This window comes from Salvelinus alpinus, chromosome 9, assembly GCF_045679555.1.
Source record: "Salvelinus alpinus chromosome 9, SLU_Salpinus.1, whole genome shotgun sequence".
In the NCBI taxonomy this organism is placed as follows: Eukaryota; Metazoa; Chordata; class Actinopteri; order Salmoniformes; family Salmonidae; genus Salvelinus; species Salvelinus alpinus.
The window spans coordinates 80,050,036-80,121,217 of NC_092094.1; the positions used below are offsets into that span (position 1 = coordinate 80,050,036).

General features: G+C 42.8%; 5 protein-coding genes across 7 annotated transcripts; 1 reads left to right on the forward strand and 4 right to left on the reverse strand.

The window, feature by feature from the left end:
* The first annotated feature begins 8,349 nt into the window (after positions 1-8,349).
* On the forward strand, positions 8,350-19,987 carry LOC139530714 (hydroxymethylglutaryl-CoA lyase, mitochondrial-like). 2 transcript variants are annotated; one of them, XM_071327352.1, is made up of 9 exons: positions 8,350-8,506; positions 8,865-8,954; positions 9,182-9,289; positions 15,097-15,192; positions 15,390-15,538; positions 15,724-15,787; positions 15,952-16,140; positions 18,648-18,773; positions 19,032-19,987. In XM_071327352.1, the coding sequence occupies exons 1-9, from the start codon at positions 8,408-8,410 to the stop codon at positions 19,131-19,133; spliced, it is 1,023 nt and encodes a 340-aa protein (XP_071183453.1). In that variant the 5' UTR covers positions 8,350-8,407; the 3' UTR covers positions 19,134-19,987. The 2 variants fall into 2 exon arrangements, with proteins under 2 accessions (XP_071183453.1, XP_071183454.1); XM_071327353.1 differs by lacking the exon at positions 9,182-9,289.
* A 3,427-nt stretch (positions 19,988-23,414) lies between these two features.
* Positions 23,415-27,020, reverse strand: LOC139530703 (gap junction beta-3 protein-like). Its single transcript, XM_071327337.1, has 2 exons — positions 26,880-27,020; positions 23,415-25,665 (listed from the first exon to the last, which is right to left on the reverse strand). Exon 2 carries the CDS (start codon positions 25,585-25,587, stop codon positions 24,748-24,750), a length of 840 nt encoding a protein of 279 aa, XP_071183438.1. The 5' UTR covers positions 25,588-25,665; positions 26,880-27,020; the 3' UTR covers positions 23,415-24,747.
* Positions 27,021-41,273: 14,253 nt separating this feature from the next.
* LOC139530706 (gap junction beta-4 protein-like) lies at positions 41,274-46,461 on the reverse strand. The gene is made up of 2 exons (XM_071327339.1): positions 46,297-46,461; positions 41,274-44,210 (listed from the first exon to the last, which is right to left on the reverse strand). Exon 2 carries the CDS (start codon positions 44,076-44,078, stop codon positions 43,254-43,256), a length of 825 nt encoding a protein of 274 aa, XP_071183440.1. The 5' UTR covers positions 44,079-44,210; positions 46,297-46,461; the 3' UTR covers positions 41,274-43,253.
* A 2,407-nt stretch (positions 46,462-48,868) lies between these two features.
* Positions 48,869-53,529, reverse strand: LOC139530705 (peptidyl-prolyl cis-trans isomerase E). Its single transcript, XM_071327338.1, has 10 exons — positions 53,411-53,529; positions 52,976-53,074; positions 52,757-52,800; positions 52,304-52,330; positions 52,069-52,150; positions 51,871-51,974; positions 51,638-51,761; positions 49,839-50,024; positions 49,554-49,696; positions 48,869-49,434 (listed from the first exon to the last, which is right to left on the reverse strand). The coding sequence occupies exons 1-10, from the start codon at positions 53,439-53,441 to the stop codon at positions 49,366-49,368; spliced, it is 909 nt and encodes a 302-aa protein (XP_071183439.1). The 5' UTR covers positions 53,442-53,529; the 3' UTR covers positions 48,869-49,365.
* Positions 53,530-54,058: 529 nt separating this feature from the next.
* LOC139530707 (polyadenylate-binding protein 4-like) lies at positions 54,059-62,846 on the reverse strand. Of its 2 annotated transcripts, none has more exons than XM_071327341.1 (15): positions 62,789-62,846; positions 58,938-59,131; positions 58,730-58,845; positions 57,545-57,684; positions 57,287-57,381; positions 56,986-57,123; positions 56,720-56,815; positions 56,346-56,615; positions 56,008-56,098; positions 55,708-55,833; positions 55,449-55,582; positions 55,201-55,291; positions 54,884-55,014; positions 54,670-54,774; positions 54,059-54,460 (listed from the first exon to the last, which is right to left on the reverse strand). In XM_071327341.1, the coding sequence occupies exons 1-14, from the start codon at positions 62,829-62,831 to the stop codon at positions 54,673-54,675; spliced, it is 1,767 nt and encodes a 588-aa protein (XP_071183442.1). In that variant the 5' UTR covers positions 62,832-62,846; the 3' UTR covers positions 54,059-54,460; positions 54,670-54,672. The 2 variants fall into 2 exon arrangements, with proteins under 2 accessions (XP_071183442.1, XP_071183441.1); XM_071327340.1 differs by having other exon boundaries at positions 62,217-62,814.
* Positions 62,847-71,182: the final 8,336 nt, after the last annotated feature.

Genomic DNA, 71,182 nt, shown 5'->3' on the forward strand with positions numbered 1-71,182 from the left:
GATAGAGGCTTTTCCCGATGACACAAAATATATAAAACTAAAATGTGAGGAAGACCTGGGAGACACTATTGATGATGAAGAATGGATACGGATGTGTTTGAATGCCCAGTCATATTCATATCATCTCAGACATACATTACTGCAGTTTAAGACCATCCATAGAACTTGCTATATGCCAGTGAAACTGAATATCAAGCACTCAGAAATGCAATTCCTCTGCTGGAGATGTAAAACACAAAAGGGGACATATTTGCATATGTTATGGTCTTGTCAAGGCTGGCTGAATTCTGGCAAAGAGTATGTTGTTTTATCTCAGCATGTCTACAGACTCTCCCTTCTCCCTGTTTTTGTTTGCTTGGAAATGTTGATACTGGAGACTGTTATCAGAAGAAACTGTGTAACCCAGCATTTATAGCAGCTAAGAAATGCATTGCCATTAATTGGAAGGTTGGTTATCCTCCCACAATGTCACAATGGATGGCAGAAATGTCAAGTTATGTATCACTAGATTTGAGTTATTACAAATTGTAGAGTATACTGTGCAACTTTCATAAGTTCTGGATGCTTTATGTGGAATACTGTACGACAAAAGGAGTCTGTATTGAAAACATGCCCAAATCAGGGGATATACAATATATATATATATATACAGTACAAACGTATGTAGAAACCTCTTCAAAATAGGGGATTTGGCTATTTCATCCACACCCATTGCTGACAGGTGTATAAAATTGAGCACACAGCCATGCAATCTCCAATTTAGATTTTGTAGAAATGCAGGAAATTAGCTTTAGATGCCCAGACCCCCGCAAGATTATCCCTCCCCCCCCCCCCCCCCCACACTTCTAAAACCAAAAACGGACACGGTATTTGAGAGCTCGCTAGCAACACAGACATTAAAAAACTATGGCAAAGAAATGGTACGCCATAGAACAAGAGAAAGGCGCGATTTTCAAGTCTGCTCCAGATAGACGATTAAAAATCATTCACAAGATGTCCTTGATCCTATTGAGGAGTGAGTATATTTAAGTTCTGATATTGTTATTAAATATTTAGGCATACTGTGTTGGTAAGGCAAATATGGTTTATTTGAAAATAAGTACTTTTTGCTGAGTTGACAACGTATAGTCGAAGGCACGTAGGCAATATTATTTATTGTGTCGATAGGGGAGTAGGCTAGTATACAATAATAACGTAATTTGATGTATGGTATTATTTATTTAATGGATTCATTCAAATGTAAATTAAAATATACAAACGGGGTGCTATAGGACATGTACACATTTTACATTGTAATACACTACCCCTACATGCCATTGTGTGCTGGAGCTATGGGACACATTCCGGACTTAATTGAATGGGGGATGCATAACTACTTTTCCATGAAGGACGGAAATGAGATACAACATACAACTTCAATTGAAGACCTAAGATCACGCCAGTATCATAACGGTATCCTATTATAGTGTGGATACAGGAGTAGCCTATTCTACAATAATGTAACTGTATGTGCTTGTATTATTTTTCTAATTGATCAATTAAATTGTAAATGTGGATGGATACGCTACTTCATTCAATGATTACAGCATTGTCCAAGGTAGATACAGGAGTAGCCTATAGTCTACATAATAAAGTCATTGAACGTACTATAGTATAATTTATTTATTTGAAGAATGAAATTGTATATGCGGGATGGGTAGGGTAGCTACTTCATTCAGTGAAAACGGAATATCTTGCTATCTCTGGGACCATGTTAATGAAGTCTATTCAGCTGTTGAACTATGACAATGTCGAACTAATTTCTAAATCAGTCTTTCTTTTATTCAAGATGATGTCATGAGCCAGATCAACCAATCAGCTTCACTGAAACTGTTCAACCCACTACCCCCACCACTCTCCCTCTACAAGCAACCACCTCTTCTTCTCCTGTTCAACTCATTTGCAGCCACACAGAAAAGGGCTGTACATACCTCTGTGCCTATCTCAGTGCAACACGATTCAACCAAGGCCTCAGTTGGACGCCTAAAATGTGAGAAATGTAAACAAGATGCTACAGAAGTGTGTGTTTGTGTGCGTGTGTGTGTGTGTGTGTGTGTGTGTGTGTGTGTGTGTGTGTGTGTGTGTGTGTGTGTGTGTGTGTGTGTGTGTGTGTGTGTGTGTGTGTGTGTGTGTGTGTGTGTGTGTGTGTGTGTGTGTGTGTGTGTGTGTGTGTGTGGTTATGGATGGAGTTCCAAGAAAATACATGAGTGTGATGTGCCCCTCTGTGTCAATGTTGAAATGCCATACATGGAAGATGGCAAAGTGATGTGAGTGAGAGCATATGGAAATAAAGACGCCTCGGGATCTAAAATGAATGTGGGGTGCCCTCTTGTGTCTCCTTTTTGTCCATTTGAGGATGCTACAGTCAACCCTGGTGGAAGTTCTTGGAACTGCTATTTAAGTCTGAGCAGAGGTTGACGTGCTATGTTGCGTGTTATCTGGAATACCAGGCAGATGTTTGTTGAGTACAGGTGGAACTTGTTGTGTACACTCTTGAAAAAGAGGTTCCAACAGGGTTCTTTGGCTCTCATCAAAGGAGAACCCTTTTTGGTTCCAGGTAGAAGTATTTTTGGTTCCAGTAAGAACCCTTTTGGGTTCCATGTAGAACCCTCTGTGGAATGGAACCCAGAAGGATTCTACCTGGAACCAAAAAGGGTTCTTCAAAGGGTTTTCCTATAGGGACAGTGGAAGAATCCTTTTAGGTTCTAGATAGCACCTTTTTTTCCTAAGAGTGTAGGCCTATATTGTATTGGTGGTTCCATGGTTTCCTGGTGGTGAGTTAAGATAATCAGAAATATGAGGAAACATCCCCACTTTTAGCACACATTTGCGAGCAGGCAAAGTAGCTTACTTCTACAAAAAAGACAAGCTCAAACGCAAACAAAAGACCATGAAGAAACTGACAAAACAATGAATAAATTGACAGAATTCGTCAATGTTATGTAATAAAACAAAACTTGTTGTTTTGTGTAGCATTTCGAATTGCATGAACAGAAATTGCCGTAAATCAACATTGAAGATTATAAAATATGGGAATTAACAGTGAACATTTACTGGTGTTGAATTCTAAATAAACCATGGTCGAATTTCTGCAAACACGCTACTACTAAAGGACACCAATAAGAAGAAGATACTTTATTGGGCCAAGAAACAACAAGCAATGGACATTAGACCGGTGGAAATCTGTCCTTTGGTCTGATGAGTCAAAATGTGAGATTTTTGGTTCCAACCGCCATGTCTTTGTGAGATGCAAAGTAGGTGAACGGATTATCTCTGCATGTGTGGTTCCCACCGTGAAGCATGGAGGAGGAGGTGTAATGGTGTGGGGGTGCTTTGTTGGTGACACTGTCAGTGATTTATTTAGAATTCAAGGCACAATTAATCAGCATGGCTACCACCTCCAGGCTGTGTAAGGGCTATTTGACCAAGAAGGAGAGTGATGGAGTGCTGCATCAGATGCCCTGGCCTCCACAATCACCTGACCTCAAACCAATTGAGATGGTTTGGGATGAGTTGGACCGCAGAGTGAAGGAAAAGCAGCCAACAAGTGCTCAGCATACAGTATGTGGGAACTCCTTCAAGACTGTTGGAAAAGCATTCCAGGTGAAGTTGGTTGAGAGAATGTCAAGAGTGTGCAAAGCTGTCATGAAGGCAACATGTCGTTACCTTGAAGAATCTAAAATCTAAAATATATTTTGATTTGTTAAACACTTTTTGGGTTACTACATGATTCCATATGTGTTATTTCATCGTTTTATGTCTTCACTATTATTCTACAATGTAGAAAATAGTACAAATAAAGAAAAACCCTTGAATGAGTAGGTGTGTCCAAACGTTTGACTGGTACTGTATATAACAGGGAATTGAACAAACAAAGGGTATCCTAAACAATTCACACAATGACACAATTAATACGCACGATTTGTCGGGAGACAGAAACATGCCTTTGGTGCTCTTCACCACACAACCATTCCCACCTTCTTGTCTAGACATTGTTTTTTATTCCACTCAATACAATCTTTACAAGGAACAGGCCTAGGCGTAACCTTAACAATGTGGTCAGGTATAAAGCAGTAGTCATTTATGGAAAACAAATGAAAAATCAAAGTCCATGCAGAGCATTGAAAACAATTATTCTTAATGGGGCCTGTTTAATAATAAAAAGCAGAAGATAGTAAATATCATTAATCACAAATGTTAACCTATGCAAATTAATCTGAAAACATTCCAGCCTTATTAATAGGACTACATTTAGCCTAATTGGAACACATATGGCAAGAAGTCAAAGGCTATTGTTTGTCCGGATTAAATATAGGCCTTCGTGTGTATCCAATCTGTAGGAGATAGTGGGCTAAATCAATAGGCTGGGGTGTTTTCGGTTCAGTTTAAGCTAAGGTAATGCGTAAAAACGCAACTGCACTGAAATGTATAGCCTGATTCAATGTGATTCTCCTGAGAGATAAAAATGTTATCTGTTAAGCTCTTTGCTCTATGAATAGACCAATACTGCTTCTATACTGCTTCTATCTTTTTGGTCTTTTGTTATAGGCATAGCCTACCACTAATATTCTAAATTGCTGAGCATTTAAAATGACAATATTTATCTTGGGATAATGACACTTGCATTACATTTCAAAGTAAATGTTTTCATAAGCCCATAGGCCTACCAAGAACCCTTGTTGAGGCTGGGCAAGACCTTCAATAGGCTAGTAGACTTTGCAGAAATAATCATGGAGTTAATCATTGTTATAGCCTAGATCGCTTTATATAATCTGGACTGTTGTTTTTTCTAAGGCTAAGCTAACAAGGGGTAGCCTATGCTTTTTTCCCTGCCCTGCTTTTAACCATAATTACTAGCCTAAGGACTGCATGGTGACAATGATTGTGTCTATTAAACAGGTAAACTTGTGGTAAACTGGGAACTCTGGGGGGGAAACAAAGTCAGAAAGATGCCCGAGTTTGGATGATTTATTTTTAGTTCCCAGTTGTCTTGAACGCACTGAAGTCTGAATTCAGAGATTGCAGAGTTCCGAGTTCCCAGTTGTCTTGAATGCACTGAAGTCTAAATTCAGAGATTGCCGAGTTCCCAGTTGTTTGAACTCTGTGCTGGAGACATAGGCTACATCTTCTTTCTGAATAGGGCTCCCTCCAACAAAGAAGCCCTCTTGTCCATATTGATTTGAGAAATAGGCATACCTACACAGTAATCAAATCAAATGAAATTGTATTGGTCACATGGTTAGCAGATGTTATTCCGACAGTGCAGCAAAATCAACAATTAATCTAACAATTCCACAACAACTACCTAATACACACAAATCTGAAGGGATGGAATAAGAATATATACATATAGATATATGGATGAGCGATGACCGAGCTGGATAGGCAAGATGCAATAGATGGTATAAAATACAGTATACATATGGGATGAGTAATGCAAGATATGTAAACATTATTATTAAAGTGTCAATAATAAAGTGACTAGTGATCCATTTGTTAGAGTGGCCAATAATTAAAAGTCTGTATGTAGGCAGCAGCCTCTCTTTGTTAGTGATGGATGTTTAGCAGTCTGATGGCCTTGAGATAGAAACTATTTTTCAGTCTCTCGGTCCCAATTTTGATGTACCTGTACTGACCTCGCCTTCTGGATGGTAACGGGGTGAACAGGCAGTGGCTCGGGTGGTTGTTGTCCTTGATGATCTTTTTGACCTTCCTGTGACATCGGGTGCTGTAGGTGTCCTGGAGGGCAGGTAGTCTGCCCCCAGTGATGCGTTGTGTGTAACGGATGTGAAATGGCTATCTAGTTAATAGCCTTTCAATCGGTGCTAATAGCCTTTCAATCGGTGATGTCACTTGCTCTGAGACCTTGAAGTAGTGGTTCCCCTTTGCAAGGGCCGCGGCCTTTGTGGAGCGATGGGTAACGACGCTTCGTGGGTGACTGTTGTTGATGTGTGCAGAGGGTCCCGGGTCGGGGCGAGAGGACGCCATAAAGTTAAACTGTTACATGTGCAGAATGCACCACCCTCTGGAGAGCCCTGCGGTTGTGGGTGGTGCAGTTGTCGTACCAGGCGATGACACAGCCTGACAAGATGCTCTCGATTGTGCATCTGTAAAAGTTTGTGAGGGTTTTAGGTGACAAGCCAAATTTCTTCAGCCTCCTGAGGTTGAAGAGGCGCTGTTGCGCCTTCATCACCACGCTGTCTGTGTGGGTGGACCATTTCAGTTTTTCCGTGCCGTGTATGCCGAGGAACTTAAAACTTTCCACCTTCTCCACTGCTGTCCCGTCGATGTGGATAGGGGGGTGCTCCCTCTGCTGTTTCCTGAAGTCCACGATCATCTCCTTAGTTTTGTTGACGTCGAGTGAGAGGTTGTTTTCCTGACACCACATTCCGAGTGCCCTCACCTCCTCCCTATAGGCTGTCTCGATGTTGGTGGTGATCAAGCCTACTACTGTTGTGTCGTTTGCAAACTTGATGATCGAGTTGGAGGCGTACATGGCCACGCAGTCATGGGTGAACAGGGAGTACAGGAGGGGGCTGAGCATGCACCGTTGTGGGGCCCCAGTGTTGAGGATCAGTGAAGTGGAGATGCTGTTTCCTACCTTCACCAGCTGGGGGCGGCCCGTCAGGAAGTCCAGGACCCAAACGCACAGGGTGGTGTTGAGACCCAGGCTCTCCAGCTTAATGATGAGCTTGGAGGGTACTATGGTGTCGAATGCTCAGCTGTAATCAAAGAACAGTATTCTTACATAGGTATTCCTCTTGTCCAGATGGAATAAAGCAGTGTGCAGTGTGATGGCGATTGCATCATCTGTGGACCTATTGGGGCGGTACGCAAATTGCAGTGGGTCTAGGGTGGCAGGTGGAGGTGGAGGTGATATGAGGTGATATGATCCTTGGCTAGTCTCTCAAAGCACTTCATGATGACAGAAGTGAGTGCTACAGGGCGATAGTCATTCAGTTCAGTTACCTATGCCTTCTTGGGTACAGGAACATTGGTGGCGATCTTGAAGCATGTGGGGACAGCAGACTGGGATAGGGAGAGATTGAATATGTCAGTAAACACACCAGCCAGCTGGTCGGCGCATGCTCTGAGTACACGGCTAGGGATGCTGTCTGGGCCGGCAGCCTTGCTAGGGTTAGCGCGTTTAAATGTCTTACTCACGTCAGCCACGGAGAAGGAGAGCTGGCTGCAAATCAACTAGCCATATACATATTTTTTATATAGAGGTGAAATGCATATTTGGTGAGATCTTTAATAAAAACAAAACTTACACATAAACTAATATGTGACACATAAGTATCGCGTGTACACAACGTGAAAGCATGATGTTATGTAGATGTTTTAAGGCGTTCAAGGTGAGATCTTTCATAAGAAATGTCTATATGATGTGTCACGTGACATGAACATGACATGAATGTGTCGGCGGTTTGACACCATAGAAAAAAAACTTGTCTCCATTGACAATCCATGTTAATTGATGGCAGTATCTTATTGCGCTAGGAAGATGTTAGGGGACTTGGTGAGAGGTATCAGTAGCTTCACTAGGCTGAATTCTGTCCTGAATCACTCCCCATAGGCATGGGACAGATGATTGTGTAGTTTCAGTGGATAAAGTTGTGTGCGTCAACTGTAGGGGTGCCCATGTTGTTGGGGATTGGAAGTGTCCGGTGCGAGAGAGGCAGATTGAAGTGCCCAGAGTCAGAGTAGTGCAGAAGGTGTCATATGATGAGGCAGTGAAGAAAGTAGAGGAGGATGGGGTCAAGGGTGAGGGATCGTGAGAGTAGATTGGTGCCAGCACAGAGGGATAAGCCAACGAGTGATATATGCTTCAGTAAGGTTGGCTTCTTAGCGTTCATAGCAATGGTTATCTTCTGTGCTGCAGAAATGGAACGCACTGTAAATCACAGAAAATAGATGTGGTGGCAGCTGCAGAGAAGTATTTGGGTTTACGAGATTTGACTTCAGAAGAGTTACAGGGTGTGTTGAGTGGTGGTGTCCCATCCTCCCAGGCCGTTGGCATGGTTCAGGAGAAGATAGGGCCAAAGTAGTGGAATGGGGCAGTGGGTCTTTAATGAGTGTAGGTGGCAGCTGCAGAGAAGTACCTGGGTATACGAGATTTGACTGCAGAAGAGTTCTAAGATATTTCGAGACTTTGATTTTTATTATATTGTGGTATATAGGTGTAGGGTTGGTTGGTGGTGCAATTTTGTATTTTCTCTCGCTTCCTTTTTATTTTTGTATCACAAATGTAACGTGATTGAACACATGCTACCACACAGTAGGTGGCAGCATGCACAAACAAAATGTGCGAACGCCATGATACCAAAGAAGAAGAAATTGACGTTAACGCTAATGTTGGACTAAAATGGCGGCAGTCATGAGATTTGTCAACAGAAGCTGTTTTGGTTCTAGAATGGGTCATCAATGTTTATCCTTGAGTCGTCCAGCAGCAGTGGCAAAATTAGTAAGTCCATATGTTTTTCTTTTTCAATGTCTCCTCAATGCAGTGGCTTGCTTTTTTGACTAGCTACATTTGATTACAAATGAGTGCCCTTTAAACACAAGCGCCCGTTGTTAGCCTACGTTTGCTAGCTAGCGACTACAGTACCAGTATCATTGATACTAGGTTAGCTAGCTGTTTTTGTTAGAATTGATGATAAAGGCCGCTTATAAAATGTGTGTGTGATACTATATTTTGGTATAACCGTCAATGTCATAGACATAATGCGATATGGTTTGCCTTAATCTGAGCGTGTGTGGTTCTTGTGTGCGTTGCTTTTAACTAACGTTACGTGCACTGTCTAACAACGCTCTGTTGACAGGTTCAGGATGGCGCGTCTACAGGGAAAACTCTCCCAGAGAGGGTAAAGATAGTGGAGGTGGGACCCAGGGATGGCCTGCAAAATGAGAAGGTAATATTTCACTTTATTAAGATTTTATACTTTTAATCAGTCCACCAGTGAATTACATATTTTTGGCGGTCCATTGCATTGGCTTGAGTGGGTGGGCGTGTCACTCAAACTCATGAGGAAAAAGTTAGTCATTCCAGTTATGGGGAACTGGGTCAAAAGCCACCGGTTGCAGTCTGTTGCAGATGTTATTGTCATAACTCCTGTCTCTCTCCTGTTGGCCCTGTCAGACTGTCGTTCCTTCTGAAGTTAAGATTCACCTGATTGACATGCTCTCAGAGGCAGGTCTTTCTGTCATCGAAGCCACGAGCTTTGTCTCCCCGAAATGGGTTCCACAGGTGAGCTTACTAGAGTGATTTGGGGAATTTTAACTAAATTGAATGCCATAGAAGGGTCCTTTGGAAGGATTGTTGACATATACACTGCTCAAAAAAATAAAGGGAACACTAAAATAACACATCCTAGATCTGAATGAATGAAATATTCTTATTTTTTCTTTACATAGTTGAATGTGCTGACAACAAAATCACACAAAAATTATCAATGGAAATCAAATTTATCAACCCATGGAGGTCTGGATTTGGAGTCACACTCAAAATTAAAGTGGAAAACCACACTACAGGCTGATCCAACTTTGATGTAATCAATCAATCAATCAATCAATTTTATTTTATATAGCCCTTCGTACATCAGCTAATATCTCGAAGTGCTGTACAGACACCCAGCCTAAAACCCCAAACAGCTAGTAATGCAGGTGTAGAAGCACGGTGGCTAGGAAAAACTCCCTAGAAAGGCCAAAACCTAGGAAGAAACCTAGAGAGGAACCAGGCTATGAGGGGTGGCCAGTCCTCTTCTGGCTGTGCCGGGTGGAGATTATAACAGAACTATGCCAAGATGTTCAAAAATGTTCATAAGTGACAAGCATGGTCAAATAATAATCATGAATAATTTTCAGTTGGCTTTTCATAGCCGATCATTAAGAGTTGAAAACAGCAGGTCTGGGACAGGTAGGGGTTCCATGACCGCAGGCAGAACAGTTGAAACTGGAATAGCAGCAAGGCCAGGCGGACTGGGGACAGCAAGGAGTCACCACGGCCGGTAGTCCCGACGTATGGTCCTAGGGCTCAGGTCCTCCGAGAGAAAGAAAGAGAGAAGGAGAAAATTAGAGAGAGCCAAGATTTTCAAAATGTTCATAAATGACAAGCATGGTCAAATAATAATCAGGAATAAATCTCAGTTGGCTTTTCATAGCCGATCATTAAGAGTTGAAAACAGCAGGTCTGGGACAGGTAGGGGTTCCGTAACCACAGGCAGAACAGTTGAAACTGGAATAGCAGCAAGGCCAGGCGGACTGGGGACAGCAAGGTGTCATCATGCCCGGTAGTCCTGACGTATGGTCCTAGGGCTCAGGTTCTCAGAGAGAAAGAGAGAACGAGAGAATTAGAGAGAGCATACTTAAATTCACACAGGACACTGGATAAGACAGGAGAAGTACTCCAGGTAACCAACTGACCCTAGCCCCCCGACACAAACTACTGCAGCATAAATACTGGAGGCTGAGACAGGAGCGGTCAGGAGACACTGTGGCCCCATCCGAAGAAACCCCCGGACAGGGCCAAATAGGAAGGATATAACCCCACCCACTTTGCCAAAGCACAGCCCCCGCACCACTAGAGGGAAATCCTCAACCACCAACTGTAATGTAATGTCCTTAAAACAAGTCAAAATGAGGCTCAGTAGTGTGTGTGGCCTCCACGTGCCTGTATGACCTCCCTACAACGCCTGGGCATGCTCCTGATGAGGTGGCGGATGGTCTCCTGAGGGATCTCCTCCCAGACCTGGACTAAAGCATCCGCCAACTCCTGGACAGTCTGTGGTGCAACGTGGCGTTGGTGGATGGAGCGAGACATGTTGTCCCAGATGTGCTCAATTGGATTCAGGTCTGGGGAACGGGCGGGCCAGTCCATAGCATCAATGCCTTCCTCTTGCAGGAACTGCTGACACACTCCAGCTACATGAGGTCTAGCATTGTCTTGCATTAAGAGGAACCCAGGGCCAACCGCACCAGCATATGGTCTCACAAGGGGTCTGAGGATCTCATCTCGGTACCTAATGGCAGTCAGGCTACCTCTGGCGAGCACATGGAGGGCTGTGCGGCCCCCCAAAGAAATGCCACCCCACACCATGACTGACCCACCGCCAAACCGGTCATGCTGGAGGATGTTGCAGGCAGCAGAACGTTCTCCACGGCGTCTCCAGACTCTGTCACGTCTGTCACATGTGCTCAGTGTGAACCTGCTTTCATCTGTGAAGAGCACAGTGGCGAATTTGCCAATCTTGGTGTTCTCTGGCAAATGCCAAACGTCCTGCACGGTGTTGGGCTGTAAGCACAACCCCCACCTGTGGACGTCGGGCCCTCATACCACCCTCATGGAGTCTGTTTCTGACCGTTTGAGCAGACACATGCACATTTGTGGCCTGCTGGAGGTCATTTTGCAGGGCTCTGGCAGTGCCTCACCTGCTCCTCCTTGCACAAAGGCGGAGGTAGCGGTCATGCTGCTGGGTTGTTGCCCTCCTACGGCCTCCTCCACGTCTCCTGATGTACTGGCCTGTCTTCTGGTAGCGCCTCCATGCTCTGGACACTACGCTGACAGACACAGCAAACCTTCTTGCCACAGCTCGCATTGATGTGCCATCCTGGATGAGCTGCACTACCTGAGCCACTTGTGTGGGTTGTAGACTCCGTCTCATGCTACCACTAGAGTGAAAGCACCGCCAACATTCAAAAGTGACCAAAACATCAGCCAGGAAGCATAGGAACTGAGAAGTGGTCTGTGGTCACCACCTGCAGAACCACTCCTTTATTGGGGGTGTCTTGCTAATTGCCTATAATTTCCACCTTTTGTCTATTCCATTTGCACAACAGCATGTGAAATTTATTGTCAATCAGTGTTGCTTCCTAAGTGGACAGTTTGATTTCACAGAAGTGTGATTGACTTGGAGTTACATTGTGTTGTTTAAGTGTTCCCTTTATTTTTTTGAGCAGTGTATTTGACATTCGTATCTTAATAGAGAAATACTTAAAGTTAGAACATTTTACATTTTGGCCTTACCCAGGCCTCCTTTAAGACTCCATAATGTTTCATTTGTATGTGCTACAGAGGAAAAATGTGTTTCATATGAAGCTTTACTACTTGCTCTGTAATATGGGTAGTATTTTGATTTCAATAACAATTTTATTACATTCATATATGAATATTGAAAAATATTAACATAATTATAGAAAATATAAAACATGTCTATTGTTATATATCGATATATTGTTGAACATAATATACTCTACGGGCATATCAAAGTTCCAGAGTGGAATCTCGGGTAGTTTTAGAGTTATTGCCCATTTTTCTACAGAGAAATTGGCATAGTTGGCAATCACAGCCTCTCTTTTACTTGTATTTAAAAAAAAAAAAATGAAAATATAACTTATTTTACCAGGTAAGTTGACTGAGAACTCATGCTCATTTACAGCAATGACCTGGGGAATAGTTACAGGGGAGAGGAGGGTGATGTATGAGCCAATTGTAAGCTGGGGATGATTAGGTGACCATGACGGTATGAGGGCCAGATTGGAAATTTAGCCAGGACACCAAGGTTAACACCCCTGCTCTTACGTGCCATGGGATCTTTCGTGAGCACAGAGAGTCAGGACACCAGTTTAATGTCCCATCTGAAAGACGGCACCCTACAAAAGGCAATGTCCCCAATCACTGCCCTGGGGCATTGGGATATTTTTTTTAGACCAGAGGAAAGAGTGCCTCCTACTGGCCCTCCAACACTACTTCCAGGAGCATCTGGTCTAAGCAGGACCAACCCTACTTAGCTTCAGAGACAAGCCAGCAGTGGGATGCAGGGTGGTATGCTGTTGGATTGTATCATTGCACATCCTGCAAATAACCAGCAGAGGGTGACCAATTTTAATCCATTTTCACATTCACTCTGTTGGAAATGCTTTACAAATTGGAACATAACTCAAACTAGCAGAGATCCCACTCTAGAACTTTGATATGCCTGTACAGTAAATTATGTTCAATATATTGAGAAATTAGACAAATCAAATGTTTTATATTTTCAATATTCATGTTTATATTTTTCAATATTGTTTATTTGTGAGAAAATTATTGAAATCAAAATACTGCTAATATTACAGAGCAAACTGTAAAGCTTAATTTGACACCCATTTTTCCTTTATAGAATATACAGATGAAACATTATTAAACTCTTGCTGTTCAGGAGACTCTTACGTGTGTTGTGGTAGACTGTCGTTACAATTGCTTCACAGGAACCTGGTAAAATGAAGTTTGAAGTGTGCCTAACCACTGGATGGGTCTAAATGCACTGCCAGCACGCAGTCAAAGCTACTAACCACTTTTCGAGCTACAGTGCCTTCAGAAAGTATTCATACCCCTTGACTTATTCCACATGTTGTTATAGACTGAATTTTAAAAAATTTAAATATTTTTTCTCTCACCCATAATGACAGTGAAAACATATTTTCAAATTTATTGAAAATTAAATACAGAAATATCTCATTTACGTTGTGAAGGAAAATGTTATGTTTGTGCTTTTCTAATAACGAATTCGACTGGAATGGCTTCAGAACAACAATGTGAAAGTCCTTGAGTGGCCCAGCTAAAACCCAGACTTTAATCCCATGGAAAGACTTGAATGTTATTGTTCACTTAACAGAGCTTGAAAAAAGCTGCAAGGAAGAATGGGAGAAAATACCTAAATCCAGATGTGCAAAGGTGATACAGACATAACCAAAACGACTCAAAGCTGTAATCGCTGCCAAAGGTGCTTCTACAATGTATTGACTCGGGTGTGAATACTTATGTAAATTATATATTTCTGTATTTTATTTTCAGTACATTTGCAAACATTTTGAAAAACATGTTTTTACTTTGTCATTATGGAGTGTTGTGTGTAGAAAACTATTTTATACATTTTGAATTTAGGCTATAACACAACATTGTGGAATAGGTCAAGGGGTATGAAGACATTCTGAAGGCACTGTAACTAGTGCACTCAGATCATATCCTGATGTCGATAGCAGATGAGTTATTATGAATATAACTTAGCTAGCTAACCTGAGCCAAGCTCACGTTTAAATTAAATGAAAACGGAGATTTTTCTTTTAAATTAATATGTAAATGGTTAAGTAATTGAGCAGTGCACCAGGAGTACTTGCTAATTTGATTCCTGAAATGCACAGCCTGTTAATGGAGTATTTTTCTAATCCTAAATTATACTTTTATTACATTCTTTCCTAGCTCAGCTGGTTAGCTAGCTCTCAGTCTCATTGACCACCAAATGTTGCTAACACTAGCTAGCCACTTAATATAACTTGTTTTCTCAAAATGTATGTTTAGCCAAGTTGTTATGAATACAACTCCCATCTGCTGTTAGTTCCAAAAGTGGTTGTAGCTTTGACTGCATGCTGACAGTGAATTCAGAGCCATTCAGTGGTTTTCTACACTACAAACATCATTTAACCAGGTTCCCGTGAAGCAATTGTAATGACAGTTCTCCACAACATACCCTAAGAGTTTCCTGATTAGCAAGTGGCCTGAGGGAACACACTAAATGTATTGGGTAAAGTGTTATGAAATGTAATGTCATGTAATATTTCAAATTGTAAATAACCGCCTTAATGTTGCTGGACCCCACGGAGAGTGGGGATCCTTAATAAATACCAAATAGTGTGTTTAATTGCGTATTAGAAACACAGTTAAAGATCATTGTGAGGGTATTTTGCCAGTGGATGTATTAGACTTCCCGGAAAAATGTTGTCCAAGGTTGTAACAATAAGCAAGGGTGACGGGGCTTAGCAAAGACTCCATTGCATAGTTTGTGAAATGTCCTCAGAGACGGAAGAGGAAGCGAGACATCACACTCCTTCATTTCTTCGAGTTCATATACAGTCAATGAACTAAGCAGACCAGACCCATCTGCTAATGCATTGGTGTCTATGGGAGAGCTACCCCGTTAAGCAGACAGAACTTACAATTTGTTTTAAATGGTAAATGGCCTGAGTGGGACATCTTAATTTATCCATCATCTTTGGTGTCTTTTCTTCCCTGATTGGCAGATGGCAGACCAGGTGGAGGTGATGATGGGGATCCACAGAAGGCCAGGTGTGTCCTACCCCGTTCTGACCCCCAACCTCAAGGGCTTCCTGGCAGCTGTAAGTTCCTACCTGGGCTCCATGCCACTGCTTATGTCACCTCAATATCATATCTACCGTATACACAAATTATTTAAAAAACGAGAAGTTAGAATAACTTATGAATTCCATTAAGTGTCATCATACACTGTTGTAAAATCAGTGTTCTATTTTATACTGTAGGTATCGAGCAAGTATGTTGCGGTTTGTTTTCCCAGGTGAAGGCAGGAGCAGCAGAGGTGGCCATATTTGGTGCAGCCTCGGAGCTGTTCAGTAAGAAGAACATAAACTGCTCTGTGGATGAGAGCCTGCAGCGCTTTGAGGAGGTCACCAAAGCAGCCAAAGAGGCCGGCGTGCCAGTCAGAGGGTAAGACGGACTGACAGACGGACAAAGAAGCTGAGGTAGAAAATGAGGAGCAATGATTGTCAATGGAGAAAATCTGTAGGGTTGGTCATATTCTGTAGTTCTGTAGGGTTGGTCACATTCGTCTTAAGACGTCAGGTTGTTTGACTCCAGGGTATCAGTCTCATGTCCTTGCTCTGTTCCCTCAGGTATGTGTCATGTGTGCTGGGATGCCCATATGAGGGCAAGGTGTCACCAGACAAAGTGGCTCAGGTGAGTTCCTCTGACTCAGAACAAGCCCAGCATTCTTTCCCTTTTCACGGAGAAATATCTCATCTTCCCTTGTAAATGTTATTATGCTCCAAATAGATTTAATTGAACATTGTTATAGAGCTTTAAACCTGTTTGAGGATTTCACTTGTAACTCTTTAATGCAGGTAGCCAAGCGTCTGTACTCCATGGGTTGCTATGAGATATCTCTGGGTGACACCATAGGCGTGGGCACACCAGGTGGCATGACTGAGATGCTGCAGGCGGTGAGCAGGGAGGTGCCCGTCAACGCTCTGGCAGTCCACTGCCACGACACCTACGGTCAGGCCCTGGCCAACATTCTCATTGCCCTACAGGTACTGTATAGTCCCAGTTGGCATTAGATAGAACATCGCGGCCCCGCTCGCCTTGGGGGATACCAACCCGTGTTTACCCCATTGGCTCACAGCAAAAACAACGTGACTTTTTTAAAATGTAATTTTCGTCAATTTCAAAACTACATTTAAGAAAGGTACAACATGTCTAAAGATGACTTTTCAACATTGCCTGCTCTAGAGCGTTCTCACGTCTTAGAAAAACGTAATGTTGTAGGGCTTCTTATTGCCCCTTTTAATGATGGCGCTAGCTTGCTACCAACAAGAACATTAAGCTAGCCAAGACCAACAACACAAACAAATAGACGATACAGCTACAAGAGTAAGTAGAGTTACAGACTATACAAGTTAAATGTCTTACCTGTGATTAAATGTTTTCCACACACATAGCTACACTACCGGTCAAAAGTTTTAGAACACCTACTCATTCAAGGGTTTTTATTTATTTTTGCTAATTTCTACAATGTAGAATAATAGTGAAGACATCAAACTATGAAATAACACATATGGAATAATGTAGTAACCAAAAAAGTGTTAAAGAAATCAAAATATATTTTATATTTGAGATTCTTCAAATAGCCACCATTTGCCTTGATTACAGCTTTGCACACTCTTGGCATTCTCTCAACCAGCTTCATGAGGTAGTCACCTGGAATGCATTTCAATTAACAGGTGTGCCTTAAGTTAATTTGTGGAATTTCTTTCGTTCTTAATGCGTACTCACCCTTTGCCCCGATGAGAGCTTTGCACACTCTTGGCCTTCTCTCAACCAGCTTCACCTGGAATGCTTTTCCAACCGTCTTGAAGGAGTTCCCACAAATGCTGAGCACTTTTTGGCTGCTTTTCCTTCACTCTGCGGTCAGACTCATCCCAAACCATCACAATTTGGTTGAGGTCGGGGGGATTGTGGAGGCTAGGTCATCTGATGCAGCACTCTATCACACTCCTTGGTAAAATAGCCCTTATACAGCCTGGAGGTGTGTTGGGTTATTGTCATATTGAAAAATAAATTAAACTAAGCCCAAACCAGATGGGATGGCGTATCGCTGTAGAATGCTGTGGTAGCCATGCTTGTTAAGTGTGCTTTGAATACTAAATCAATCACAGACAGTGTCACCAGTAAAGCACCCCCACACCATAACACATCCTCCGTGCTTTACGGTGGGAAATACACATGCGGAGATCATCCGCTCACCCACACCACGTCTCACAAAGACACAGAGGTCTCAAAAATCTCCAATTTGGACTCCAGACCAAAGGACAGATTTCCACCAGTCTAATGTCCATTGCTCATGTTTCTTGGCCCAAGCAAGTCTCTTCTTATTAGTGTCCTTTTGTAGTCGTTTCTTTGCAGCAATTTGACCATGAAGGCCTGATTCACACAGTCTCCTCTGAACAGTTGATGTTGATGTGTCTGTTACTTTAACTCTGTGAAGCATTTATTTGGGCTGAAATTTCTGAGACTGGTAACTCTAATGAACTTATCCTCTGCAGCAGAGGTAACTCTGGGACTGCCATTCCCGTGGCGGTCCTCATGAGAGCCAGTTTCATCAGAGCGCTTGATGGTTTTTACAACAGCACTTCTTCTATACGGAACGTTCTTCAAATGTTCCGTATAGACTGACCTTCATGTCTTAATATAATGATGGACTGTCGTTTCTCTTTGCTTATTTGACTTGTCCTTGCCAAAATATGGACTTGGTCTTTTACTAAATAGGGCTATCTTCTGTATACAACCCCTACCTTGTCACAACACAACTGATTGGCTCAAACGCATTAAGAAGGAAAGAAAGTCCACAAATTAAGAAGGCACACCTGTTAATTGAAATGCATTCCAGGTGACTACCTCATGAAGCTGGTTGAGAGAATGCCAAGAGTGTGCAAAGCTGTCATCAAGGCAAAGGGTGGCTACTTTGAAGAATCTCAAATATAAAATATATTTTGATTTGTTCAACAATATTTTGGTTACTTCATTATTCCATATGTGTTATTTCATAGTTTTGATGTCTTCACTATTATTCTACAATGTAGAAAATAGTAAAAATAAATAAAAACCCTTGAATGAGTAGGTGTTTTAAAACTTTTGACCGGTAGTGTACGTGTAGCCTACTTGGACACCGGGTCCCCACATTTCCTACTCTCCCAACCCGAATAGCCTGAAGCCACAGGGCTCTTCTCGCAGGCTCTATTTCCCTACGTGGGAGCATTGCAAACCGTAGGTCGGGATTTTTTTACCTGGTTACATGTACTGTACATTGAACAACATAAAACAAAAAAATCTATGACGAAGTTGGCTCTTTTACAATGGGGGTATGTTTTCCCCAATTTGTGGGCGTGGTCGAGGGGAATTCCTTGTTATGACGTGAATATCGACTCTGACCATAGACCTGAAGCTGAGTGCAATATAGAGGACTCCTCTGATTGCTGTATGAATGGTACTGGAATTCTACTGGCATGCATTTGATGAAGATGCTGTTTGCTTTTTGCAGATGGGCATCAGTGTTGTGGACTCGTCAGTGGCTGGCCTTGGCGGGTGTCCATATGCACAAGGGGCTTCTGGGAATGTGGCCACAGAAGATGTGGTGTATATGCTGCACGGACTTGGCATACAGACGGTGAGAATTCACCCTTTCCCTCTCTTTTTACCGGTCTCCCACTTTCACTTCCTCCCTCAGTTCAATGGAATCTGGCAAACTGTTACGAGATAGTGTTCTACTTCCTCTGTATTGAAAGCATCATTGTCATCAGTGTTTACTTCGACACAAAGGGTTTTGATCTGTAGGAGAACCAGTTATCTTTTTTTAAGCTGGTCAGTGCACACAATGAGTTCCCTGTTTGTGTGTGACTCTGTCCTTCCTCTCCCTCTGTCTCAGGGAGTGGACCTGCCAAAGCTGATGGATGCTGGAGCTTTTATCTGTCGTTCCCTGAACAAAAAGACCAGCTCGAAAGTGGCCCAGGCCACCTGCAAACTCTGAACCTGGCTCCACAAAGGCCTAGAAGAGGGATGTCACGAGTGATGCCTACAGACAAGGCTAAAAGGCATTACTAAGGCAACACACACTTGTGCCACCGAGGTGTAATATACTTTGATTAGCTGTAGATAAAAATGGTTGTAAGAACTGTGTGTGCTCCATTATTTGATATAAGTCAAGTACCTCGCTTATAAATGAAGAAATCAAAATAGTTGGAAAGCCTTGCTCAAGTGGTGCCTTATCATTCTCATCATGTCCTACATCAACCTGGTGCCTTGCCCTCTACCGTTGTGTGTTACATGATTATTGCAAATACACTAGGACACTAGTCATATTCAGAATAAAGTATGCTGTTTTAATATAATTTAAAGTTAAATGAAGGGATTGCCTGACTTGTACTTCAATTGCTTGGTGTACAAACAGCCTTGTCCTTATTTGTCAATCCTTATGTTTAGCCAGTTGTCGTAACAGTGGCAAAGGGATGGGTCCTGCCAGTGTATTGCAGTAGGTATCCTAAAAAGATCTTGATGTTTGCAGAGTGGAATAGAAAACATGTATTGATTTGAATCAACAAATGGACTATCTTGTTTTCTATTATGGGACAGGAAGTCACAGGATTTAGTCATTCTGTTATGTTTATTTCCATTTAACCAAACTTCCAACTATCCTTACTTGAAAACCACGTAGGATTTGCAAACCTACCATATTAGGACAATTAAAGTCTGCCATTCCTGCAGTTTGAGTGGAATTTTTCTGTTTTTCTTTTTCTGTTTAATTCTTGGTTTTGGTGTGTCTCATTGAATGTAAATATTTATTGTAAAAGGTTACACTTCTGAATTAAAGCCATTCGAAAAGTTTGTCTCAAATCTATGGAAGCACATTTTTTTGCTGTATTTTCAAAAAATAAATACTAACATTTTTAATGAATGTGTTATGCATATTTAATAAAACAGGTTATATAACCTAGTGCATCTACACAGCCAGTGTCTGTGACACATCTACAGTATAGCCAAAATGTCTACCAGCACAACACTCCCCATCCCACTAGGACGAAGAAATGACTCACCTAGGGATCTGGTGATTATATAACTGGATTAGTTGAGGATTTGACATTCATTCATAGGCACTACAAAACCAATCAATGGTGGTACCATTGAGATATTTGTAAACCATTGGATTTGTGTATGTCCCTAATGGTTGAGTGATATAGTCTGAGAGGTTGTGATTTTGCCATTCTACTGGAAAGCAAGTGATGCAAATAAAATCAAAGTTTATTTGTCACGTGCGCCGAATACAACAGGTGTAGACCTTACAGTGAAATGCTTACTTACAGGCTCTAACCAATAGTGCAAAAAAAGGTGAACAATAGGTAAGTAAAGAAATAAAACAACAGTAAAAAGACAGGCTACATACAGTAGCGAGGCTACATACAGACACCGGTTAGTCAGGCTGATTGAGGTAGTATGTACATGTAGATATGGTTAAAGTGACTATGCATATATGATGAACAGAGAGTAGCAGTAGCGTAAAAGAGGGGTTGGCGGGTGGTGGGTGGCGGGACACAATGCAGATAGCCCGGTTAGCCAATGTGCGGGAGCACTGGTTGGTCGGCCGGCCCAATTGAGGTAGTATGTACATGAATGTATAGTTAAAGTGACTATGCATATATGATAAACAGAGAGTAGCAGCAGCATAAAAGAGGGGTTGGGGGGGGGGGGGGGGCACACAATGCAAATAGTCCGGGTAGCCATTTGATTACCTCTTCAGGAGTCTTATGGCTTGGGAGTAAAAACTGTTGAGAAGCCTTTTTGTCCTAGACTTGGCACTCCGGTACCGCTTGCCATGCGGTAGTAGAGAGAGCAGTCTATGACTGGGGTGGCTGGGGTCTTTGACAATTTTTAGGGCCTTCCTCTGAGACCGCCTGGTGTAGAGGTCCTGGATGGCAGGCAGCTTAGCCCCAGTGATGTACTGGGCCGTACGCACTACCCTCTGTAGTGCCTTGTGGTCAGAGGCCGAGCAATTGCCATACCAGGCAGTGATGCAACCAGTCAGGATGCTCTCAATGTTGCAGCTGTAGAACCTTTTGAGGATCTCAGGACCCATGCCAAATCTTTTTAGATTCCTGAGGGGGAATAGGCTTTGTTGTGCCCTCTTCATGACTGTCTTGGTGTGTTTGGACCATTCTAGTTTGTTGTTGATGTGGACACCGAGGAACTTGAAGCTCTCAACCTGCTCCACTACAGCCCCGTCGATGAGAATGGAGGCGTGCTCGGTCCTCCTTTTCCTGTAGTCCACAATCATCTCCTTAGTCTTGGCTACATTGAGGGATAGGTTGTTATTCTGGCACCACACGGCCAGGTCACTGACCTCCTCCCTATAGGCTGTCTCGTCATTGTCTGTGATCAGGCCTACCACTGTTGTGTCGTCTGCAAACTTAATGATGGTGTTGGAGTCGTGCCTGGCCATGCAGTCGTGGGTGAACAGGGAGTACAGGAGGGGACTGAGCACGCACCCCTGTGGAGCTCCAGTGTTGAGGATCAGCGTGGCAGATGTGTTGCTACCTACCCACACCACCTGGGGGCGGCCCGTCAGGAAGTCCAGGATCCAGTTGCAGAGGGAGGTGTTTAGTCCCAGGATCCTTAGCTTAGTGATGAGCTTTGAGGGTACTATGGTGTTGAACGCTGAGCTGTAGTCAATGAATAGCATTCTCACATAAGTGTTCCTTTTGTCCAGGTGGGAAAGGGCAGTGTGGAGTGCAATAGAGATTGTATCAGCTGTGGATCTGTTTGGGCGGTATGCAAATTGGAGTGGGTCTAGGGTTTCTGGGATAATGGTGTTGATGTGAGCCATTACCAACCTTTCAAAGCACTTCATGGCTACGGACGTGAGTGCTACGGGTCTGTAGTCATTTAGGCAGGTTGCCTTTGTGTTCTTGGGCACAGGGACTATGGTGGTCTGCTTGAAACATGTTGGTATTACAGACTCAATCAGGGACATGTTGAAAATGTCAGTGAAGACACCTGCTAGTTGGTCAGCACATGCCCGGAGCACACGTCCTGGTAATCCGTCTGGCCCCACAGCCTTGTGTATGTTGACCTGTTTAAAGGTCTTACTCACGTCGGCTACGGAGAGCGTGATCACACAGTCATCCGGAACAGCTGATGCTCTCATGCATGCCTCAGTGTTGCTTGCCTCGAAGCGAGCATAGAAGTGATTTAGCTCGTCTGGTAGGCTCGTGTCACTGGGCAGCTCGCAGCTGTGCTTCCCTTTGTAGTCTGTAATAGTTTGCAAGCCCTGCCACATAAGACGAGCGTTGGAGCCGGTGTAGTATGATTCAATCTTAGCCCTGTATTGACGCTTTGCCTGTTTGATGGTTCGTTGCAGGGCATAGCAGGATTTCTTGTAAGCTTCCGGGTTAGAGTCCCGCACCTTGAAAGCAGCAGCTCTACACTTTAGCTCAGTGCGAATGTTGCCTGTAATCCATGGCTTCTGGTTGGGGTATGTACGTACACTCACTGTGGGGACAACGTCCTCGATGCACTTATTGATAAAGCCAGTGATTGATGTGGTGTACTCCTCAATGCCATTGGAAGAATCCCGGAACATGTTCCAGTGAAATGACTGAGTTAGATCTAAATGATTATTGTTTTACCATCTGCCTATTTCCTCATTGTGGCGCATAAACATTTGTTGAGATTCTCTGGGAATCTGTGTTAGCAAGCTAAAGGAATCTGCATAGCAGGTCCAGCTTGTCATTCAGGTTTCTCTTTGCATTAGGACAAGGAGTGTTTGTCTTCCACTCCTTGTCCTAATGCAAAGAGAAACCTGAATGACAAGCTGGACCTGCTATGTCCTTTGTCATCATTGATTGGGAGAATGCAGAACAGGAAACGGTCAAGTAGATGTTGTCCTTAGCTGGTAGATATGGGCCAATGAGTTGATGACTTGAACATAAACATCAGAGAAATTCCAACATCTAATTGAAAATGAACACTAAAGCAATATTTAGTGTTAGAAATATCCTTTCACTGACTGTACGTGTGTAGGCCTACATCAATATGACATACTGTATTACATGGTTATAACAGAATGTCTTTGCGCTGGACTGCTGTCTGTGGTCCTGTATGTCACATGGGTCTGTTTTAATGTCCTGACTAGAGATGTTCTTATCTAGTCAGTCAGGGTCACCTGAATGGAGCCAAAAGTCAAGTACTTTTCTAGAATCCAGAAAAAATAGGTCAACAGGAATGCCAAATAACTACTGTAACATGAATGAGACTGAAGTAAATTAAATGTAAACATTTTATTTATCAAAATAATAATGTACAAAATGGAAGTTTGAAGCTGATTGTGAGGGTTCTGCTCCTGACAATGTGAGGCTATCAGGTATCCACACCAATGTTCCATGAGGAACACTGTAAGGCTGAGATTTTATCCACTTTATTGTCAACCCTGTTCTTCTTTGCTTTCATGTGCTCCAGCTTTCCAAGATGCCACGGTTCACTTGCATAAGTGGACTTGATCAATTAAATAGCAGCGTTCCTTGTCCCTCATTTGAATCAACATAAACCTTGGATGAGGAAGGTTGGTTTACAAGCATGTAAAAACACAGGCAATCTGTTGTAGCTTTGCAACATAAATCTGAGTGGAACCATGCTAATGTAGTCTTGCAATAGAGTAAGTAAAAAATAAAAAATATCCGTAATAATGATAGAGGAGCTTCTATTAGAATGAATGCTGTAAATAAAACAAAATAAATTATTAGAGCGTAGTAGTGGGAAGTAGTGGGAAGGCACTGTCCATTTTAGACTAATCTTGCAGTAACACTATAAAGTCCAAAGCAAAGAGATTTGTTATCATTCTGTTGTCCTCATATTGAGATCATAAAACAAGGTAAAAAAAATATATATTTGAGGGTAATACACTACTAGTTTTCATGCAAATTCTTTTCACTTTTCCACTTGCACCAAACATCTTAGCTAGATATAAAATTGCGCGACAGACATCCTCGGTAGAAAATGTATTACAGATTTCTTGATTTATCTTAGATTAATTCTGACTATTTTGAGGATGTGTTACTGGCTATGATGTTGCTACGGTGGCTCACGAGGGACAAACAACAGTAATATTGCTGCTTTTTTCTTGTTTTTCAAGCGAAGGTCTTTAGGGAGTATGCGAACACAGACGTTTGCTTCGCCTAGCCGAGTTCTGCTATGAACAAACCAAATCTAGTATGCGGGCACTTTTACCCCTGGCAAGAAACTTTAAAGTAATGTGAAAACAAAGTGAGACTAACTGGAAAAGCTTTGTAAGATGTAACAGTAGACAATAATAGATTTTTTTTTTGTTATATTGTCTGGCAGTGGGAGTTGAGTTGTATAAAATGGGGTGTGGCTGAAGATCAGGGTTGTCTAGCCCCAGGGTCATGGAACATCAGTACAAAGCCTTGCACCATGGTAGTATAGGGCAGTAATAGGACAGTAGAGTCTTAGAGAAAAACCTGTCTCTCATACAGAGTCTTAAAGGAGAACAAGCATGAGCAGGCTTGATCAATAAGGTGAGACCTGGCTCCATAGGCATACATGTTGTGGTTGAATCTTGGGATAGTTCAGGCATCCTATACTGCGGAGGACAGGTTAGGGGCAGACGCACGCATGTGAGCCGGTAAAGGGGCTTGAAGGTGGCCTGGGGACTGGGACCTTAAGGGTTGTTTCTCCAGCTGAGACATGGGCAGAGTGCAGTCGCTGCAGAAATTCTCCTTGCTGTACCGTTCATTCAGGGCCATGGTGCTCTGTTTTCTCCTCGTATTTTGTGCTATGTGAGCGATCCGCTTGGAGACAAGGTATATGATCTCACAGACGTTGAGCACAATGCAGAGGGCCGAGGCGCCCACCATGAAGTAGGTGAAAACTTTCTTCTCTGTGGGGTGGCCGATGTAGCAGTCCACCTGATTGGGGCAGGGGCTGACCTCACACTTGACCAGCCGGGGCAGGTAGAAGCTGTCGTAGATTTTGTGGAGGATGTAGAGGAAGGAGATCTCGATGCCCGACTTGACGAAGAGACTAAGCAGGTAGGTCCACCAGAGGCCACCGTGCCTCTTCCCTGTGTTCTCGTACAACTTGTCCTTGTTGCCGTGCTTGGCATTCTTCCGTTCGCGTTCATCGCGATACGCCACATGCATCATCACCATGAAGGAAGGGCAAGTGACGAAGATGAGCTGCAGGGCCCACAGGCGAATGTGGGAGATGGGGAAGTAGTGGTCGTAGCAGACGTTGGCACAGCCGGGTTGCTTGGTGTTGCAGTCAAAGTCCTTCTGATCATCGCTCCACACACGCTCCGCCGCAACCACGTACACCATCACCCTGAACACAAACACCACAGAGAGCCAGATGCGACCAAATGCCGTGGAGTACTTATTCACCCCACTCAGCAGGGCTTGGAAGGTCTTCCAATCCATGGTTGAGGCTGGATGTTGACAGTCTCTTTTTCAGAACTTGCCTCCTTTTGTTCGATAACTATGGAACACTGGAGCAACCTGAGCAGATAAAAGAGAAGATGGTTGAGGGAAGGCATCAATGTAACCTGGATCCTGGTATGAATTAATTACACAATGCCCTTCCTTGGAAGTGTTCAAAATGGTATGATTACAATCCACACAAACAAGAGGAGCTTTTCAGCTTTTTGGGTGTAGGCCTATGTTTATGTGTAGACCTCAATCTACACCATTTTATAGCAACCAGAAGTACATTTTTTCTTATTTGAGAACTTAGGTGTTCTACATTGACTGAGATTTTGTTTCCCTTTTTCAAGCGATTTTTTCATCAGTTTACTTCCACTTATCCCACATATTCATATTCATATAGTCCACTTTGTCAACAAAGATCGCTTTAGAACAGTTTATTTCTCCTTGTAATATTTAACTCTTAATATATAAGGTTTACACAACCTTCATATAAAGTAAATGTGGCAATTAATACATTTTAAAAACTGATGACAGTAGATGAGAATTGGGGAAAGGGAGATACCTAGTCAGCTGTACAACTGAATGCCTTCAACTTAAATGTGTCTTCCGCATTTAACCCAACCCCTCTGAATCAGAGAGGTGCGGGGGGCTGCCATAATCTACATCCACTTCTTCGGTGCCCGGGGGACAGTGGGTTAGGGCCAGGTGGGCATACAAATTAAGGCATATGCTACTATAGTAGGCCTTAAAATGACTCACTTTACCACACACTGACTAGGCTATAACAGTTGGGTTGTCTGTGATATATTGGATAAGCATAATTTTCCAATTAAATCAGAGTTTTACCGTGTGGCTGTACAGGGAAGGAAATCAATGCCCATCATGTTAATTTGTTCTTTGTTCCCTCATTGTTTATGTCTGCTTATACATTTTACATTTTGGTATAAAGCCAATGTGAACTGTTCAAAAAGTATCCCTAAGAAAGGAATGGATACAGTTGAAAGTAGAATACTTTTTACGCATAGGCTTACCTGCTCTTCTTATTGCACATATTCAGGTGGCTGAGTAACCTATAAACTTTATGTCGGAACAGAGTCAATCTCAGACTTTTGTCGTAAAATAGTAAATTAAATGGGCTATCTGGTTACGCCAAAACTTTAGGCTACAATTCAACATCAGCAGAGTAAGACAATCAAAATGCCTTTTTATACCATGCTCACTTCAGCTCATCCACAAAGTAAGGAACAGATACATTCATAAAAATAGATAGCCTACTTTTCACTTACTTAACAAATGTCAATCCATTGTTTGTGCTTCAGTTCATAATCAGTTTTCTTCTGTTTTCTGTAGTTAATTCGTTTTACGCATAGATTAGCCCCGCTCAACAGATAAAATGCTGTTGTCATGTGTCTTTGGCGTTTGTCTGTGGGTGGGGTTTAAAAAATAAACTTGTAGTCTACCAATTGAAGCCCATCTGTTTTTTTCCTGGAATGGGCCTACACCACACTGTAAAACATTTCCTGTAAAATGTACAGTAATTTACTGGCACGCAATTGGCCAGTAAGTTACTGTAATTGATTTTACAGTACAGCTACTGTAATACATTTTATGGTACCAAAAATGTTAATGTAATCTAATTTACAGTACCACGTCAGCTACTGTAATCTAATTTACACATGAATTACAATTACAGCATATTACTGAAATTACCCAGTAATTTGTGTTTTATATCACTTGCACTTCTAGAGGCCTAAACAAAGGCTTCCAAACTGGCTGTAATTGCAGGGCATAACAGATTTGGTTAAATAGTCAACTATTAAAGGTTTAACACCAGCTATCACTCTGATCTGTCCCTTATATACATCTATTTGGTAGGGGAAGTAGTACCACATAACTTAAATCAGTACAGGACGCCTCACTAACGGGTGCAACAACTATAGCCTCTTAGAAGACACACCTCAAAATATGTTAATGAGCCAGCGATTATTTTCAATCCCAGAATATTTTTCCACGATGCACCATAATTTACAGTATTCTGCATTAAATATACAGCAACAAATATTCAGCAATTGCTGATAGTGAATACTAAACAAAAATATAAACGCAACATGTAGTGTTGGTCCCATGTTTCATGAGCTGAAATAAAATATCCTATACATTTTCCATACGCACAAAAAGGTGATTTCTCTCCAATTTTGTGCACAGATTTGTTTACATCTATGTTAGTGAGCATTTCTACTTTGCTAACATAATCCATTCACCTGACAGGTGTGGAATATCAAGAAGCTGATTAAGCAGCATGATCCTTACACAGATGCACCTTGTGCTGGGGACAATAAAAGGCCACTCTAAAATGTGCAGTTGTGTCACACAACACAATGCCACAGATGTCTCAAGTTTTGAGGGAGCATGCAATTGGCATGCTGACTACAGGAATGTCCACCAGAATAGTTACCAGATAATTGAATGTTAATGTGTTAATTTCTCTATCATAAGCCGCCTTCAACAACGTTTTAGAGAATTTGGCAGTACTTCCAACCGGCCTCACATACCACATGTAACCACGCCAACACAGGACCTCGACATCCAGCTTCTTCATCTGCTGGATCATCTTATACCAGCCACCCGGACAGCTCATGACACTATGGCTTTGCACAACCGAAGAATTTCTGCACAAACTGTCAGAAACCATCTCAGGGAAGCTCATCTGCGTGCTTGTCATCCTCACCAGTGTCTTGACCTGACTGCAGATCGACATTGTATCCGACTTCAGTGGGAAAATGCTCACCTTCGATGGTCACTGGCACGCTGGAGAAGTGTACTCTTCACGGATGAATCCTGGTTTCATCTATACTGTGCAGATGGCAGACAGCGTGTATGGCGTTGTGTGTGCGAGCGGTTTGCTGACGTCAATGTTGCAAAGAGTGCCCCATGGTGGCAGTGGGGTTATGGTATGGGCAGGCATAAGCTACGGACAACAAACACAATTGCATTTTATCTATGGCAATTTGAATGCACAGAGATACCGTGATGAGATCCTGAGGCCCATTGTCTTGCCATTCATGCGCCACCTTCACCTCATGTTTCAGCATGATAATGCACGGCACCATGTCGCAAGGATCTGTACACAATTCCTGTAATCTGAAAATGTCCCAGTTCTTCCATGGCCTGCATACTCACCAGACATCACCCACTGAACATATTTGGGATGGATCGACATGTACGACAGCGTGTTCCAACTCCTACCAATATCCAGCAACTTCGCACAGCCATTGAAGAGGAGTTGGACAACATTCCACAATCAACAGCCTGATCTACTCTATGCGAAGGAGATGTGTCGCGCTGCATGAGGCAAATGAGTCACAAATGAGTCATGAGTCACACCAGATACGGACTGTTTTTCCTGATCTAAGGCGCACCTTTTTTTTTAGGTATCTGTGACCAACAGATGTATATCCGTATTCCCAGTCATGTGAAATCCATAGATGGGGGCCTAATGCATTAATTTCAATTGACTGATTTCCTTATATGAACTGTAACTCAGTAAATTCTTTGAAATTGTTGCATGTTGCATGTTTTTGTTAAGTGTAATTATATATATATATTACAGCATAACAAAGGATTTTTGGTGTTTTATATCACTTGCACTTTAGCCTTAACAAAGGCTTCTAGACTCACAGTGACTAAACAGATCAAAAGCACATGGCTAGCCACTCAACCATTAAAGGTAATTTTATTAGGTTGTACATACTGTAACTCAATATAAACTAAAATATAAATATAAATATATATATATATAATAAACAATTAAATCAATAAGTCAATAAATCAAATCAAAAAGGCAAATCAAATGTCATCAAGATCAACATAAAAAATAAAAAAAATGAAGGGGGTCTGCGGTTGATCATTTCATTGTAGATGTGCATGAGGGTCTCTAGCGGGTCATTGGTGTTGTTGGGTGGTTCTTGGCTGTCAATGGGTCTTGACCTGACTCCCCACTGACTGCCTGGTGGCCCCCTGTACTGACTGGATGATGGGATAAAGGGTGATAGAAGGGCTGAAGGTGGTTGGGAGGGTCATGGTGGTCTGGACTGAGGCTGGCCGGTTGGCTGTGTGGGATCAGGGTTGGTAAAGAGTGGAGGGTAGGTAGGGAGTAGTATGGGGAAAGGTTTTGGAGGGGGAGACGTTCCTTTGAGGGGGTGGGGGCTTTTGAGTGGCCTGCATGCTGGCTTTGGGGTTAGGGTTTTGATTCTGGAATTGTTTTGTTATCTGGTCTCTTGTTGGTGTGTTGTTTAGTCTTCCTTTTCCATTTGTATTTTGTGTGTTCTGGCCATTGTGTTTCGTCTTCTTGACTGTCAGAGGAGTACAGGAATTGTGTGGGGGGGGGGGGGGGGGGGTATTTTGGCGGGTGGGCCTGGAAACCGGCTCCCCTCTAGCCCGGGTTTTAAGGGGGGGTAGAGGTGGCCAGGAAGGGGGAGCTGTTGGAGGACCCGGCAAGGGTGGGGTTTGTTTCTGGGGCATCTTGGGTGGTGGTGGGGGACGTTTCTGCAGCGTCTTGGATGGGGGCAGGGGAGGGGGTCGTTCCTGAGACATCTTGGGTGAGGACAGGGGTGGGGTCCGTTTCTGGGGCATCTTGGGTGGTGGTGGGGGACGTTTCTGCAGCGTCTTGGATGGGGGCAGGGGTGGGGTCCGTTTCTGGGACATCTTGGGTGGTAGGTTGGACGGTGCCTGTTGAATGGTCTGGGTCTGGTTGTGGTCTGGGTCTTTGTTGTTGTCTGGGGGTGGGGAGTTGGTGGGATTGGTAGGGGGTTGGTGGGGTCGGTGTTGTTGGTGTTGGCACTTGCCCTGCCGGTGTAGGAATTGGGGAATGTTTTCAAAGAAGTGGCCCCCTTTCCTGCACAGGTTGCAGGGTCGTGTGGAAGTACAGTCCGAGGTGGGATGGTCCCCTTTACAGATTATGCAGAAGATGGCTGTGCAGTCTGCAGCCAGATGACATTGGCCACACTTCCTGCACAGTTTAGGCATGCCGTAGTAGTGGGACTGTCTAGTACTGGGACTGACGTGGTTTGGTAACTTTGGTTCAACTTGGACTAACCCACAGTGACACGATGAAATGTGATTTTCTCCTTCATATACTCATACTGTATATGTAAAACAACAAATTAGCCAATTAATTAATTCATTATCAACACTATCACGCTTTTAATTCAAATGTAAAACACAAATAAATACACCTACTGTATATATATATAAACTCAGCAAAAAAAGAAACGTCCTCTCACTGTCAACTGCATTTATTTTCAGCAAACTTAACATGTGTAAATATTTGTATGAACATAACAACATTCAACAACAGACATAAACTGAACAAGTTCCACAGACATGTGACTAACAGAAATGGAATAATGTGTCCCTGAACAAAGGAGTAAAAAGTAACAGTCAGTATCTGGCAGAGGTGGGACCAAGTCATTGTTTTACAAGTCACAAGTAAGTCTCAAGTCTTAGCACTCAAGTCCCAAGTCAAGTCCCAAGTCAAGACAGGCAAGTCCAAGTCAAGTCCCAAGTCAAGACAGGCAAGTCCAAGTCAAGTCTCAAGTCCTAAACTTTGTGTTTCGAGTCCTAAACAAGTCACAATGTGCTCTTCACCAAATGTAATACCATTTCATATTATTAACAAGAGTAAGTATATTACATTTACGCAAATCATGAATGCTTTTAAAAAGATCTATATATTTATTACTTTCCAAATAAACATTATATTTCCATGGAAATACATGGGTAGCCATGAGAAAGACACACCCCCCCCAATAGTGATCGACTATCGAGGATCGCTATGGGGCGCAATCGGGCGATGTAGGCTTGTACACAATCGCCCAACCTTAACACACACACACACACTCTCTCTGTGTGGTTCAGTAGGCTAACGTATGTCAATGGTTTTAGGAACAGCAGTAACATCAGGCAGGATTTAGGCTACCAACTGCCTAGCCAGTTGTAGCTCAATCTTGGGTGCAATGATCACGTTCCTGCACTGACTGACTGTGTGGCGGCTCATTGATTTAACGTTATGTTAGCCTACATGATATACCAGTAAAGTAATAAAATATATAGCTGTCGGCTATATTAGCCACGACTTACCGTTCTTTGTGCAGCTTCAAATGTCGAACAAAGTTGGAAATTGTTGCGCCTCCGTCTGTAATTTTCATCCCGCATGTTTTGCAAGTTGCAATCCGTTTTTTGTTGATACAGCGTTGTCTTTATATCCGAAAATAATAATTTTGGATATCATCTTTCCAAGGGCTCCATCTGAATTCACCCGCCGAAGTTCCTCTGCACTGCCACGCACAACTTTTTCTCAGCTGTCACAATTTGATTGGCTGCTGTTCGATTCAAATTGTAACCCGTTAAATGAAGAGTTGATGCGCTGCACACTTTTTTTAATAGCATAATTTTTTATATTTGGGCTTGGGGAGGGTATCAAGTCAGGTCGAGTCATAAGGCTCAAGTCCAAGTCAAGTCACGAGTCATTGGTGTTAAAGTCAAAGTCGAGTTGCAAGTCATCATATTTGTGACTTGAGTCTGACTCGAGTCCGAGTCATGTGACTCGAGGCCACACATCTGGTATCTGGTGTGGCCACCAGCTGCCTTAAGTACTGCAATGCATCTTCTCCACATGGACTGCACCATATTTGCTAGTTCTTGCTGTGAGATGTTACCCCACTCTTCCACCAAGGCACCTGCAAGTTCCCGGACATTTCTGGGGGATATGGCCCTAGCCCTCACCCTCCGATCCAACAGGTCCCAGACGTGCTCAATGGGATTGAGATCCGGACTCTTCGCTGGCCATGGCAGACCACTGACATTCCTGTCTTGCAGGAAATCACACACAGAACAAGCAGTATGGCTGGTGGCATTGTCATGCTGGAGGGTCATGTCAGGATGAGCCTGCAGGAAGGGTACCACATGAGGGAGGAGGATGTCTTCCCTGTAACGCACAGCGTTGAGATTGCCTGCAATGGGCCTCCCGGGTGGCGCAGTGGTCTAGAGCACTGCATCGCAGTGATATGCTGCGCCACCAGAGTCTGGGTTCGCGCCCAGGCTCTGTCGCAGCCGGCCGCGACCGGGAGGTCCGTGGGGCGACGCACAATTGGCTTAGCGTCGTCCGGGTTAGGGAGGGTTTGGCCGGTAGGGATATCCTTGTCTCATCGCGCTCCAGCGACTCCTGTGGCGGGCCGGGCGCAGTGCGCGCTAACTGAGGGGGGCGGGTGCACGGTGTTTCCTCCGACACATTGGTGCGGCTGGCTTCCGGGTTGGAGGCGCGCTGTGTTAAGAAGCAGTGCGGCTTGGTTGGGTTGTGCTTCGGAGGACGCATGACTTTCGACCTTCGTCTCTCCCGAGCCCGTACGGGAGTTGTAGCGATGAGACAAGATAGTAATTACTAGCGATTGGATACCACGAAAATTGGGGAGAAAAGGGGATAAAATTTAAAAAATAAATAAATAAATAAAAAAAAGAGATTGCCTGCAATGACAACAAGCTCAGTCCAATGATGCTGTGACACACCGCCCCAGACCATGACGGACCCTCCACCTCCAAATCAATCGCCGCTCCAGAGTACAGGCCTCGGTGTAACGCTCATTCCTTCAACGATAAACGAGAATCCGACCATCACCCCTGGTGAGACAAAACCGCGACTCGTCAGTGAAGAGCACTTTTTGTTCATCCTGTCTGGTCCAGCGACAGTGGGTTTGTGCCCATAGGCGTCGTTGTTGCCGGTGATGTCTGGTGAGGACCTGCCTTACAACAGGTCTACAAGTCCTCAGTCCAGCCTCTCTCAGCCTATTGCGAACAGTCTGAGCACTGATGGAGGGATTGTGCATTCTTGGTGTAACTCGGGCAGGTGTTGTTGCCACCTGTTCCGCAGGTGTGACGTTCGGATGTACCAATCCTGTGCGATAGTCATAGACAAACATTGGCAATAGAATGGCCTTCCTGAAGAGCTTTTATGATGGCGAAGGGGATGGCTGCCGTTTTACGGGCTCCTATTGTGTGTGTTTTTTCACGTTATTTGTAACTTATTTTGTACAAAATGACCGAAAAGAGCTTCTTGATATCAGGACAGCAATTACTCACCTCGTACTGGACGAAGATTTTTTCTTGAACGAGTCGGACGCAAATGATTTACTTCACACACCCGACAAGGCCCAAATCCTCATAATTCGCATGAAGAAGAGACGGGATATCGGGGACGTAGGTCAGGGTGCCTTGTAATGATCCGACTGCGAGTGAGTAATTCCCCTCTACCTTCAGTCCTATTAGCCAACGTGCAATCATTGGGTAACAAAATGGATGAGCTCCGATCAAGACTATCCTAACAACAGGACATTAAAAACTGTATTATCTTATGTTTTACCGAGTCGTGGCTGAACGACGACATGGACAACAAACAGCTGGCTGGGATTTACGTGTATCAGTAAGATAGAACAGCTGCCTCCGGTAAGAAAAGGGGTGGAGGTCTGTGTCTACTTGTCAATGACAGCTGGTGCACAAAATCAAATATTAAGGTTTTGCTCGCCTGAGGTAGTGTATCTCATGGTAAGCTGTAGACCACACTATTTACCAAGAGAGTTTATCTATATTTTTCATAGATATTAGAATTTTTTTATTAAATGAAATTACATTTAATTGTTTACAAATACAATAATTCACTATGGTAATTAAATTATAATTCTTCTTCTGGTGTTCTCTGCATTGCGCATCGCATTAAGAGTAAAAAAAAAAAGTAAGGTAAAAATCAATACATAATAGTAAATAAGGTTATCCAAACAATAATCACATCCCTAGAGCAGTAAAATAATATGCACACACACACACACACACACACACACACACACACACACACACACACACACACACACACACACACACACACCATTTACCACATATAAGCTAAATATTTTTACAATTTAATTATAGGTCGCCCTTTTTCTTTTATCCCAGGCTTTATCTAAATATTCCGCAAACGGAAATACACAAAAAACACATTTCAATTTCTCCTCATCGCTCAGCCACATAATGCCAGGGTATATCTGGTGTGCTTTCTACAATAAGAGCAAGCGCATTTCGTGGTAGAAAAGGCAATAGAGGATAAAATTAGTTTCATTCTCTATTTCTTCGAGGTCACAATAGTTATATAGTCTTTCCTCTTCCATGTCACCACAATACTGACCTGTTTAAATACGCAGAGACAATATCCCTGATCTGACCTGTTTCAATACGCAGAGGCGATATCCCTGATCTGACCTGTTTCAATACGCAGAGGCGATATCCCTGATCTGACCTGTTTCAATACGCAGAGGCAATATCCCTGATCTGACCTGTTTCAATACGCAGAGGCAATATCCCTGATCTGACCTGTTTCAATACGCAGAGGCAACATCCCTGATCTGACCTGTTTCAATACGCAGAGGCAATATCCCTGATCTTACCTGTGTACATAGCGATCTCTTGCTTTTAGGTAGGTTATACATAATATATCTCTCACACACAAATTCACCCTTAGTCTATTTATCACCACAACCCGATGCTGGCACTAAGACTGCACTCAACGAGCTGTATAAGGCCATAAGCAAACAAGAAAATGCTCATCCAGAGGTGGCGCTCCTGGTGGTTGGGGACTTTAATGTAGGAAAACTTAAATCCATTTTACCTCATTTCTACCAGCATATTAAATGTGCAACCAGAGGGAGAAAAAAAAACTCTAGACCACCTTGACACCACACATAGAGATGCGTACAAAGCTCTCCCTCGCCCTCCATTTGGCAAATCTGACCATAATTATATCCTCCTGTTTCCTGCTTACAAGCAAAAACTAAAGCAGGAAGTACCAATGACTATCTCAATAAGGAAGTGGTCAGATGAAGCAGATGCTAAGCTACAGGACTGTTTTGCACGCACAGACTGGAATATGTTCCGGGATTCTTCCGATGGCATTGAGGAGTTTACCACATCAGTCACTGGTTTAATCAATAAGTGCATCGATGACGTCGCCCCCATAGTGACCGTACATACATATCCCAACCAGAAGCCTTGGATTACAGGCAACATCCGCACTGAGCTAAATGGTAGAGCTGCCGCTTATAAGAAATCCCGCTACGGTCGCCGACGAAACATCAAACAGGAAAAGCGTCAATACAGGACTGAGATCGAAGCGTTCTACACCGGCTTCAATGCTCGGATGTGACAGGGCTTGCAAACTATTACGGACTACAAATGCAAGCATAGCCGCGAGCTGCCCAGTGAAATGAGCCTTCCAGGTGAGCTAAATAACTTTATGTTCGCGTCGAGGCAAGCAACACTGAAGCATGCATGAGAGCATCAACTGTTCCGGACGACTGTGTGATCAGGCTCTCCATAGCCGATGTGAGTAAGACCTTTAAATAGGTCAACATTCAAGGGTAAGGGTAGATAACAACACATCTGCCACGCTCATCCTCAACACGGGGGCCCCTCAGGGGTGCGTGCTCAGTCCTCTCTTGTACTCCCTGTTCACCCATGACTGCATGGCCAAGCACGACTCCAACGCCATCATTAAGTTTGCTGACGACACAACAGTGGTCACCCTGATCACCGACAAAGGTGAGACAGCCTATAGGGAGTCGTGAAGAGGGCACAACAATGCCTATTCCCCCTCAGGAGACTGAAAATATTTGACATGGGTTCCCAGATCCTCAAAACGTTCCTCTGCTGCACCATCGAGAGCATCCTGACTGGGAGTCGGGAAGCAAGTTCAGGGAGTGAATCATTTAATAAATAAATGAAAACATAATACAAAACAAGAAACACGAACAACGTACAGACATGAAACTGAAACAGAAAAAATTACGCCTGGGGAAGGAACCAAAGTGGGTGACATATATAGGGAAGGTAATCAGGGAAGTGATGGAGTCTAGTGACGCGCAGGTGCGTGTAACGATGGTGATAGGTGTGCGCCATAACGAGCAGCCTAGTGACCTAGAGGCCGGAGAGGGAGCACACGTGACACATAGCCTGTTCTCTCTGCTACCGCATGGAAAACAGTACCGGAGAGCCAAGTCTAGGTCCAAAAGGCTTCTTAACAGCTTCTACCCCCAAGCCATGAGAGTCCTGAACAGCTAATCAAATGGCTACCCGGACTATTTGCATTGTCCCTCCGGAGCGCTAAGAGGCTGGATGAGCTTAAGCGCCAACACCAGCGATAGGCCAGTAAGTCTAAAACCACACTGGACCTCTACTCTAACAGGCTTGCTCTGAAGCAGGAACTAACAACTGTTAGAGTATATAGGGGGGGGTTTTGGGGTGTTGCCCAGTTCCTTTGTCTTGTCCTGCGTGACGATGCATTGAACCCGTATATACGAAAATTGCATTTGCCATTTATTGCTTAGTTAATAAAAACTATATAGTATACAATCGGTGACTCATCGTCATAATTGTCCTTAAACCAGATTGAATTCACTCAACCCTAACACTTTATCTCTACCTATGTGTACATTTACCTCAATTACCTCTACTAACCGGTACCCCCGCACATTGACTCTGTATTGGTACCCGCTGCATATAGCCTCGCTACTGTTATTCTATTGTTGCTCCTTAATAATGTGTTACTTTTTTATTTTTCATATAATTTTTTTCTGCATGTTTTTTTTTTGTACGTTTTTTTAAATTTTTACTTTGGTTTATTTTAGTAAATACTTTCTAAACACTTTTTTTTCTTAAAACTGCATTGATGGTTGGACTTGTCAGTAAGCATTTCACTGTATGGTCTACACCTGTTGTATTCAGCGCATGTGACAAATAAAATGTGATTTGATTTTCAGTCACTTTCAATGTGGCACCGTCATAGGATGCCACCTTTCCAACAAGTCAGTTTGTCAGATTTCTGCCCTGCTAGAGCTGCCCCGGTCAACTGTAAGTGCAGTAATTGTAAAGTTGAAATGTCTAGGAGCAACAACGGCTCAGCCGCAAAGTGGTGGGCCACACAAGCGCCACACAAGCTCACAGAACTGGCCCGCCGAGTGCTGAAGCACGTAGAAATCGTCTGACCTCGGTTGCAACACTCACTACCAATTTCCAAACTGCCTCTGGAAGCAATGTCAGCACAAGAACTGTTCGTCGTGAGCTTCATGATATGGGTTTCCATGGCCGAGCAGCCGCACAAAAGATCACCATGCGCAATACCAAGCGTCGGCTGGACGCCACCTTTGGACTCTGGAGCAGTGGAAACGTGTTCTCTGGAGTGATGAATCACGCTTCACCATCTGGCAGTCCGACGGACTAATCTGGGTTTGGCGGATGCCAGGAGAACGCTACCTGCCCCAATGCATAGTGGCAACTGTAAAGTTTGTTGGAGGAGGAATAATAGTCTGGGGCTGTTTTCATGGTTCAGACTAGACCCCTTAGTTCCAGTGAAGGGAAATCTTAACGCTACAGCATACAATGACATTCTAGACGATTCTGTGCTTCCAACTTTGTGGCAAAAGTTTGAGGAAGGCCCTTTCCTGTTTCAGCATGACAATGCTCTCATGCACAAAACGATGTCCATACAGAAATGGTTTCTGTCGAGATCGGTGTGGAAGAACTTGACTGGCTTGCACAGATCCCTGACCTCAACCCCATCGAACACCTTTGGGATGAATTGGAACACTGACTGCGAGCCAGGCCTAATCACCTAACATCAATGCCGACCTCACTTATGCTGGTGTGGCTGAATGGAAACAAGTCCCTGCAGAAATGTTCCAACATCTAGTGGAAAGCCTTCCCAGAAGAGTAGAGGCTGTTATAGCAGTAAAGGGAGGACCAACTCCATATTAATGCCCCTGATTTTGGAATAAGATGTTGGACTAGCAGGCGTCAACATACTTTTGGTCATGTAGTGTATATATATATACTACCTACACATGTTAAGTTACATACACAATAAATTGGTAGTATCATATTATTGATAGGCCATCTCTCCATTAACTAAACTCAGGACAAATGGATATAAGGAAACAGCAGATTGAGCATGTTTTGTTTGTGTGTTGGTCTTGATTTCCAGCTCCTGTTGCTATGCACAATCCTTTCTGCCAGTTGAAACTTGTTCCGGAATGCTTCCAGCCCTCCACTAACATAAGAGGCCACCACACCCAGAGGTGAATACGAGTTTTTGTTTGGCTGCTGTTCCTCACACCTGATTGGTGGAAAGCATCAAAGGCTTTTTTTTGTTCTTTTTTTTTGCCTTGCACCAGGCTTACCTGGTGAGAGGGAGGGGGGCACTTTCAAATCAGCAAGAGAATTCATCCTTTCAACTTTTTTAATAAAGGCACAGCAATTCCTTATCATATTACCTGTTCTTTTTAAGTTACTTGACTTTTCATTGTGTTTCTGTACCCTCTTTTCATTGAACAAATGTTATTTTTACTTTTGTTTGTTTCACTGACATGCAGAGACCTTCCTTTGTTGTCTCTTTATTCCCTTATTCTTATTCTTCATGGTTATTGAGAGGGATGGACTGAACTAGAATGTTTTTGCTTACTATGGAGATCATCCCAAATCTAAATCTCCAAGGAAATGGACTGTGGCTCATTTCTCCTTGATACGACCAGCAACCACCCACTTTTATGAGCAAACTTTGGAGATAAGCTTTCATAGAAGATGTTCACAATGTCTTTTACTGGATGGCTGTATTGATGTTCCCAGGACAAAGAGTATCAGTATCTTTTCAGATGGCCATAAGAACATCTTTGTTGGGAGAATATTTGTGGGCAAAAAACAAAAAAAACAAATGTGTGGTGTATGGAAAAGAACATCAAATGTCTACTTGTGATAATTCCCCAAACATGTCAGAACATATCAGCTCTATGAGGAGGATTGCCTCTATTCAACGCTATCACGTTACTGTATGTCCCCACGCACGCCACAACAAAGGCAAAAAGCCTTATGTAATATGAATGTACAGTTCCTACATGTACATTCAACTTTACTGTGTGTGACTAGTATGTATTTGAGCGTCCATGTTCTCAAACAGACACACAAACACACCTGAGCTATTGACATATTTTATATTTCATACAGGCTGAGACGTACTAATGCTGCAGGATTATAACACACTGGGATCACAAGTATGTATCCATGGGATGTGAACTTTCAATGACATCAAACACTTTCTTCATTTCATATAACACCTCTCTCAACTAGTGTTTACTGTTCATCCACTTTGCCCACGCATCAGAGGTCTCAGCTCAGTGAATGGGCAATCTCCCCCACATACATTCCTGCCCTTGAGCTGTTTTCTATTTTTCTGTCTTGTGTTCTCATCCACCAAGGAGAAGTATTCTACCTCTATTCACATTCCACAGGCTATTCACAACGACTCATCCAATAGATCAACGCAATCCTTTAGTTGCTCAATCAAGGGCTGCGTTTTACACCAATTCTGATATTCTGCCAAATGATTGTCAAAAGAGCTGATCTGTTTGGTCAAATTACAAATTAGGGAAACAAATATCAGAATTGGGCTGTGTAAATGCAGCCTATATGACAGTTAGGCTCAATGTAACTACATAGACAAAGGATGTGACTTCTGTCTAGCTTTTGAGAATGAGGCATGATGGTAATGGTTGACCACTAGGCTAAAAGTCATCATCAGGTACTGTAAGAAAAGATCCTCCCAGATATCACACTTCAGGAATCTTTACAATGGTCATAGGCCTCTTATAAGACACGTCAACATCTTCCCTGGCAACACTTGCTGTAATTTATGTACTAGGTCTAGGAGACAGGGGTGGAGTGGAAAGTTCCTTTACGGCTCCAGTTGAATGAGAAGTGATCCAGGCAGTTGGATGGGCAGACCTGATGGAATGCAGCCCATGACTCAACCTCTGTGCAGCGCATGTCTCCACACGCTGAGAGAAAAGAACAGGAAAACTACTACAATGTTCTGTGTCTGTACACCGCCCTATAAGACAAGTACTAACAGAGAAGATGAGGAGCTGGGGCAGAACTAACAGGGAATCCTGTACAGTCTTGCTGCTGCAAAGGTGTGTTATTTTCTTTGTCTACGCAGTAAAAGACCCACAAGTCCTGATTCAAGACGCTGAATAGAGAGAAAGGATACACTTTCTCTCAATAAACTTGATTCCTGGTTGACTATTACAGAAGACAAAAACATACACATCATTGAACAACTTAAATGCCTCTTTCTGGAATACCAAGTGAGAGTAACTTGTTTGATTTCACCTCACAGCCGGGTTCACCTACATTACACATATCATCCCTTTTCTTTTCTCTCCTTTCCATGTAAACAGAGGAGTCACCAACTCAGAACCTGTCCCAGAGACGGTCAAATTCCTCCACTGGGTGGGTCTACAGTTCTGGCTGACGTGTTAAACTGGGTACCCAACCTCTGTCCATACAAATGGTAGTGGTGGAAAAAGTATCCAATTGTCATACTTGAGTAAAAGTAAAGATACCTAAATAGAAAAGGATTCACGTAAAAGTGAATCACCCAGTAAAATACTACTTGGGAGTAAAAATCTAAAAGTATTTGGTTTTAAATACACTTAAATATCAAAAGTAAATGTAATTGCTAAAATATACTTAAGTACCAAAAGTAAAAGTATAAATCATTTAAAATTCCTTATTTTAAGCAAACCAGACAGCACCATTTTCTTGTCTTTTTATTTTATTTACAGATACCCAGGGGCACATTCCAAAACTCAGACATCATTTACAAATGAAACGTGTGTTTAGTGAGTCTGCCAGATCAGAGGCAGTAGAGATGACCAGGGGTGTATTTTTGATAAGTGTGTGAATCGGACCATTTTTCTGTCCTGCTAAGCATTCAAAATGTAACGAGTAGTTTTGGGTGTCAGGGGAAATTGGAGTAAAAAGTACATTATTTTCTTTAGGAATGTAGTGAGGTAAAAGTACAAGTAGTCAAAAATATAAATACTAACGTACAGATACCCCAAAAAACGACTTAAGTAGTACGTTAAAGTATTTTTATTTAAGTACTTTACACCACTGACAAAGGGACAGGTCCTCTTATACAATGAGAATGTGGTTCATATGTTCTGGTCCCCATATAGAATGAGCTTCATGAATAACTGCTGTGACTACTAATGCACTGGTGATGATATGGGACTAATATCAGCACCCAGAACCAAACCATCCAAGGATGTCACAAGAGAGTAAAATGGGACTGATACTGTATAATTCAGAAATTAGGATTAATCCGAAATAAAGTATCTTTCCTACCATACTCAGGGACTTTATTAATGGTCTTGATCCTTATTTAAGAATCTTTGAACAAAAAAAACCTTCATTTGAATACTGTCTGTTACATGTGCACTTCAGTCATTGTATTTATCAAAATTATTTGAAAAATACATAAATTGCATTGTATAAATATACAAACAAAAAAGTGAAATAGATAAACTGCAACTGTACTTAGATAAAAATATGTAAATATACCTATATATGGGCTACACTGTTTGCATCCATGTAATATACATTCTGGTACATATCATCAACAACTATGTTTACTGAAACACATTCAAATCAACACGCTTTACTGGCTTTGTGCAGAGTGCATGTATTTTATAATCTATCATACACATGAACACAGAAATGAATCGTCAGTATTCAAGCCATAGTTGTGCATAACCTACTGACAAACATGACCAGAAAAATAATCTCTCAATATCCAGAAGGATTAAAAAAATCTTTCATCATCTGACAATATTGATGTATCTTTTCACAACAAAGCCTGAAGCCGTCTCGGCTATTCGTAATGGAGGATGAGACAGGTAACACTTCCCAGGGCATAAGAACAGTAATGGTGTAGGCACAGTGTGGCAAGGGTTGAGTCCTTTCCTAAAAATAGCAATGGTAAAGTTGTGAGGTGTGGTAGACAGCGAACAAATAACTTGAGAATATATCACATTGCCCAGCCCTGGTGCGAAACTCTGCTAATGATGGATGTTATATTTAAAGTGACTCAATTCATTTCATTATTTTATAATCAAATTAAATTGGTCACATGCGCCGAATAAAACAGGTGTAGACCTTACCGTGAAATTCTTACTTAAATGCCCTTAACCAACAATGCAGTTCAAGAAATAGAGTTGAGAAAATATTTACTAAATAAACAAGTTTAGAAAAAGTAACACGATAAAAAGGCTATATACAGGGTGTACCGGTACCGAGTCAGTGTATTCGGGAGTGGGGGGGGGGGGGGGGGTGCACCGGTCATCAACACAAAGGTAAGTAAACAATGCCTACAGGAGGAACAATAAAGAACTCTGGCCAAGTCTTGCCTATCCAGAAGAGAAATGGAAGATATTTCTCATTGCCTCCAGACTCGTTATTCAACTTCTTTACATTCTCTCTTTTTGGTGTGTCATCATAGTGGTCTTTCACTTGTGGTCAGACTCGCTCAGGTGGAACAAACTTGAAACCTTTTTTCAATGCTGAATTGAATGTCATTGAGAAAACAGAAAGGTGTTCATGTATTTTTTTTGGCCAAAAATATTTTCTAAATGTAAAAGTAATCAAAAGTATCTGTAATCTGATTACAATATTTTTGTTGGTAACGTAATTGATTACTTTTATTTTTTTGTAATCAGGTTACATGTGACTGATTACATGTAATCAGTTACTCCCCAACCTTGACTATAAGATGGGGCTGAGGCATCCTTGCTGGGCAACTTTAGAGAGTTGGACTCTATTCGATTCTTGCCACCGATCACCAGAGAGGTAGCCATGACCACCTGGCGTGACTGGATTGTGGAGTTGCGTGATTGGTGCATCTGGATGAAACACTCTTTACATCGTTTCCCCACCAGGTACAGGATCTCGAAGAAAGATAGCAGGATACAGGCCAGGCTGGTGACCACCATGAAGATGGTGAAGATACGCTTCTCTGTGGGGCGAGAGATGAAGCAGTCCACCTTGTTGGGACAGGGCTTCTGCTCACACTTGATGAGAGAGGGGAAGTCATAGCCCTCATAGATATGATAAATTAAATACACAAAGATGCCGTCCACGGCTATCTTGAAGATCAGGGTCAGGACGTAGGTCCACCACAGCCCCCCGCGCTTCTTGCCGGTGTTCTTGTAAAGTTTCCGACAGCCCTCGCCATATTTGAGCGTGTGTTTGCGCTCACGTTCATCTCTGTAGGCCACGTGCATCACCACCATGAAGGAGGGACAGGTGACAAAGATGAGCTGCAGGGCCCATAGGCGGATGTGGGACACAGGGAAGAAGTGGTCGTAACAGACGTTATGGCAGCCAGGCTGGGCCGTGTTGCACTGGAAGTCCTTCTGCTCGTCCCCCCACACCTTCTCTGCCGCCACGACAAACACCATGACCCTGAAGAGGAAGACAACGGACAGCCACACACGGCCGAACGCTGTGGAGTACTTGTTCACCCCACTGAGGAGGCCCTGGAGGAATGCCCAGTTCATTGGGAAGCTGACTCACAATCTACCTCTCTGACGGAAGTTAAGATGGAGGATGGTGTGAGAAACCCTTTTCAGTTGAAAACTGTTGGTTGAGATCTCAAGTCAAATTCTGGAGTGTTCTTTACTTCCAGCCATCTATAGAAAAAGAGAGAGGGAGTAGGGGGAAGAGATGGCGTTTGAGTATGAGTGAACAAAACATAACTGGTGTTTTTGTTTTTCCCCCAATGATTTACAGTACCAGTCAAAAGTTTGGACACACCTACTCATTCAAGGGTTTTTCTTTATTTTTACTATTTTCTACATTGTAGAATAATAGTGAAGACATCCAAACTATGAAATAACACATATGGAATCATGTAATAATCAAACCATCTCAATTGGGTTTAGGTCAGGTGATTGTGGAGGCCAGGTCATCTGATGCAACACTCCATCACTCTCCTTCTTGGTCAAATAGCCCTTACACAGCCTGGAGGTGTGTTGGGTCATTGTCCTGTTGAAAAACAAATGATAGGCCCACTAAGCGCAAACCAGATGGGATGGCGTATCGCTGCAGTAGCCATGCTGGTTAAGTGTGCCTTGAATTCTAAATAAATCACTGACAGTGTCCCCAGCAAAGCACCACCACACCATTACACCTCTTCCTCCATTGCTTCACGGTGGGAACCACACTTGCGGAGATCATCCGTTCACCTACTCTGTCTCTCACAAATAAACGGCAGTTGCAACCAAAAATCAGACCAAAAGGACAGATTTCCACCGTTCTAATGTCCATTGCTTGTGTTTCTTGGCCCAAGCAAGTCTCTTCTTATTATTGGTGTCCTTTAATAGTGGTTTCTTTGCAGCAATTCGACCATGAAGGTCTGATTCACGTAGTCTTCTCTAAACAGTTTATTTTGAAATGTGTCTGTTACTTCAACTTGTAAAGCATTGATTTGGGCTACAATTTCTGAGGCTGGTAACTCTAATGAACTTTTCCTCTGCAGCAGAGGTAACTCTTGGTCTTCCTTTCCTGTGGCAGTCCTCATGAGAGCCAGTTTCATCATAGCGCTTGCTGGTTTTTGCGACTGCACTTGAAGAAACTTTCAAAGTCCTTGACATTTTCCGCGTTGACTGGCCTTCATGTCTTAAAGTCAATTCTCTTTACTTATTTGAACTGTTCTTGCCATAATATGGACTTGGTCTTTTACCAAATAGGACTATCTTCTGTATACCACCCCAACCTTATCACAACACAACTGATTGGCTCAAACGCATTAAGGAAAGAAAGAAATTCCACAAATTAACTTCCACAAAGGCACATCTGTTAATTGAATGCATTCGAGGTGACTACCTCATGAAGCTGGTTGAGAGAATGCCAAGAGTGTGCAAAGCTGTCATCAAGGCAAATGGTGGCTACTTTGAAGAATCTCAAATATATTTTGATTTGTTTAACCATTTTTTGGTTCCTGCATGATTCCATCTGTTATTTCATAGTGTTGATGTCTTCACTATTATTCTAAAATGTAGAAAATAGTACAAATAAATTAAAATCCTGGAATGAGTAGGTGTGTCCAAACTTTTGACTGGCCCTGTATATATTTAACCCCCGGGCGCCGAAGACGTGGATGTCGATTATGGTAGATTCAGAGGGATTGAAACTGAAATGTACAGAAGACCCATTTCAGTTGAATACATTCAGTTGGACAACTGACTAGGTACATTATTCCCATTTTTTATTCACCCATAATTGGTTTTCCCCTGTGTAAAATTCTCAATAAATAGGCCTAACTGGGAGCTATTTTCACACTTACCGTCTTTTTAAAAATGAGATGGAATGATGAATAATAATGTGTATGTATCAAGGATACCGTCTTTTTAAAAATGAGATGGAATGATGAATAATAATGTGTATGTATCAAGGATGGCAAAAGCCCCCATGTCCTAACAGTACAAGACAAGATTCCTATTTAGTAGCAAGTTAACTATTGCAAAATAGCAAAATAAATGTTCAGAGTAGGTCTTAACACGGACAGGCTATGCAGCAACTACAGTACTTTATTCCCCAATTGTTTCTTCTGTTTATTAGTTCGCTGAATAATAGAGAAAGAATAGAGAAAACATTTCCTAAATGCAGTCTCTTCAACCAACGAAAAATAACCCAAACATTCTCTATCGTAATGTAATAACCTTACACTACTAGTATTGATACACAGGTGGAAATGTAAACAAATCATGTACTTACACTTCAAAATGTCTATGAGAAAAGGACCATAAACTCAGTCGGGGAAGTTGCAGTCCGTATAGGAACGGAGAAACACCCTTTGAATGCGACCCCACCGATGAAAATCGGTTTCTCAACGCAGGAGTGTGGGTGGAGCAGTCACACATAGCGATGTTGTCGTGCAACAATGAACTTGTTCAGGTGTGGCGGGTGGGGCTCGTGAACCATGCAGATGAGCGGTTTCACGGGCCATTTAAATGTACAGAACTACAATATAAACATGCATTAATTTAAAATATTTTACTGAGTTATCAGTTCATTTCAGGAAATCAGTCAATTGAAATAAATGCCTTAGGCCCTAATCTATGGATTTCACATTACTGGGAATAAAGATATGCATCTGTTGGTCACAGATACTTTTGGTCAGGTAGTGTATGTAGACACCTGCACATCAAACATCTAATTCCAAAATCGTGGGCATAAATATGGAGTTTGTCCCCCCTTTGCTGCTATAACAGCCTCCACTCTTCTGGGAAAGCTTTCCACTAGATGTTGAAACATTGCTGCGGTGAATTGCTTCCATTCAGCCACAACAACATTAGTGAGGTTGTGCGATTAGGCCTGGCTCAACAAACCATTTCTGTTTGGACTTTGCTTTGTGCAGGGGGGCATTGTCCTGCTTAAACAGGAAAGGGATTCCCCAAACTGTTGCCACAAAGTTAAAAGCACAGATTCATCTAGAACAGGGGTACTCACCTCTTATCCTACGAGGTCCGGAACCTGCTGGTTTTCTGTTCTACCTGATAGGTAATTGCACACACCTGGTGTCCCTGGTGTAAGTCAGTCCCTGATTAGAGGGGAACAAGGAAAAAAATGCAGTGGCACTGTCTTTGAGGTCCAGAGTTGAGTTTGAGGAGTCTAAAATGTCATTGTAGCATTAAGATTTCCCTTCACTGGAACTAAGGGGCCTAGTCCGAACCATGAAAAACAACCCCAGACCATTATTCCTCCTCCACCAAACTTTACAGTTGGCACTATGCATTGGGGCAGGTAGCGTTCTCCTGGCATCCGCCAAACCCAGATTCGTCTGTCAGACTGCCAGATTGTGAAACTTAATTCAACACTCCAGAGAACGTTTCCACTGCGTTACGCCACTCCAGCCGACACTTGGCATTGCACATGGTGATCTTAGACTTGTGTGCGGCTGCTGGGCCAAGGAAACCCATTTCATGAAGCTCCCAAGGAACAGTTCTTGTGCTGACGTTGCTTCCAGAAGCATTTCCAGAGGCAGTTTGGGACTCAGTAGTGAGTGTTACATATTTACGCGCTACACGCTTCAGCACTCGGCGGTCCCGTTTTGTGAGCTTATGTGGCCTACCACTTTGCGGCTGAGCGTTGTTGCTCCTAGACTTTTCCACTTCACAATAACAGCACGTGCAGTTTTCCCTGCGGCAGCTCTAGCAGGGCAAAAATTTGACTTACTGACTTGTTGGAAAGGTGGCATCCTATGACAGTGCCACATTGAAAGTCACTGAGACATTCTACTGCCAATGTTTGTCTATGGTGATTGCATGGCGGTGTGCTCGATTCGATACATCTGTCAGCAACGGGTGTGGCTGAAATAGCCGAATCCACTAATTTTAATGGTTTTCCACATACTTTTGTACAGTGTACATTAGAAAAAGTAGGGGCGTGGATCAGAAAACAAGTCAATATCTGGTGTGACCACCATTTGCCTCATGCTGAAAGATGAGGTGATGGTGGCAGATGAATGGCACGACAATGGGCCTCAGGATCTCGTCATGGTATCTCTGTGCATTCAAGTTGCCATCGATAAAATGTAATTGTGTTCGTTGTCTGTAGTTTATGCCTGCCCATACCATAACCCCCCAGCCACCATGGGGCACTCTGCAACGTTGACATTAGCAAACTGCTCACCCACACCACGCCATCTGCCAGGTACAGTTGAAACTGGGATTCATCCGTGAAGAGCACACTTCTCCAGCGTGCCAGTGGCCATCAAAGGTGAGTATTTGCACACTGAAGTCAGTTACGACGCCAAACCGCAGTCAGGTAAAGACCTTGGTGAGGACTACGAGCATGCAGATGAGCTTCCCCGAGACGGTTTTTGATAGTTTGTGCAGAAATTATTCAGTTGTGCAAACCCAGAGATTTATCAGCTGTCTGGTCTCAGACGATCCCGCAGGTGAAGAAGCCAGATGTGGAGGTCCTGGGCTGGCATAGTTACACATGGTCTGCAGTTGAGGCCGGTCTGACGTACTCCCAAATTCTCTAAAATGACGTTGGAGGTGGCTTATGGTAAAGAAATGAACATTCAATTCTCTGGCAACAGCTCTGGTGGACATTCATGCAGTCAGCATGCCAATTGCATGCTCCCTCAACTTGACAAAACTACACAATTTAGTGGCCTTTTGTCCACAAGGTGCACCTGTGTAATGATCATGCTGTTTAATCAGCTTGTTGATATCTCACACCTGTCAGGTGGATGGATTATCTTGGCAAAGAAGAAATGCTCACTAACAGGGATGTAAACAAATTTGTGCACAAGAGAAAAATAAGCTTTTTGTGCAAATTGTACATTTCTGGGATCTTTTATTTCAGCTAATGAAACAATTTACATGTTGTGTTTATTTTTGTTCAGTATAATTTGGACTGGAGCTGCTGATCATAGGCTTTCATTTCAGACATTTTATTTTTTTTAAATTAGGGAGAAAATACACAACGAAAAACATTCGAATCTAAAACAGGTCAATTTTATAGTGAGTAGATGTTGGTACAGTATTGTGAAATACAACAAAAACGTTTCATTTTACATCTGGAAAACGTGAAATTGACACAGAAGCTGTTCATGTTCATTATAAAAAAGTGTTTGCAATATTTACATCACAGAGAAGGTGGAACCAACAGGAACAATCCATGTACAGCAGATGAGTCATGGGCATCTGCAGTACATGATACCACATTTGCCCTTTTAACAATTCTGCAGTCTGACACTGCTCATTTTTCTCAAACATTCAGTCACACACAGAGCTACACAAACATACAACAGTCACTCTTCTGTACTTCAACTCAAACATACTCTCCACAGTCTGAAATGATCACTTTTTGCTTGGGCTTGCCTTCTTTTGTTCCTTGTGCCTGTGGGGACAGAGAAAACATGACATGAGTCTTAGTACACAACTTCTTCACAGTCTAACCACCTTTAGGACCATTCTTCCCCTTCACCACCTCCATGCATGTCCCTCCCCTCCGCTTACCTCCATGGCTTTGACCACCTCCATGCCCTCCATCAACTCTCCAAACACCACATGTTTGTTATCCAGCCAATCCGTTTTATCACAGGTGATGAAGAACTGAGAGCCGTTGCTGTTTGCTCCAGAGTTAGCCATTGAGAGCTGACCTATTACACACGAGAGGGGAGCATTGTGATCAGAAACCATATTCAACCAAATCTGCGTATGGCAATGCCTCCCGTGCACTTCCTCACCACTCTACACATTAATTCACAGACAGACTGCCATTTAGACCTGGACGTGTCTCACCTGCAGCAGTGTGTTTGAGGACAAAGTTCTCATCGTCAAACTTGCGCCCGTAGATGGACTTGCCCCCAGTACCGTTGTGGTTGGTGAAGTCTCCTCCCTGACACATGAACTGAGGGATGACGCGGTGGAAACTGCTGCCTTTGAAGCCAAAGCCCTTCTCATGTGTGCACAAGCAGCGGAAGTTTTCTATAGGAGATATCAGGGCGAGAGGGTTGGAGATTTTAGGGGATGCTGCTTCTATTTAACAAGCATACAATACTTCAGACTAGCTGCATGTTTCCTGCTTTACATATGAGCTCTGCTTTGATACGTCCTGATACCCAGTCACTTCACCCTGCCTTCAGAATGTATTCATACCCCTTGACCTATTCCACAATGATGTTACAGCCTGCATTCAAAATGTTTCACATTTATTTTTTTGCTCACCCATCTTCACACAATACCCCATAATGACAAAGTGAAAGTGTTTTCAGAATTTTTGAAACACAGAAATATCTAATTCACATAAGTATTCACACCCCTGAGTCAATACTTTGTAAAGGCACCTTTGGCAGTCTAAGAGCTTTCCACACCTGGATTGTGCAACATTTTCCCATTATTCTATTCAAATTGGTTGTCGGTCATTGCTAGACAACCATTTTCAGGTCTTAGCATAGATTTACCAGTAGATTTAAGTCAAAACTGTTACTCAGCCACTCATGAACATTCCCTGTCTTCTTGGTAAGCAACTCCAGTGTAGATTTGGCCTTTTGTTTTAGGTTATTGTCCTGCTGAAAGGTGAATTAATCTCAGTGTCTGGTGGAAAGGACACTAAACAAGGTTTTCCTTTAGGATTTTGCCTGTGGTTGGTACCGGTACCCCGTATATAGACTTGTTATTATTTTACTGTGTTTTTTTGTATATCTTTTTTTTTTTTTTACTTTAGTTTATTTAGTACATATTTTCTTAACCAGTAAGCATTTCACGGTAATGCCGTTGTAGTCGGCGCATGCGACAAATAAAATGTGATTTGATTTAGTTCCATTCCGTAGATATTTTTGATCCTGAAAACCCCCCCAGTCCTTAACAATTACAAGCATACCCATAACATGATGCAGCCACCACTATGCTTGCAAATATGGAGAGTGGTACTCAGTATTATGTTGTAATGGATTTGCCCCAAACATAACATTTTATATTCAGGACAAAAAGTGACTTGCTTTGCCACATTACTTTAGTGCACTGATGCGAACAGGATGCATGTTAGGAAATATTTGTATTCCGTACAGGCTTCCTTTTCCCTGTCAATTAAGTTAATATTGTGGAGTAACTACAACGTTGATCCATCCTCAGTTCTATCACACCCATTAAACTGTAACGTTTTAAAGTTACCATTGGCCTCATGGTGAAATCCCTGAGTTGTTTCCCTCCTCTCCAGCAACTGAGTTAGGAAGGACGCCTGTATCTTTGTAGTGAGTGGGTGTATTGATACACCATCAAAGTGTAATTAATACCTTTACCATGCTCAAAGGGATATTCAATGTCTGCTTTTTATTTTTACCCATCTACCAATAGGTGCCCTTCTTTGCGAGGCATTGGAAAATCTCCCTGGTCTTTGTAGTTAATCTGGGTTTTAAATTCACTGCTCTACAGATAATTGTATGTGTGGGGTACAGAGATGGTGGTAATTTATTATTATTGCATACAGAGTGACAAATACAATTTTATTTGAATATCCCTAAATAATCCCTGAAGTCTAATGATTAAGTGTTCTATTTTCAGAAATGTTCCTGGTACTTTATAACGAGGAGCATGGATACCTGCTGTCATAGGAACAATGTCTGCTCGGAGCAGGAAGCGCAGTCTCCCTGCTGGCTTGTTGCCAATCTTAATGTCCATGTAAACCTGGGGGTTCGTTCTGCCCTTCTTGGCCGGGGGCTCGCCCTGCAATCAATGATAATATATTATTGTGTCAGGCTTTTAGATCATAATATGATACTATGCAACGTACTACACTCACAGAGAGACAGGCTGGAACACACAGTCAACTTACATCTGCTGTTGTTGATTTGGCTGATTCTCCAGTGGACTCCGTAACCTCAGCGTCTTCGACAGTCGTTCCCGAGAACTTCTTCAGCCAATCATCATCCGACCAAACTGAGGAAATGGTATACAGTTAGCAGTTTTACCACATCTAAAAGCCATGGGACAGTTTAAAGTCTTTATAGAGAGACTACCGCATATCATTCACCTGGACGAGAAGAGCCCTCTTTGATCCTCATAGGTTTGGCAATGTTGACCCGGATGGTTCTTCCAAACAACTCCGACTCATTCTGTCAATAAAACAGAGGGAAAACATGCATCAATGAGAATTGTCCAATACCACAGCTTTTAAACTGTCTCAGAGTACAGACTACCAAAACAAGGGATAATGCAAATCACTGTTAGTTAAACCAATTTGACTTTAGTGGGAAGCAAACACTCACCATGTTATCAATAGCAGCTGCAGCATCCTGTGGAAGATGAAAGACAAGAACAGCAAACCAGTACAACACAATCACCATGATGACTAATGACCATCCACCATAACCCCTAGATTAGGATGTTAGGTGACGTGAAAAACAACGAGCGCAATGCTAGAATTCTACAAAACACAGAGGTGATCAAATCAATTTTCACTAAACTTGTCAATAATGTGGTCATCAAAATACATAATAATCTGAAAACATGAATGTGGACGTTGTTAACCATGTCTAAAAATCACAATACTGTACGATATGATATTTACGTGAAATGACCCTAAATGTATGTAAAATCGTTTTTAAAGCATACCGCGATCCATGCTGAACCTGAACCGGTGGAATGACCTCACATTGATAACTAGTTAGCATCTCCAACATAATTTTGTATACTTGCATTGAGGTTTTGATTAAACTTACCTCTGCCAATTCAAATTCAATGAAGGCGAATCCTCTGTGCTTCTCTGCAAAGTAAACAATAACATGAGACATTAACGTCTGCTCTAAACTTCAGGGTTTCATCTACGGACAGTAGCAGTTTGTTCCGGCTAAGTAGACAGGACGGATAGATTACTTTCTTTTTACTGATTCAGCTGATCGTTTATGCCAAATTTGAATGGTAAAGCTATTTATTCTGACCTGTTTCATAGTCTATTGGAATCTGAATGTCTGTGACATCCCCGAACGGAATGAATGCCGCGTGCAGCACTTTTTCGTCCACCTCCTCTGTGAGACCACCTGTCAACACAACAGGCACACACAATCAAGTTAGTTTACTATGAGTTGATTCAAATCAGATAAACGGTCTTTCAAGCTTTTATAACGAAAGGTGTTCATATAATAACACGAATGGGGCATTACAACAACCAATAGCTTGATAGACGTTAAATTGCTAACGTTAGACACACTTGCTGCCTGCAACTAGCGAACTTTATCTAGCCAGCTTATTCACAGACTGGTCCACTTTACACGTAAATAATTTGTAGCTTAATTGCCAGGAGATTACTAAAATATGTTTATTTCAACTACACAGTAACTACGTACAAAAACTGTTGTAAAGAGTAGCCAACTCACCAACATACAGCACTCGTTTGGTCGCCGCCATCTTGTAAACTTTAACCCTTGAACCCAACAAGACTCGTGATTGGTGCGTTACAACCAAAGCCCACCTCTCTGGTGATTCACTTTTGAGCTCCGGCGCCACCTGTCTTTTCCATTTAAAAATGATCGCTCAATCTTAACCAGTGGGACTCTCCAAAAGCTGAAATCTTATACCTCAACTCAAAAACAGATAGTACTTTTATTTATTTTTTAAATCACTGTTGCTGGCTAGTTGGTATAATAGTGGTCTTACTTCTCAATTCCCCAAACCTATTTATTTTTTTATGGTCCTCAGTTCCTGCGAAGGTACCTAGTGTTATTCATGTAACATTATTAATGAGCTTTTTGGTTGTGAAATTAATGAATAATTTGATCAATAACCAATAATCTAATCTTTATTCAATGTTTCACTTGAGCAATGGAAATGTGTACACACTAGGCCTTTTCACACTGCATTATTCTTAGCTCCGGGTTAAGACGCCCTGAACTAGTTTATCCGGTTCAAACAAGCATTTGTTAACCTAAGATTTAGCCCTGGGGTAATGTGCAGTGTGAACACGCCTACTATGGGGCTATGGCAGTATGCAAACTATTGTGGAAAAGAAAGACAAACATTGTAAATTTGATATATTCATCCCTTTATTGAGAATACCATATACCACACCACCCATGATAACATGATGGGACGGAGGAATCCAATTGTCCAAATCAAATCATAAAACTTTCAAACAAAGAATAAGAGCAAAGCAAATTTTCAGAGAAAAGGGGTCTGTCCTGGCCACAAAATAAAGGGCCTTATTTAGTTGGAAGTTTTGCTTTTGGTAAAGTTAAAATGTATTACAGAACTAGACAAATTAAGTAATGTAATCTTTAAAAAAATATTTAAGTATGTTTTTAAAAGATTTTTTCTATTTTTTTCAACCTTGTTTTTATTTATTTTTGCATAGGATTTTGTAGAGATGACCCGGGCATTTGAAGCCAATGTAGTGATCTCTTCCCATCTTTTTCTCAGTTGATTGTGTCCTGGGGGGGGGGGGGGGAACACAAAAAGCATTGGATAAGAAATATGAACCCACTACAATTGAACTAATCAAAAGCATTGGATTAAGTTCGCAAATCTATACACCATTATCAGTGCTAGGGAAAAAGCTCATGCTTCGGCGATATCATAGCTCACATTTTCTCATCTATTAACAATACTAATCTAACAAACATTTAGTAAGCGCTCTTACACATCAGGAAGTAGAGGCAGCAGTGGTTGTAGGGATGACTCCCACTTTCTGCGTGGCATCCTTCTTTGCCTGGTGGGCCTGCAGAACGGCAACAGCCTCCTCCACCTGCACAAACACACAGAGAAATAGGAGAAACAATTAGAGCCTTAGCCAACACTATATGACCCTAGATCCATTTTATGATCTTATCCTGATATTATCCTGTTCCTGGTACCTTGGAGCGCAGGGATTCGTGGGACTCCAGCATGTGCAGCAGCTCAGAGTTGTCAATCTCAAGCAGCATCCCAGTGATCTTCCCTGCCAAGCTGGGGTGCATGCCCTGGATCAGGGGGAACAGGCGCTCCCCTGAGAGAGACAAGAGACAGGGAGGGTTAAGATTGGTTCTCACAGTTTCAAATGTTACTGTATAATTGCACCTTATTGCAATGATGTTCAAAATCCCTCCAAAGGGTCTAGACTCTAGATTCTAGAATTTGGCATTGAACTTCCAAGGACCAATATGAAACACCACCAATCTGTTCCAGAACTCACCCAGCATCTGCTTCTGCTCCTGAGGGGGTGCAGAAGCCAGCATGGAGGATGTGAGAGGCTCCTGACCCTGCACATGTACAGCTGGCTGAGCCTGAGAGGAGGAAGACGGGCAACAAAGGGGTTAAAACAAGGGATTGATGGAACAGAAAAATAGTGGAAGGGAAAATAGAGATTTGAGGGACGAGAAGAGATGAGGGATGAAGGAGGCAGCTTTAACTATGCAAAAGATGGAGGTTGGTGAGATTTACCTGCTGTAAGGCGATGGGCTGCACCACTTGGGGGTTAGTGTTGCGTATGCTGGTGGCGTACTTGTAGGGTGGCATGGCACGAGGGGCAGGGACTCCCATGGAGGGACGAGGACCCATGGCCTGGCCAGCACCTCCTAATGGTAGGGATGACACATAAGGACATATGATGAGCCAGTATATCAAGTTTGATGAGGTAATATTTCCACCATGTAAATTATAATCAGTGGCTATCAGATATACTGAGGGAATCCAGTCTTACCAACTCTTTGAGCTCCAGCAGGCCCCATGCCTCGTGGGCCCTGGGCGCTGGCGTTGGGAGCCAAGTGTCTCAGGTTGGCACGTGGACCAGGCTGGCGCAGGGAGTTGGGCATCCCCTGGAACCCACCTAGAGAGGAGGGGGGGGGTGGGGGGCAGGGTTACTATTGGACAACAGTTCAAGTCATCATAATATGTCACTAGGACATATAGTACGTTAATAAACATACCCTGCATATTTAGCCTAGATATATAGCCCATGATAAATGTAGTTATTATGTATGATGTCATCTCTAACACTCACCTTGGCCTCTGCCACCCTGCTGCTGCCAGCGGGGGTTGGGCCTCATCTGGGTCAGCTGATTGGGTGCATAGTAGGTGGTCCTGTTTTGGCCCTGGGACGGACGGACACACACACACAGAGTTAATGACAGAAGTGTAACCATGTATGCAATAATGTCGCACAAAATTAAAGTTCTACATCGTGCTCTATGTAAACTGACTCACTTGTTACAGTGCCAATCATCTTACTGGCATTTGCACAGCAGTATTTATCATATCAACTGTCAGAACCTTGACATGGCTTTTGTGAAGGGCATTTCCAGTAAAGCCCACATAACCCTCTCTCCCTCCCTCACTAACCTGAGGCACTGCAGGCATGAAGTATCCGCTGGCGGGCTGGAACTGGTTGATGATGGCGTTGGCAGGCATGGCCCTCATGCCAGTGATGCGCTGCATGTACTGGTTAGTGAGGTGGGCCTTGCGCTCTTCTTTGCGCTGAGCCAAGGCCACGTAGAGGGGCTTGGAGCCCACAATGCGCCCGTTCATCTCAGTCACAGCCTTGGTGGCCTCCTCAGGAGAGGAGAAGCAGACAAACCCAAAGCCCTTGGACCGCCCCTCCTCCAGCATCACCTGCAGCAAGAGAAGCCGTGTTATATCGGGATAACACACTCCAAATACACAACTGAAAAGAGTAATTGTGGTGTACTGTTTTGGCTTCTGCTGCACTCTCTCACTTTGGCACTGGTGATGGACCCGAATGGGGTGAATTCCTTGCGCAGTTTCTCATCGTCTATGGTGTCATCCAAGTTCTTAATGTAAAGATTAACGCCCTGAAACCAGAAAAACACTCATGACCACAAACATACATACATACTCAGCCTGGCTTGTTCCCTTAATGGATAGGTACTATGAAACAAGATGTCAGGTTGTTAATGGCATTTGGTTGTAATCAGTGTTCAATTAGACATAGTGGTGCCAGATGAGTGACATGCTAGTTGACCTGGTAACGGCTGATCCTCTCCTGTTTCAGCATCTCAAACTTCCTCTTCAGCTCCCCCTGCCGTTCAATCTTCTTCTGAGCGCGTCCCACAAACACAGTTTTCCCATTGAACTCTTGGCCGTTCATCTCCTCACATGCCTGAGTAGAGATCTATGTGTTACAGCCAGTCTATATGCCGTAAACCCATAAGTTAACACAATGTGATTATTCGTACGATTGTCTCACTTAGTCTTTTTACACCAACCACGAAAGCCTGCTGACTTGTTTTGACATGACTGTTGTTATGAGGGTATAATAGTACCTTGTTAGCATCCTCGTGTTTCTCGTAACTCACAAAGCCAAAGCCTCGAGATTTGCCACTAGGGTCGGTCATAACCTTCACACTGAGAATTCTACCTGCAGGGAGGAAACAAGAACAAATGGGACTCAGCTATATGCGTTTTGAGAAATGCAAGTGCATGTCTAGTTTCCTTGAAAAGATTGCAAGACAAATATGTGATAAACAAAAACGGCTCCACTAATAAGCAAACTCATGCGGTTTGTTTCAGGCACAGCTTACCGTATTGGTCAAACATTTCCTTTAGCTTGTCATCATTCATGTCGTCTCCAAAGTTCTTGATGTAGACGTTGGTGAACTCCTTTGCCTTGGCCCCGAGTTCTGCCTCCCTCTCCTTCCGAGACTTGAAACGTCCAACGAACCTAAACACCACGAGAGAGCAATGACAACTCTTGTAAAACGGTCCTGAGCAGGAGGGAGAAAGGGACTGTGATCCGTCTCTTATCTTTTTCATCTGAGATTCATGTTTTCACAGCACTGACATTGAGGAGTCCCAGACTATTAAATGGAAGGAAGCACTTTGTATAGGACAGCAGCACAGTGAGTCAGTCAAGGACCTCTCAGGAACAACATTGAACAAACTACTTCTTGCACGGTTTATGGCACCACAATCAGGCAAACTGAGCATTCATGCTATACACCCAGAACACACCAGACACAATGACGTTTCCTGGTCCAAGACTTGAGGCATGGAGGGACAGAGGTCCATAAAAAGGAAAGCTGAGGACCAAACTAGGTTGATAGATCATATTCCTCTACTCAGACTGTACCTTGTTATGCAGACCTCTCCCAATCTGGCTCCAGTATTGCATTCCTGCATTCGCTCCATCACTAAAACACACAAGCGTGGTTACACACACACACACACACACGACAGGCAGGTGGACGGGTGGACAAACATACAGACAGAAGGATGCTCAGCTGACACATGGAGTGAGGTGACCACAGAGAGTCGAAATGTGTTGTTGTATAGGTTTAAAGGCACATTTCCCTGTAAGCACTGCAAAAAACATTCACTGTTAGTTGTGTAATTCACACAAACCACACAGAAAGACAGGGTGTATGGGGACAGTGTGAAAAAGAGGCTCGTTATATGCATCTACAGCAGGGATGGGCAACTTTGATGGGAGCGGGGGCCACAAAATAAGATAGATCTTCGGGCCTGTGGGCCGCCAGTTGCCCATCCCTGATCTACAGGTTGCTGTTCCTCTGCTAACCTCACCTTTTGCCGTGTCACAGTATGGGCCAACAGATGAACTACTTCAGACTCCAACCATGTACAATCCTCATCAATATCCTAGCTGCCCTTGACTGATCTAAACTGTCAACTTTCTATACAATGATATAACTCCAGTTCAGCCCCTTCCCTACACCTCCCCACCCTCTCTTAGTTGATCAGACACTCACACCTTGCGGTCGTTCAGAAGCATGCCGTTCATCTTTTCAATGGCGCGGTCAGCTGCGTCCTGCGTCTCAAAGTGCACAAACGCATATCCTTTGGATCCATTCTCATCACACACAACCTGTTTGAGAGACAAGTTGATGCTGTTTTTTTAAAAAGTACACAAGTCTATGGTCATACAGATGTCTATGGTCAGAAACACTGCAATCTTACTTTGCAAGACAGGATGTTCCCAAAGGCAGAGAAGGTGTCATAGAGTGCCTTGTTGTCGATGGTCTTGTCCAGGTTCTTGATGAACACGTTGCCCACCCCAGACTTCCTGAGTGAGGGGTCTCTCTGTGACCACATGATTCTGATTGGCTTCCCTTTCACCACATCAAAGTTCATGGTGTCCAGGGCTCTCTCGGCTAGAGGGGAGAGGTCAGAGTGTTAACTTACATCATGGAGCCAAAAACATATCAGCCACTGTGTACACCACCAAACACCATGTTGTTTATGCTATATAGTGCTCACTTCAAATCATGCACACCGCACCATGCTGCATGCTACACCATACGTACATCTCCCAAATCATTCACACTACCACATTGTGTCGTGATCAAGTCATGTGGTCAGGAAAAACTACCGGCCCTAGTTTATTGCACACTTTCAATTAAGAAACCATGCTACTATTGGATTGTCCGAACTACTACACCATGTGGCTATGGAGTCTGACCTCCGCCTGCCACCACACTGAGCAGCTGTTGGGGGGGGGCAGTTGGGTAGGCAGGAGCACATGGCGCTAACACACAGACAAATGGGACCAGAAGTGCCACAAGACATAATAGTTGATTCACCCTCTCATAATGAATAGATACAATGGCAGACATATAGTGCATGTACAGATATAATTCAGTGAGGCAAATGGCTCTTAAACTTTACATTCTCTTATAGGTTCTCCAATAAACACCAGCTATTGTATTATTTTTCATGGTCCATACTACCTATGCCAGTGTGTGTAACTTTGATTTACGTTTCCAGATCTGCCTATCATGATTTCTGTTGTGCCAGTTCTCATTTTCCTGCCCCCTCTCTCTCATGTCCATCTGGGTACACATGCCAACCAGAAAGCTCCCCTTTGTTCCTGTCACTCCACAGCAACACACACCCGGGCTTTAGAGCTAAAAATGTCTGTTAAACAAAACGAAGCTCCCTTGCGTCTGCTGGCATCAGCAGTTTGCTGTGCAATTGTACTTCACACAAACCAACTCAGAAGGTGTGTGACGGTCACCCTGTCTGTCTAGTTCTGGAAGGTTCCCATGGCCATGCTTGATGAAAGAACATGAGCACCATGTGGAACTGAGATTGCTCAATGGATGAATAGCAGAGATAAACATGGTGAAATCAAATAAGAGGTCAAGTGAATGTGACACACAAAACAAGTGAACTTCACAGGTCAGTGTGAAGATATTATACTGTAAATGTATTTTGTCATACAGCTGAAAACTGGATAGTTTATTCTAGGCGAGGCTGGTAGCCACCCTAATGAATTGTCAAACATTACCCTTGTATGAAGACTTTAAAACACTTTAGATATTATAGGCAGGCAACATTTGGACTGCCTGAGAGAGCGACTATATTTAGAGGGGTCCTGAGAGGTATGTGCTGGTGTGGAGTGAGAGTTTATTAATTCTCTTCCATTGATGGAGGGAGACACATTCAACAAGAATGTTCAGATGAGCAACCCCAGGTCTTGCAACTATTTACAAATGCAGCTGTGACATGCTGAAACCCAAGTGGAGACGGTCAGCCACAGCTAGTTTAGTCACATGAAGGAATACTACTTTCCTCAAATATGTGGTTGTAGTTGTAGGCCTACATCTGTGGTAGTTGTACTACACTTTTACTTCCTGACATGTTATATTGATTGTGTATGGTCATAAAAGTACAACCTTCAGGTTACATTGTGACCACAGAGTTCTCTAGCTACACTGAGTCAGATATCTGGTGGCAGGTGTGAAATGAAAACAGCCCCATAGGTCCACACTGTTTAACCAGTTGGCAGACACACTGTCGTAGAACAGACCCCATATGCTACAGTTCACCCTAACAAATACATGATTCTACTGCACATAATAGCTCTACTATGGACAATTAAAAGAAGAGTGATTGTTGAATCGAGTGGGAAATCAAAGAGTGCAAGTATATGTTAAACGTTCAGATTTCTTACAATAGGAGCAGGGGCTTGGATACAAATGTTGGAAATTCCTCCTGTGTACCCTGCAAGCACGTACATTGTAAGCCACTACGACCTGAGCAAAACATCACAGGTCAACATGTAGAGAGAACATGGAGGTGTTGAGAATGACACACTTCAACATTACTCAAGAAATCCAACCAGAAAAAGGTGTTGAATCCACAAGAAAAGTTTCAGCAGAATTGTATTCGCAGAAGCAATCTATTCCGACTTATTCTCCTCAGATCAGATGACATCACATGGTCCCCAGAAAGCAGGGAAATGCAAGTTAGGTCGTGTTCTCCTGCTTAGACATTTCTGACGCATGCCAGATCTTACAACGCCTAGATAGGTATTTTAGGTATCAGCAAACCACATGTTTTAGCACTCTGGTGCCTGACTGCACAGCCAATAAAGTGGTACGCAATTAGTGCAACCTCTAATCATTGGGAACGTGGCCTTACTGTTCAGCTGGGCCGTTTCTTCCTCTCTCTGTCTGTAAGGCAGCAGGGACGGTATTGGGAATTAATTTCACTACAGAACTGTTCCCTTATGGCCCTTTAAATAGGAGCAGAAATGGGTCACTTTGGGTTAGGCACTCTGGAGCAGTACTGTGGAGCAGTACTCTGGAGCAGTACTCTGGAGCAGTACTCTGGCGCAAAGCTGCAGCCACCCGTTCAAAGGTAGAGGCACAACACAGACAGTAGGCTGGCTACAACATATCCAAAGCAGGAGTCTTGTACATGGCAAAGCAGGAGTCCTGGAGCATATCCTGGTCAATCCTCAAACAATGACACATTGAAGTGGGCCACCATCGCTATATGGGTCAAGAGATATTCCAAATGTTGTACTTCTCCACTCACCAGAGTTAGTCCATGAAGGGCAAAAAGCATTGAGTCCATACTGCATGTATTAGTTGTCCGATTCACTGTGCCACGCATGGTTCAGTGCAAGTTGTATGGAAAACATTCTCTCCCACTATAGTTTTTCATTCATTCCGTTACTTACAGAGTTGGGGCTTAGCCTATACCTCTTAGATTGCCTGTGTATCGGTATGTTTCTATTATGTCGTCTGGAGGTAACCACTGAGTTCTAGACAGGTGTGAATGCTGTAGATACCTTTAACAGGAAATCACATCACAACTGATTTACACAATAAAATCAAGATGTGCTTTACATTGTATTCTCTTTAAGACGAACTGTTGACATGCTCAAATAAATCCAACATCCAAGCAACTCTTTACGCCGTTATTTTGGAGGCATGCTTTATTGCTTACCGTCGGTGGGTTGCGAGAAATTCACATAGGCATAACCCAGAGAGCGTCGGGTGATCATATCACGACATACTCGAATAGACAACACCGGTCCTGCTGGGCTGAATTTCTCATACAGCATAGCCTCCGTGATATCAGGGTGCAGATCGCCAACATAGAGAGAAGCCATTGGATAACTCCCTGTAGTCTCTGTGTTCATTTCTTGGAGTGCACAAAATGTATGAATTCTTCCTTCGCGCTATAATCACGGGAATTGTTGATAAGAATTGTTCCCCGGGGCCGAATCTGAGTAAAAACACTCAGAATGCGACTTGTGTTCAGATCTAAGTTTCAAGACTCGCAGACAAGGAAAAGTGACAGCTAAAAACAGAATGGAATCTCGGCGTATTCTCCTGATAAATATAATTGTCTTAAACGTCGGGTTAAGCCCGAGGCCTCCTGTTAACACAATTTAGCGACGTATTTTTATTTTGTATATTACGGAAGGCCTATTTATTTTTAAGATTTTATATTTTGTATTTTTTATATTTTTTTGTTTTTTAAAGTTGTTAAAGAACGGTGAGTTAGACACTCACGGTTGTTTTGTGGCCGGGGAAAGAGACTGCGTGGGAAAAGCATGGTCACTTTATAGACAGTGCAGTGCGCAGAGGAAATAGACAGGGTCAAACTTGGAATAGAAAAAAACCTGTGCATGAGGTGTAAAAGGGAGAGCGGCGGGTGTACGGTCACAATTACCCACCACAGATCCCTACAGCGACATCTGGGTGTGACTACGTGGTCATTATAGCAGGGGCCCGCTATAGTGTGAACGGGCCAAAAACGCCTGAGTTTTAAGGACAAGAGAGAATATTTTGGCCAAAGTTACACATTTAAATTGAAAAAGTGGAGTTCTAATAACAGAAACTGCTAAATTAGTTGCAGTGAGTTCATTCAATTATACAAATGTATAAACATGTTCATTGACTACTCCACCTTGTTCATTGGACTAGGCTACTCTGCCTTGTCCAGCTCCCTAAAGAAAAATTACAAAGAAAAACAGTTATGAATGAAAAACCATTCAGTGGAAAAAAGTCTTACACTAACTAAAGGATACAAGTGGCATGAATAAATAAAATGGAACCTGTCAAAACTACAAATGACCTCATCAGATCCAGGAGAGACAACACCAGGTTCCTCTGCCCAGCCCTCAGCCTCTTCACTGGGAACCTCTCCTCCATGCCAAAACTCCTGATCCCTGGTTCCTTCACTCTAGGCCTCCTATCCTCATAAATCTGTGTCTGAAAGCCATCAACGGCTTGGGACAACTGGAGCTTAGTGTGGACCACAAACTGGGAGTCTGTTGCTTTGGTCACCAACTTTTCAGTCTGCTGGCTCCAGACCCCATCAATGGCAGAATTCAATAGAGGCTGTCTAAGAGAAGACAATACATTAAAATAAGCCTGAAACATGAATGGACTGTCAAGTCCTAGAAGATTACTATACAGCCATGATAGTATAATCACATTAAGACAAGTAAAATCATAGATACTGACCAATGAGTAAGTTCTTAAGAGCCTTTACACCTGGAGCCACAGCAGCTGCACACAACATCCCCACTAAGCTTCTCTCATCTGTAACAGATTGGTCACCCATTAAAGCTAAATGTTATAGAATAAATCATGTTTCCCTAGCCCATGCCCAGATACCTTGATTTGATCTTGTTGCAAGACTTAGCATCTGGAGACACCATGGTTAGAGATGATCACACTGCAGTGCACATAGATCTAGGAAGGACAGATTCATTCAGAATGGAGTCTAATGTGGACAGAGAACGTATTGTCCTATGGGCAGGCCTGGTGGACACATACCTAGAGGTGGATGAGCTGCCCTCTTTGATAGATAATGGTTTCAGATGCATTGGTCCAGAATGCTGCAAGTTCCATGAGAACATATTTGTAAAGAGATTAGTAAAAAAAAAAACTGTCAATTTAACAGTGTCCCCTTTATCATGACTCACAGTTTATCACATTCACAGCAAAGCCCCAGCTCTTGTAGACTCCAGTCTAGTGAGCTGGTGTTGAAACAGGTGTAGTGGGACTCACCTCAGACCTGAGATAGAACAATATTGTAATTAACAACATCCAACACCCACATTACTTAAACACAAATGTAGAAGCTTTGAAACAAACCTGTGGCATGAAGGATATGGGCAGTACAAAAGCAGACAGCCACCAGGTGGGTTCCTAGGGCTTAAGTGGAGGACATTGGAATAGGTCTCAAATCCATTGTGTGTAGTATGTTATACACATCTTGAAATCATGAAACTGTCATGACGTTGGCCTGTTGGTGAGGTTTTCCCCCTTTCCTCTCTCTACTCTACAGATGTGACTCTTGGAAAGCCCTTTGTTAACATAGAGTCTGTTAACTTCTTTATGACAGGGGGCAGCATTTTCACTTTTAGATGAATTGCGTGCCCATAGTGAACTGCCTCCTACTCTGTCCCAGATGCTAATATATGCATATTATTATTACTATTGGATATAAAACACTCTGAAGTTTCTAAAACTGTTTGAATGATGTCTGTGAGTATAACAGGACTCATATGGCAGGCAAAAACCGGAGAAAAATCCAAACAGGAAGTGAGAATTCTGAGACTGGTCAATGTTCAACTCATCGCCTATTCAATTCCCTGTAAAATATGGATCTGTTTGCACTTCCTACGCCTTCCACTAGATGTCAACAGTCTGTAGAACGTGGAATGAAGCCTCTAGTGTGATGTGGGGCCGGATGGGAGGTGTTTCAGTCATTGGTCTGGCAGAATGCCAGTGCCTGGTCACGCGCTTTCCATAACTTCTAGAGACACAAAGGAATTCTCCGGTTGGAACGTTATTGGATAGTTATGATAACAACATCCTGAAGATTGATTCTCTACTTAGTTTGACCAGTTTATTCGAACTGTTATATAACTTTTTGAAGTTTTCGTCCGAGTTCGCCTGCATCTGTGCGAGCGTTTGGACATGTGCACTAAACATGCTAGCAAAAGTAGCTACTTAGACATAATTAATGGACATTATCGGACAAAACAACGATTTATTGTGGAACTAGGATTCCTGGGAGTGCATTCTGATGAAGATGATCAAAGGTAAGGGAATATTTATGATGTAATCTCGTATTTCTGTTGACTCCAACATGGCAGAGAAATGTTGTTATTTTTTAGCGCCGTCTCAGATTATTGCATGGTGTGCTTTTTACGTAAAGTTTTTTTGAAATCTGACACATCGGTTGCACTAAGAACAAGTGTATCTTTAATTCTATGTAAAACATGTATCTTTCATCAAAGTTTCTGATGAGTATTTCTGTTATTTGACGTGGCTCTCTGCAATTTCTCCGGATATTTTGGAGGCATTTCTTAACATGGCGCCAATGTAAACCGAGATTTGTGGATATAAATATGCATATTATCGAACAAAACATAAATGTATTGTGTAACATGATGTCCTATGAGTGTCATCTGATGAAGATCATTAAAGGTTAGTGATTAATTTTATCTCTATTTCTGCTTTTTGTGACTACTATCTTTTGCTGGGAAAATGGCTGTGTTGTTCTGTAGCTATGTACTGAGCTAACATAATCGTTTGGTGTGCTTTCGCCGTAAATCCTTTTTGAAATCAGACATGTTGGCTGGATTCACAACACGTGTAGCTTTAATTTGGTGTCTTTCATGTGTGATTTCATGAAAGATTGATTTTTATAGTTTGGCGTGCTACAAAGAATTTGGCGCGCTACATTCTTTCTGGCTTTTGGCCAAGTGAGACGCTACAGTCCCACATATCCCAGAGAAGTTAACATCAAAAGGGGGGTGAACAGAACCATATTTCGGTAATCCAACCAGTTGAAAATATGCATTGGTACTTAAAGAATATGATATCAGATCAGTTGTCATCTGAAACATTATTACTGATGATAGGATGACATAAACTGTATCTTGGAAAGTCTACACATTATAGTTATCAGATTCATATGGAATTGTTGGGCAATTTAAATATGAAACTATTTGTGAACAGATTAAATGTAATTTTAGCTTCTAAATGAGAGAATTGGTTTTCATAAGTGAACTAGGCTCAACTCAGTGTGAACAGACATTGGTTGTGAACTATGAAACACGCCATTCTCTCCCTACTACATAAGCCCTTTACAGAAAATGTAAAATTTTTGTTCCCGAGGACGTGAGGACGACGGTCCATACGTTAAAAGGGCTAATATCAAACTACAGAACTAAGCCAACTTCAGCGTGAGCTTTAAAGTATGGCAACTTGGTAGGAACTTTGAACTCTTATTCACTAAAGAAGTGATACCCTCTAGCCGTTGAGTGAGCAGCAGCAGCTGTAAACGTGAGCTAGGAAAGGACGGACAAAGTATCTCTTTTACCAAACACACGATGGTACTACAACGCCCCCGTTCTACCAGACATTCTTCAGAGGACAGGAAGATCTCTGTTGGGCAACACGGCCTTCCATCTAAGACCAACCTATTGAAGCACAGCTCAGAGTAAATATTTCTTGCATTTTCCTTTTCCAAACTGGCGGTTATTTAGAATGCATAAGATTCTGTATTTACGATAGCATAGCTTTACAAGGTCCGATCAGAGACCAAATTCCTTTGTTCCTCAGTCTTCCCGCGCTTTCATTCAAAACACAACCCCCTTTCTTTGTGTAACCAGCCGTCATATCTGTTCCGTCCGCTAGGGACGTTTTCTTTTATGACATAATTAGTAATAATTAATAATAATGTATGACCCATCCTGTGTATGTGTAATTCTGTGTGATTGTTTAGGTATTTAGTAAATAAATAATTAAAACCAAATTTTGTATTGCTGATTCAACTTGTTAGCCAGGGTTCGTAAAGATAACCAAGAATTCTACGACTTCAGATGATACTGAATAAGGTGACGATTAAGAATTGACTGCTATTGATGTAAAAGATTACCAGGTCTTTATGAGTTTATTCGGAAGATAACAGCTCTATAAACATTCTTTCGTGGTGCCCCAACTTTCTAGTTAATTACATTTACATCAAATCAAATCAAATCAAGTTTATTTTATATAGCCCTTCGTACATCAGCTAATATCTCGAAGTGCTGTACAGAAACCCAGCCTAAAACCCCAAACAGCAAGCAATGCAGGTGTAGAAGCACGGTGGCTAGGAAAAACTCCCTAGAAAGGCCAAAACCTAGGAAGAAACCTAGAGAGGAACCAGGCTATGAGGGGTGGCCAGTCCTCTTCTGGCTGTGCCGGGTAGAGATTATAACAGAACATTGCCAAGATGTTCAAATGTTCATAAATGACCAGCATGGTCAAATAATAATCAGGAGTAAATGTCAGTTGGCTTTTCATAGCCGATCATTAAGAGTATCTCGACCGCTCCTGCGGTCTCTAGAGAGTTGAAAACAGCAGGTCTGGGACAGGTAGCACGTCCGGTGGACAGGTCAGGGTTCCATAGCCGCAGGCAGAACAGTTGAAACTGGACCAGCAGCAAGGCCAGGTGGACTGGGGACAGCAAGGAGTCATCATGCCCGGTAGTCCTGACGCATGGTCCTAGGGCTCAGGTCCTCCGAGAGAAAGAAAGAAAGAGAGAAGGAGAGAATTAGAGAGAGCATACTTAAATTCACACAAGACACCGGATAAGACAGGAGAAGTACTCCAGATATAACCAACTGACCCCAGCCCCCCGACACATAAACTACTGCAGCATAAATACTGGAGGCTGAGACAGGAGGGGTCAGGAGACACTGTGGCCCCATCCGATGATACCCCCGGACAGGGCCAAACAGGAAGGATATAACCCCACCCACTTTGCCAAAGCACAGCCCCCGCACCACTAGAGGGATATCTTCAACCACCAACTTACAATCCTGAGACAAGGCCGAGTATAGCCCACAAAGATCTCCACCACAGCACAAACCAAGGGGGGGCGCCAACCCAGACAGGAAGATGACGTCAGTAACTCAACCCATTCAAGTGACGCACCCCTCCTAGGGACGGCATGAATGAGCACCAGTAAGCCAGTGACTCAGCCCCTGTAATAGGGTTAGAGGCAGAGAATCCCAGTGGAGAGAGGGGAACCGGCCAGGCAGAGACAGCAAGTGCGGTTCGTTGCTCCAGAGCCTTTCCGTTCACCTTCACACTCCTGGGCCAGACTACACTCAATCATATGACCTACTGAAGAGATAAGTCTTCAGTAAAGACTTAAAGGTTGAGACCGAGTCTGCGTCTCTCACATGGGTAGGCAGGCCATTCCATAAAAATTGAGATCTGTAGGAGAAAGCCCTGCCTCCAGCTGTTTGCTTATAAATTCTAGGGACAATTAGGAGGCCTGCGTCTTGTGACCGTAGCGTACGTGTAGGTATGTACGGCAGGACCAATTCGGAAAGATAGGTAGGAGCAAGCCCATGTAACGCTTTATAGGTTAACAATAAAACCTTGAAATCAGCCCTTGCCTTAACAGGAAGCCAGTGTAGGGAAGCTAGCACTGGAGTATTATGATCAAATTTCTTGGTTCTAGTCGGGATTCTAGCAGCCGTATTTAGCACTAACTGAAGTTTATTTAGTGCTTTATCCGGGTAGCCGGAAAGTAGAGCATTGCAGTAGTCTAACCTAGAAGTAACAAAAGCATGGATAAATTTTTCTGCATCATTTTTGGACAGAAAGTTTCTGATTTTTGCAATGTTACGTAGATGGAAAAAAGCTGTCCTTGAAACAGTCTTGATATGTTCGTCAAAAGAGAGATCAGGGTCCAGAGTAACGCAGAGGTCCTTCACAGTTTTATTTGAGACGACTTTACAACCATCAAGATTAATTGTCAGATTTAACAGAAGATCTCTTTGTTTCTTGGGACCTAGAACAAGCATCTTTGTTTTGTCCGAGTTTAAAAGTAGAAAGTTTTCAGCCATCCACTTCCTTATGTCTGAAACACAGGCTTCTAGCGAGGGCAATTTTGGGGCTTCACCATGTTTCATTGAAATATACAGCTGTGTGTCATCCGCATAGCTGTGAAAGTTAACATTATGTTTTCGAATGTCATCCCCAAGAGGTAAAATATATAGTGAAAACAATAGTGGTCCTAAAACGGAACCTTGAGGAACACCGAAATGTACAGTTGATTTGTCAGAGGACAAACCATTCACAGAGACAAACTGATATCTTTCCGACAGATAAGATCTAAACCAGGCCAGAACTTGTCCGTGTAGACCAATTTGGGTCTCCAGTCTCTCCAAAAGAATGTGGTGATCGATGGTATCAAAGGCAGCACTAAGGTCTAGTAGCACGAGGACAGATGCAGAGCCTCGGTCTGACGCCATTAAAAGGTCATTTACCACCTTCACAAGTGCAGTCTCAGTGCTATGATGGGGTCTAAAACCAGACTGAAGCATTTCATATACATTGTTTGTCTCCAGGAAGGCAGTGAGTTGCTGCGCAACAGCTTTTTCTAACATTTTTGAAAGGAATGGAAGATTCGATATAGGCCGATAGTTTTTTATATTTTCTGGGTCAAGGTTTGGCTTTTTCAGGAGAGGCTTTATTACTGCCACTTTTAGTGAGTTTGGTACACATCCGGTGGATAGAGAGCCGTTTATTATGTTCAACATAGGAAGGCCAAGCACATGAAGCAGCTCTTTTAGTAGTTTAGTTGGAATAGGATCCAGTATGCAGCTTGAAGGTTTAGAAGCCATGATTATTTTCGTCATTGTGTCAAGAGATATAGTACTAAAACACTTAAGTGTCTCTCTTGATCCTAGGTCCTGGCAGAGTTGTGCAGACTCAGGACAGCTAAGCTTTGGAGGAATATGCAGATTTAAAGAGGAGTCCGTAATTTGCTTTCTAATGATCATGATCTTTTCCTCAAAGAAGTTCATGAATTTATTACTGCTGAAGTGAAAGCCATCCTCATTTGGGGAATGCTGCTTTTTAGTTAGCTTTGCAACAGTATCAAAAATAAATTTTGGATTGTTCTTATTTTCCTCAATTAAGTTGGAAAAGTAGGATGATCGAGCAGCAGTGAGGGCTCTTCGATACTGCACGGTACTGTCTTTCCAAGCTAGTCGGAAGACTTCCAGTTTGGTGTGGCGCCATTTCCGTTCCAATTTTCTGGAAGCTTGCTTCAGAGCTCGGGTATTTTCTGTATACCAGGGAGCTAGTTTCTTATGACAAATGTTTTTGGTTTTTAGGGGTGCAACTGCATCTAGGGTATTGCGCAAGGTTAAATTGAGTTCCTCAGTTAGGTGGTTAACTGATTTTTGTCCTCTGACGTCCTTGGGTAGGCATAAGGAGTCTGGAAGGGCATCAAGGAATCTTTGTGTTGTCTGAGAATTTATAGCACGACTTTTGATGCTCCTTGGTTGGGGTCTGAGCAGATTATTTGTTGCGATTGCAAACGTAATAAAATGGTGGTCCGATAGCCCAGGATTATGAGGAAAAACATTAAGATCTACAACATTTATTCCATGGGACAAAACTAGGTCCAGAGTATGACTGTGGCAGTGAGTAGGTCCAGAGACATGTTGGACAAAACCCACTGAGTCGATGATGGCTCCAAAAGCCTTTTGGAGTGGGTCTGTGGACTTTTCCATGTGAATATTAAAATCACCAAAAATTAGAATATTATCTGCTATGACTACAAGGTCCGATTAGAATTCAGGGAACTCAGTGAGGAACGCTGTATATGGCCCAGGAGGCCTGTAAACAGTAGCTATAAAAAGTGATTGAGTAGGCTGCATAGATTTCATGACTAGAAGCTCAAAAGACGAAAACGTCATTTCTTTTTTTGTAAATTGAAAATTTCTATCGTAAATGTTAGCAACACCTCCGCCTTTGCTGGATGCACAGGGGATATGTTCACTAGTGTAACCAGGGGGTGAGGCCTCATTTAACACAGTAAATTCATCAGGCTTAAGCCATGTTTCAGTCAGGCCAATCACATCAAGATTATGATCA

Coding starts and splice junctions, on each gene's coding strand:
- LOC139530706 (XM_071327339.1), bottom strand. CDS start 44,078: ATGAACTGGGCATTCCTCCAGGGCCTCCTCAGTGGGGTGAACAAGTAC.
- LOC139530714 (XM_071327352.1), top strand. CDS start 8,408: ATGGCGGCAGTCATGAGATTTGTCAACAGAAGCTGTTTTGGTTCTAGA. Junction 9,290..15,096: donor CCCCGAAATGGGTTCCACAG/GTGAGCTTACTA, acceptor CCTGATTGGCAG/ATGGCAGACCAGGTGGAGGT. Junction 16,141..18,647: donor ACATTCTCATTGCCCTACAG/GTACTGTATAGT, acceptor TGCTTTTTGCAG/ATGGGCATCAGTGTTGTGGA.
- LOC139530707 (XM_071327340.1), bottom strand. CDS start 62,412: ATGAACACAGAGACTACAGGGAGTTATCCAATGGCTTCTCTCTATGTT. Junction 57,124..57,286: donor AACACGAGGATGCTAACAAG/GTACTATTATAC, acceptor ATCTCTACTCAG/GCATGTGAGGAGATGAACGG. Junction 55,015..55,200: donor GGAGCAGAAGCAGATGCTGG/GTGAGTTCTGGA, acceptor TGTCTCTCTCAG/GGGAGCGCCTGTTCCCCCTG.
- LOC139530705 (XM_071327338.1), bottom strand. CDS start 53,441: ATGGCGGCGACCAAACGAGTGCTGTATGTTG. Junction 53,075..53,410: donor CAAACGAGTGCTGTATGTTG/GTGAGTTGGCTA, acceptor TTGTGTTGACAG/GTGGTCTCACAGAGGAGGTG. Junction 52,331..52,756: donor TTGAATTTGAATTGGCAGAG/GTAAGTTTAATC, acceptor CATCTTCCACAG/GATGCTGCAGCTGCTATTGA.
- LOC139530703 (XM_071327337.1), bottom strand. CDS start 25,587: ATGGATTGGAAGACCTTCCAAGCCCTGCTGAGTGGGGTGAATAAGTAC.